The sequence below is a fragment of the Brassica napus genome, chromosome A3 (assembly GCF_020379485.1).
Source record: "Brassica napus cultivar Da-Ae chromosome A3, Da-Ae, whole genome shotgun sequence".
Lineage (NCBI taxonomy): Eukaryota > Viridiplantae > Streptophyta > Magnoliopsida > Brassicales > Brassicaceae > Brassica > Brassica napus.
The window spans coordinates 36,071,448-36,137,542 of record NC_063436.1 but is presented as its reverse complement, the minus strand read 5'-3'; the positions used below and the strand labels follow the sequence as shown (position 1 = coordinate 36,137,542).

The window sequence follows — 66,095 nt, the reverse complement described above, 5'->3', positions numbered from 1 at the left end:
TGGATGACCTTGAAGATGTCTCTCCCGAAGTTACGCTGCGGAAGAAGAAGAAGTCCAAAAAGACGGATGATCGAGAGCCGGTTGCTAGTACTCCAGCTCCGTCGATTCTTGGAACATAAGCTGTCGGTGCCTCGTCTCGGAAGAAAAATTCGAGAGTCGAGTTTCCCGATCACGTGTCGTTCAAGTACAATGGTCCCACCCCGCTTATCTACGTTCCTCATAAATGTGCTGAGTTAGTCAGCCAAATCAAATATGGACCGAAACCTCTTCCGTCCGTGTCGGACTTAATCTTTAAGGACGAGTACGTCGACGCTGCTCCTACTAAACTACTGGTAAGTATCTCCTTTGACCGTCTTCCTTTTATGTGAAAAAAGAAAAACTTAAGTATTCTGTTTTTGCATCTTCTAGGGCGACGGGAGCATGAACTTCGTTGTTGAAAAATATGACACAGCTTTGAAGGAGACTCGTGAAGCTTTGAGGAAGTCGGAGAAAGCAGTGGTGGCCAAGGGTAGGCTTTACCGTCGGAAGAGAGCAGAATGGAGAGATGAATACGAGAAGATGGCCGAGAAAAGAGAGCGAGCGATTGCTCGTAGGAAGATTCAGCGGGAGCAAGCTGAAGCAGCCGAGGCCAAACTCTCCATCGCCAACTCGACCATTGCGATCTTGGAGTCTCGGAAGGCCAGTCTGATGGAAGATATGGGGGCCAAGGCAGAAGAATATAAGAGAGAGTTGGATCGACTTAGGGACTCGCGAGTCTATGAGGTCACGAAAGAGAGGGTGAGGGTTGAGACCGAGATGATCGCGAAATCCAACAAGCACTTCGGAAACCTGCGCGAATGGTGGACTCGTCGCGATCCCGTCGACACAGCACGGCTGCTTCAGAGCCAGGCGTTTGGAACTAAGAAATGCCTTGAGCCTCTGAAGGCTGGCGGTCGCGATATCCCTCAAGATGTCATTGATACATTCGCGGCCCGTGAGAAGCAGTTCGAGGAGGAAGCCCTGAAACTTGATCCCAGCGAGATTCCGGAGATTGACTTGACCCTTTCCCCACTTCATCTTGACTCTCAGTTCGTCGATATGCGAGCTTTTGTGGGCCTTGATCCACATGGTTCCACATGGTTCTCCGAAGTCCCGCTAATCTCCCCGAAGCTTCGACTGCTCCATCTCGTTCCGCAGGGGAGGGATGATCGAAAACTGATGCGCCGGCTCTTGCTTCTCAAGCTGTTGATGAGGGAGCGAAGTCCGTCGGGAGCAAAGATGTCCTTGAGATCTCCGACTCCTCTGCTTCGAACCCAGAAGGTAATCAGGGTGAATGGTCGGATAAGGATGATGGTGGTGTGGAGGTCAACAAGGAGCATAGTGGAGAGATGATTGGCTCCGAAGCTCACCCTTCTGAGAATCAGCCGGAGGTTCCTGAAATCGTGTTGAGGGCGTTGAGGCTGAAGACCTTGAGGAGTAACTCTGTTGTTTTATCTCCTTTAACTCTATATATCTTCCTTGCTTTTGATGTATTATGACTTGACCCAGTGTGGTCTTTTGTTTGTTTAAGACTTTATCCATTTCGTCTTATTTATGAATCTCATCGCGTTCGTTCTGCTTATTTCCTTGAGTTTTTGATAAACCAAAGGATTGCGAGAAGACGTAGGTTCTGTATAGGTTTTAGGAAACTCAGTAGACGTTCTGTCTGATTGTGACGAGAGTGTGCGATTTGCGCTGTATCCAGACAATGATATAGTCATTTTTGTCGTTGTCTCGTGTAAGCTGCGAAATCAATAACTCTTAGTCGGGTGTTCGTTTGACCGTTTTTGAGTTCCTTTGTTTGTTTCATGTTGTTATCTGTATGTTGATTGGATACAAACCAAAATTAGGTAACTTTAGGCCGTAAAATATATTTTTCAATGATAACGGTTCTTAACTCGTTCTCAAAGTAATTACTAAGCGTTCGGTCGGGCCAAACCTTACCTAGTGAATTATGAGATGGATAAGAGTTATCATTTCGGAAGTATCAGTTTAATACTGTGATACGACCGGATTCCCGCGAGTATGTGTCTGATCAGGACATACTCGGCTGTGGGGTGCGAGTGCCGGTACATGTGTTTCGAGATGCTGGGGCGAGCTCACGTAGGCGTTGCACGGATTGTGCGACTTCTCGGGGAAGTGTGACTCCTCGGGGAAGTGTTTAGTTTTGTTTTGTTATAGCTGGACCCGTTAAGGCTGCCTACGTATCTCCTTTGTGGAAGATCAAGCCATTCGTAGTTCTTTGTTTTCCGAGTAAAAGTGGCTGAGAGCGCAATCACTCGGGTTTTTTTTAAGTGAACGTGACCGTTGGTTGTTCATCTGCCTTTGATACTTCTAGTTGTGGAAGAGGCGAAGGTGCTTCGAATTCCAGGCTCGTGGCACCGCTTCGCCTGATGAAGTCTCGAGACGGTAGTCTCCGGGTTTTACGAGCTCGATGATTTTGTAGGGTCCTTCCCAGTTGGCTCCAAGTTTTCCGGCCTTCCACTCCTTAGTGTTTTTGAATACCTTTCGGAGGACCAGATTTCCCAATTCGAGGGGACGGGACTTAACCTTCTTGTTGTAGTAGCTTTCGATCTGGTGCTGATAGTTCTGAATACGAAGTAATGTTTGGTCGCGTCTTTCCTCGATATCATCCAGTGCGTCAAGGAGCATAGCTTGGTTAAGTTTGATGTTTTGCGGCATTTTGGAACGGTGTAGACTCGTCACGTTTACCTCGGCAGGTGCCATTGCTTCGACTTCATAGGCTATCGAGAAAGGGGTGGCTTTTGTTGCTCCGCGAGTTGTTGTTCTATGGGACCATAGGACGCCATCCAGTTCTTCGGCCCAGCATCCCTTCTTCAAGTCGAGTCGTTTCTTAAGTCCATCAATGATTGTTTTGTTTGTGGACTTGGCTTGACCGTTGCTCTGCGGGTTTCCGGTGTGGACATATTGAGTCGAATTCTCCATCTGTCGCAGAACACCTTGAAGTTATGGGAGATGAACTGGGATCCGTTGTCGGTGACGATCTCATACGGGAGCCCGTGCCTGCAGATGATGTTTTTCCAAACAAACTTCTGCATTTCCTTGTCGGTAATGCTGGCGTAGGCTTCTGCTTCCACCCACTTAGTGAAGTAATCTGTTAAGACCAGGATGAATCTTTTCTGTCGAGAGCTCGGCATTGGCCCAACGATATCCATTCCCCATCGCATGAAAGGGTATGGTGCCGTCAAGGTATGGAGTAACTCCGTCGGACTGTGGATGGTCGAAGCGTGTCGCTGGCACTTGTCGCATTTTTTGGCGTAGGACTCGCAATCTGTGTGGGAACCAAAATTCACACTGTCGATTTCCGTTTAAATAAGGAAACTAGGAAAACCCTAATTTCCCAGAGGACCCGGATATCTGCTAATTACCACACGTCAAGCAATCAGAACACGAGAATAACAACGATAAAGTATAATAAATCGAAAAGAGAGCAAAGAAGATCTTATTCCGAATTTGCGTATGAGCGTTTACAACAAGGTATAAGCCTGGGCTCGAGAGCTGTCGGCGAGATTCCTAGTTCTAGTAACCCTAAGACGGCTAAACCTAATTGAGTCGCAGCTCGAAATAACAAAAACGGAAAATTGCCTAAATTGCTCTAAGTGCTAAGTTTGCTCTGAAAAAGTTTTCTCTTTTGCTCCTCGTCTAGGACTCCTTATATACTAGCTCCAAGGTTGGTTTACGCTTTTACTCTTCTGCCCTTAAGTCGTCATAGCATAAAATTGGAGATATTCCATTTTTCCCGATCTTCACAATTATCTTCAAAACTTCCGTATTTATCCGCGGAAACTTGACATTTATCCTTCCTTGTGGGCCAAGCGTGAACCATGCTGTGGTTTACGGGCTTTTGGTTAGGAAAAATCGTAGGATGGGCCTCGAGTCGTATTTTAGGTCCCTTTGGGCCGTCTTCCGACTCGACACGTTTACTACGAGTTTTTCGCGGTTTCTAATCCGTGAAGTTTGATCGATGAATTAGAATAGCGGGAAACATGGACTGAGCTTGCTACGGTCTTCGGGAGATAGCACTCGAAGGTTTGACGAGAATGCAAGGATTGGTATCGTATCAATGTTCGGAAAGGTTCAATCGCTACATAGCGACTGAACTCTGGCTCGAGCCCGGTCGCTTCGTAGCGACCGAGCGGGACGAGCGCTCGGTCGCTACGTAGCGACCGAGCCTTGGCTTGAGCTCGGTCGCTACATAGCGACCGAGCGGACGATCGCTCGGTCGCTACGTAGCGACCGAGCTTTGGCTCGAGCTCGGTCGCTACGTAGCGACCGAGCTAGACGATCGCTCGGTCGCTACGTAGCGACCGTGCGGGACGATCGCTACGTAGCAACCGAGCGAGACGATCGCTCGGTCGCTACGTAGCGACCGAGCGGGACGATCCCTCGGTCGCTACGTAGCGACCGAGCCTTGGCTTGAGCTCGGTCGCTACGTAGCGACCGAGCGGGACGATCGCTCGGTCGCTACGTAGCGACCGAGCTTTGGCTCGAGCTCGGTCGCTACGTAGCGACCGAGCGGGACGAGCGCTCGGTCGCTACGTAGCGACCGAGCTTGGCTCGAGCTCGGTCGCTACGTAGCGACCGAGCGGGATGGACGCTCGGTCGCTATGTAGCGACCGAGCTTGGGTCGGGTTTGGTTGCTGTATAGGGACCGGATGGCGTGTATGCGCGGTGACCGAGCTTGGTTTGTTCAATTTGAATCTCAAAGGATACTTCTTCGTAAAAACTTTGTATTGGTTATTTTTTACGAAGATTACATCTTTCCTTTTACTATCTCTTTCGGAAATACGATCTCCGAGGATTTTCGGGTGGTAATTCCGTCGTAACCGTTTTTGACCCCAACAGTTAGCCCCCCAGCCTGTTAGGATCATGCATCGTAGGATCCTAGCGTGCGGTTAGGCAGGTTTTGCAAGTTAGGCGTGATGGATGGAATTAATATCCGAAAGTCCGAGCTTGAATAGTAAATCTTCATGCCTATAAGAAGGGAGGTAACTTGTTTCATAATTTTTTCACTTTCTTGTCTTTCTCTAAGATCTTTCTTAAGAAAAACTTTCTATCTTTCTCTCCACCCTTTTCCTCTATTTTCTCAAGAGAAGTGTAAAGATGTCGAGCAAGAAAAAGATTGCGAAAAAAGGGTCTTCGTCCGCGAGTGCTTATGAAGAGCTCATCGTTCCGAAGATGGAGTTCGTGCCTCACTCGGTGCATCCTGCCGAGAACGAGGCATGGTGGGTTGCTCATTATGGCTCGTTGACCCCTCCCAAGGAGAAGTCGTTCCCGGTCCTGATCCATCGTGGAGTCGAGAAAGGGGATGCAAGCAGGAGTACCGACGAGTTTCTCGCGATGATGCGATTGTTCTACCATATCCCGGATGCTGTGGAGTTCCGGGTTCCCCGCCGCGGGGAATGTGCTAACAGACCCCCGGAGGGTTACTTTACTTGCTATGAGGCGTTCGTAGTGCGTTGTCGCCTATGGTTCCCCATACCCGAAATTCTCGTCCGAGTGTTGGATCGTTTCGAAGTTGCGATAAGTCAGTTGACTCCCCTTGCCATTCAGCATCTTATTGGGATCCTGATCCTAAGCTACGAGCATGGCCTTTCCCTTTCCGTCGATCATTATGAAGCGCTTTTGAGGCTTCAACGTGTCACAGATACGGATAAGCATAGGTTGGTCCCTCGAAAATTTATGTCAGTGGTTAAGAAGTTCATTTCGAACTTCAACTCGTGGAAGAAGTTCTTTTTCTTCGTTCGTATAGACGCTGCATCTGTCGAAGAGAGTTGCATTCCACTGTTCCGGAGGTTATCGAATGATCGTCCCTTCATCAACCCTTTTGCTCCATTCCCTGAGGACATCATTGCGGTGAGGGATCTTCTCAGGAATGGTCCCTTCTTCTGGACTTCTTTTACGCCGAAGAGGGTTCGGAAGGCACTAAGATTCGTGCAACCCGGTCCTGCTTTGGCTACGGACACGGGAAGCGACTCCGAACCTGACGACCAGAATCCCGTCGAAGCTCCAACAGCTGTGCCGGAGTCGAGCTCTTGGAAGGGAAAAGATGTCGATCTTGGCGACATAGAGTTTTCGATGGATGACTCTATGCTTCCAGGATGGGATCCGAACCTTGCTTACGGCGATGGGAGTGGTTCGAGCGAGGCCCCTATTCCGGATTTCGATGATTTCTTTGCTGGACTGCCTCCGGGTTTCGATGCTCCTCCTCCTACGAAAGAATCGGCGAGGCCGAGAGTCGTTGCGGAAGGATCTCGCATCATCAATGGGGTTAGTTTTTTGAGAATTTTTTGGTGATTGTCCTATGTATATATATTTATAACATGTCAATCGATTTTGCAGGGCCTGAGCTTGCTGGGCTCGGCCATTGAGGCGGGCCATAGAGAAGCCATGGTCTACCGCTTCAAAGCGGAGAAAGCGGAGTGGGATCTCGCTCGCGTGCAAGGCGAGATGTTGGAGCGAGAGGCGCAACTTACTCGTGATCATGCGCGGGCCATCCGCAAAGCGGAAAGGAAAGGCAAAAGGGAAATCGTCGAGGTGATGAAGACTCGTGCCTCTCAATTCCAGGTTGAGTATGGGAACCTCAAGAATGCCTTTACCTCGGTGGGGGACTTTCGTGAGTGCCGCGGTTCGGTCGGAAGTCTTTGGAGGACGCGAGCCGATGACTATGTTCGAAGAGGAAATGAGCTTGATGAAGAGTGGGATGAATGAACGTGCCCATGCTGAGGCGCTTATCCCTCCGATCGACGAGCGGATTCAAGGGTTCTGGGATTCCATCCCGGTTTCCCCTGATACCGAGGAGGTTTCGACCGGGTTTCCCGATGGTGGAGAGGAAGTGGATCGTCCCGCGGATGCGTTTGGTGCTTCGTTGTCCGGGGACTTTGACTTTGGATTATGAGGGGTGGATTAGTTATCCTTTTATTTGTTTTCGGCCGAGTGTGGCCTTTTGAATTTGGATTTTGCTTAGGCCTATTTGGCCGTATTTGTATTTACCGGGACTGGCCGTTGGTGGCTTCGAATCCCTTGCCGCCTTACGCGGTTTATTTATATGATGAATGTTTCGTTTCGAGTTTTCCTGAGTAGGGTTGAAGTAAATACGAGTTGTCGTCTCGTATTTAGTTCTGATTAGACGTTCAATCTGTTGGTTCGTTCGTGATTTTCGTAAAATTTACTCATCTCTTTACGATTTTCGAGAACATTGAGATACGAACGGAGAGACATGGTTTAGGATCTCGTATCTTTTAGATATCATGCCTTGAGATGTTTGAGACCAGAGCGTTGGGTTTAGGGCAAGACCTAGGTTTACTTTCGGTTAAGGTTTGTGCGGTGACTAGCCGGCTATCGTTTTTCCTGTTGCGATTTCTTCCTGACTCGCACCGATTTTAAGTCCGCGATATGTTCTCGGCTTATATGACTTGTATGGTACGAATCGAGCATCTTCTCAGAATCAACTGGAAGTGCTAAACCAAAATTTCGGATTTTTGTTGTAGCGCGCTTTTGTCCTTGTGCTGGACGTTTTTAAAGATCAAAAGAGTGATCGAATTGCGTTTGTTTAAGACGGCTGGCGTGTTCGTCGGGGCCAATCGACGAACGGGGTGTAAGGTTTTTGTGGTCGCGTTCGGACAATTTGTTAGTATTATCCTTGAATTTTAACTTTTGCGACGTCTCGCAGTTATTTCAAGGATTATACGTGTGTATTTGTGTGTTTGAAAGATGATAATTTTTTACGATTTTTGGGCCGGATGAGGCCGCAGACAAGCGTAAACCGGATGTCTTAATGTTTACAGGCGTGTCCTGAAAGTTTTTTTTTGTGTTTTACTGAAGCGTAAGCGTTTTCGATAAAAAGGACAACGTATATTGTAAAAGTTTTTGAAGTTTCTAAAAACTCGATTACAATAATGAAGATTTTTCTAAGTGGGAGTATACGAGTATACGCACCCACTCCCCCCCCCCCTTTTTAGAGAGGGGGATTGCTGAACTCGTCTTTTGACGAGCTGCCTACGTACCCCTTTCGAGGATCAAGCCATCTCGTAGTTTTGTTTCATGCCGCGAGTGTTCTTACTCGGCGGTAGATGTTGCGATGTCCGCCTTGACCGTGTCGATCGTGGCTGGGTCAACGCTATTTTCCGGATGTTCCGGTTGAGTTGTCGCGTGGGCTTCCGACTTATGTCGAGCTTCGACGTCAGATGCGTTTACGTCGGTAGACGATTTTAATTCGTCTTATCCCGGGGCGCTTTTGGCTGAAGATCGATCTATCTTCGCGCTTTTGCCGTTTGCAGTTGCAGAAGCCGTGATTTGCCTTAACTTGTGCTCTGCGAGGAAGCATAGTCGCGACTGTTTTTGGCATCCCCAGATGGCTGCGACTCCGCTTGGCGTTGGGAATTTGAGACCCAGGTGGTAGGTTGACGGAACTGCCTGCATGGCATTGAGCCATGGGGTTCCCATGATCACGTTGTAGATAGCGGGATGGTCGACTACCGCGAACTCGACGATTTTCGTGATCTCCTTGGCCATGACTGGCAATTGGATCGATCTGAGAGTCATCGATACTTCGCCTGAAAAACCCGTGAGCGGCTTTGGCGTCGGAATTACTTCTCCGAGTTCGATGCTCATCCGCTTGAGAGTGTCGCGGAAGATTACGTTGACCGTGCTTCCCGTGTCGACGAGTACCCTTCCGACTTCTAAATCTCGTATGACGAGATCTATGACGAGCGGGTCGCAGTGAGGTTGGTCGATACCGCCGGCTTCTTCTTCTGTGAAGGTGATCGAGCAATTTTGGCCATCTCGAGGAGGAGACCATGTAGGCCAATTTGCACTCGACTCTGCCTTCCGTTGGTAAGCCTTGATGGCCGACACGGTATCGCCGCAGTATTGTGATCCTCCGATGATCATATTGACTCTACGACGATTGTTATCGTTCCCTTTGTCGTCCGGCCTCCTACCGCGTTTATCCCCAGGTTGGTTTCGTTGAGGGGATTTTTCAGCGGGCGGATTTCTATCCGTCTTTGGAGGGCGATCAGAATCGAGGATGAGATCCTTGACGCTAGTTACTTCCGAAAGCTCTCCAGCGAGTAGCTTCGCGGCCAGTCTTGCTCCCAAGACCTTGCAGTTGGTCGTGGAGTGTCCTCGGGATTGGTGGAACTCGTAGAAGGTGTTTTCGTCATACCCTTGATTGCGAGTCCATGTGTTGCCCGTGGTCCGGCCTTGATCCGAATTGATTGCATAGTTATGCGCGCCTTGGAGATCTTCCCCCTCGTGATGGACATACTTGTCGTTACGAGAGTTCTTCTTTTTCCCTTTTGGATCCACGTCTTTCGAGGATGGTCTTATGTTTTTGCGATAAGACTTTAGTTTTTTCCTCGACTATGATGTAGTCCGTCGCTTTGTGGAGGGCATCCTGGATCGTTCGTGGTTTGTCGAGAGTTATCCACTTTCTGAATTTCGACTTGTACCAGAGCGTCTTTCTCAGCGCGTCGATAGCCAATTTGTCGCTTATCCCGCTGACCCTGGACATTATCAGCTTGAACCGACTGATAAACTCGCGGAGGGGTTCGTCTTCCCTCTGGGAGAGACTCCAGAGGTCAACATCGGAAGTTTCTCTGTCTATGAATACAGAGTACTGTTTGAGAAATTCCGATGCGAGCTGTCGGAAATTCCCGATGGTGTTGCGACGAAGGCGTGCGAACCATTCGAGCGCTGCTCCTTCAAGATTTTCGACGAGCAGGCGGCAATAGCCGGCATCCTTTTTGCCGTCCTTCAGTCTTGCTCTTCCCATCGCGATGTGGAAAGCCTGAAGGTGCGCTTTTGGTCGGCCGTACCATCGTACTTCGGTACTTTGATTTTTCCCGGATCGGACACCCTCATGTCCGAAATGCGACTGGTAAAGGGGGTCTTTCGAGCTCCTTCCAGCAGTCGATCGATCTCGGGGGCAGCACTAGTAGCATGATGGATTTGAGACTTTACGTCTCTCACTTCTGCCGCGGTCTTGGTGATGTAGTCGCGAAGATCGCGGATATCCGATGTCTCGTCAGTAGATTTCCGAGCCTGTCGGTGTTTACTGCGAGTGAGCTCGGTTTGCCTCTCAGCCAGCTCCCCCTGTTTGTTCCAATAGGCGATTTCTTCCTCTTCCGTCATTGATTTTTCGAACGGGGAGCCTTCCCGAGCAGATCGGCTCATGGTCCTTCTTGGATGTCTGTCGACATCCTCGTCGGTGTCGTTGGAGACATCGCTAGGATCCAGGTCAATGTGTTCGGCTTCGTTATCCTCCGAGTCCTTTGCAGGGGGCGGAAGACTTTCAGAGTTCCCCTTTTCGATGGGAGATTTCTCGCTAGGGTTTTGACCGGAAGGTCGTTCCCGCGCGACTCCTGTTCTATCGAGTGGGGTGGCGAAGTCGAGCCTCTTCCCGCGGATTTTGGTGGTTCCGCGGGGACGGATTGCTTGGGTCCTTGCCGTTAAGGTTTCAACCTGTTTGGTCAAGGTATTCACGAGCTTATCCTGTTCTTCCGACCTTTTCTCATAGGTGGCGAACATCTTTTTAAACTCCTCGAGCGTCGCGGCGTTGGCTTGTGCGTTGGCCGCGGATACGTCTGCTACCGGAGTGTGGAGATCGGTGCCTCTGCCTCCGTTAAGAGGAGTTTGCACGTTATCCGCGTCGTTAGTCGACATTTCTGATTGAGAGTGATGTGGCTTTTGCGGGTTAGATTGATCCGTACCCCCCCCCCCCTTCTAGCGCCAAACTGTGGGAACCGAAATTCACACTGTCGATTTCCGTTTAAATAAGGAAACTAGGAAAACCCTAATTTCTCAGAGGACCCGGATATCTGCTAATTACCACACGTCAAGCAATCAGAACACGAGAATAACAACGATAAAGTATAATAAATCGAAAAGAGAGCAAAGAAGATCTTATTCCGAATTTGCGTATGAGCGTTTACAACAAGGTATAAGCCTGGGCTCGAGAGCTGTCGGCGAGATTCCTAGTTCTAGTAACCCTAAGACGGCTAAACCTAATTGAGTCGCAGCTCGAAATAACAAAAACATAAAATTGCCTAAATTGCTCTAAGTGCTAAGTTTGCTCTGAAAAGGTTTTCTCTTTTGCTCCTCGCCTAGGACTCCTTATATACTAGCTCCAAGGTCGGTTTACACTTTTACTCTTCTGCCCTTAAGCCGTCATAGCATAAAAATAGAGATATTCCATTTTTCTCGATCTTCACAATTATCTTCAAACCTTCCGTATTTATCCGCGGAAACTTGACATTTATCCTTCCTTGTGGGCCAAGCGTGAACCATGCTGTGGTTTACGGGCTTTTGGTTAGGAAAAATCGTAGGATGGGCCTTGAGTCGTGTTTTAGGTCCCTTTGGGCCGTTTTCCGACTCGACACGTTTACTACGAGTTTTCCACGGTTTCTAATCCGCGAAGTTTGATCGATGAATTAGAATAGTGGGAAACATGGACTGAGCTTGCTACGGTCTTCGGGAGATAGCATTCGAAGGTTTGAAGAGAATGCAAGGATTGGTATCGTATCAATGTTCGGAAAGGTTCAATCGCTACACAGAGACCGAACTCTGGCTCGAGCCCGGTCGCTTCGTAGCGACCGAGTGGGACGATCGCTCGGTCGCTACGTAGCGACCGAGCGGGACGATCGCTCGGTCGCTACGTAGCGACCGAGCGGGACGATCGCTCGGTCGCTACATAGCGACCGTGCGGGACGCGACCGAGCTTGGCCGAGCTCGGTCGCAACGTAGCGACCGAGCTTTGGCTTGAGCTTGGTCGCTACGTAGCGACCGAGCTTTGGCTTGAGCTCGGTCGCTACGTAGCGACCGAGCTTTGGCTTGAGCTCGGTCGCTACGTAGCGACCGAGCGGGACGAGCGCTCGGTCGCTACGTAGCGACCGAGCCTTGGCTTGAGCTCGGTCGCTACGTTGCGACCGAGCTTGGCTGAGCTCGGTCGCTACGTAGCGACTGAGCGGGACGATCGCTCGGTCGCTACGTAGCGACCGAGCCTTGGCTTGAGCTCGGTCGCTACGTAGCGACCAAGCGGGACGATCGCTCGGTCGCTACGTAGCGACCGAGCTTTGGCTCGAGCTCGGTCGCTACGTAGCGACCGAGCTTGGCTCGGGTTTGGTTGCTGCATAGCGACCGGACGGCGTGTATGCACGGTGACCGAGCTTGGTTTGTTCGGTTTGAATCTCAAAGGATACTTCTTCGTAAAAACATCGTATTGGTTATTTTTTACGAAGATTACATCTTTCCTTTTACTATCTCTTTCGGAAATACGATCTCCGAGGATTTTCGGGTGGTAATTCCGTCGTAACCGTTTTTGACCCCAACAACCTGCGTTCATAGTTGGCCAGTAGAAACCGAGGCTTTTCACTTTCAATGCGAGAGCTCGTCCTCCTGAGTGATTTCCTGCCGCCCCTTCATGTGTTTCGACCATGACTAGTCTCGTTTCGTCTCCGGAAATACATTTAAGAAGTACTTTTGTTGCAGTCCATCGATGAAGTGCGCCGTCCATGACGACGTAATGCGCACTGTGTCATTTGAGTCGTCGTGCTTCCCATTTTTCTGTGGGTAATACGCTGTTGGATAAGTATTCGATGAACTCCGTTCGCCAGTCGTCGAATTGTTCTTCCGTTGCGCGAGGTTCCTCTTCATCAACGTCCATGGCGTCGGTGATAGATGCTGCAACGGCAAGCTGCTCCGTTGCTGGGGTGATGCTTGGCTTCTCGATCCTATGTATCGGGATTGTCCTTTTCACCTGGTCGTGTAGCTTACTTCCAAGGGCTGCGAGGGCATCCGTGCATACGTTCTCTCCGCGGGGAACTTTTGTGAGCTCGAAGAACTCGAAATCTTGTATAAGATCTTTGACGAGCGTTAAGTAGGCATCCATCCTCTCATTTCTGACCGAGCGGGACGATCACTTGGTCGCTACGTAGCGACCGAGCTTTGGCTCGAGCTCGGTCGCTACGTAGCGACCGAGCTTTGGCTTGAGCTTGGTCGCTACGTAGCGACCGAGCGGGAGCTTGGCTGAGCTCGGTCGCAACGTTGCGACCGAGCTCAAGCCAAGGCTCGGTCGTTACGTAGCGACCGAGCGGAACGATCGCTCGGTCGCTACGTAGCGACCAAGCCTTGGCTTGAGCTCGGTCGCTATGTAGCGACCGAGCGGGACGATCGCTCGGTCGCTACGTAGCGACCGAGCTTTGGCTCGAGCTCGGTCGCTACGTAGCGATCGAGCCTTGGCTTGAGCTCGGTCGCTACGTAGCGACCGAGCGGGACAGACGCTCGGTCGCTACGTAGCGACCGAGCTTGGCTCGGGTTTGGTTGCTGCATAGCGACCGGACGGCGTGTATGCACGGTGACCGAGCTTGGTTTGTTCGGTTTGAATCTCAAAAGATACTTCTTCGTAAAAACATCGTATTGGTTATTTTTTACGAAGATTACATCTTTCCTTTTACTATCTCTTTCGGAAATACGATCTCCGAGGATTTTCGGGTGGTAATTTCGTCGTAACCGTTTTTGACCCCAACACTCTGCGTTCATAGTTGGCCAGTAGAAACCGAGGCTTTTCACTTTCAATGCGAGAGCTCGTCCTCCTGAGTGATTTCCTGCCGCCCCTTCATGTGTTTCGACCATGACTAGTCTCGTTTCGTCTCCGGAAATACATTTAAGAAGTACTTTTGTTGCAGTCCATCGATGAAGTGCGCCGTCCATGACGACGTAATGCGCACTGCGTCATTTGAGTCGTCGTGCTTCCCATTTTTCTGTGGGTAATACGCCGTTGGATAAGTATTCGATGAACTCCGTTCGCCAGTCGTCGAATTGTTCTTCCGTTGCGCGAGGTTCCTATTCATCAACGTCCATGGCGTCGGTGATAGATGCTGCAACGACAAGCTGCTCCGTTGCTGGGGTGATGCTTGGCTTCTCGATCCTATGTATCGGGATTATCCTTTTCACCTGGTCGTGTAGCTTACTTCCAAGGGCTGCGAGGGCATCCGTGCATACGTTCTCTCCGCGGGGAACTTTTGTGAGCTCGAAGAACTCGAAATCTTGTATAAGATCTTTGACGAGCGTTAAGTAGGCATCCATCCTCTCAATCTGACGTCATATTCTCCGAGAAACTGACTTACTACGAGTTCGGAGTCGCAGTATGCGCTGATTCGTTTGGCTTTTACTGCTTTTGCGAGACGAAGGCCTGCGATGAGAGACTCGTACTCGTCTTCGTTGTTGGATGCGGCAAAACCAAAACTAAATGACTGTCGGATTAGTTCGGCTGTCGGTGATTGGATCTGTACGCCTGCCCCCGAACCTTTGTTCGTGGATGACCCATCTACGTGCAATATCCAGTTCAGACTTGGTAGCACGAGATCCTGTTCTAACTCCGGCGTTAGCTCGATCAAGAAGTCAGCAAGAACTTGCGACTTAGCTGCTTTTCGATTCTTGTACACGATGTCGTGCTCGCTTAGTTCCACTGCCCATTTTGTTAGCCTTCCCGACTGATTAGTATTTTGCATTAAGGTCGGTGGGGTTGGTTGGAGAGTACCTCGATAGTGTGTGACTGGAAGTAAGGTCGTAGCTTCCTTGCCGAAGTGATGACGGCGAGGGCCATCTTCTCTAAGGTTTAGTCTCGTCTCTGGTTCCGTCATTCGTTTGCTTATGTAGAAAATGGGCTTCTGTTCGCCTCGGTCTTCTCGTATAAGGACGCTGCTGACTGCCGAGGAGGTGACAGCAATGTATAGAGATAGGGTGTCCCCAACTTTGGGTTTCGACAGAACTGGAGGTGTTGTTAGGTAATGCTTGAGTTGATTGAACGCTTCCTCGCATTTTTCATCCCAGGCAAATCTTTTGTTTCCTCGCAGGAGTTCGTAGAACGGGAGGCATTTATTCGTGGATCTTGAAATGAACTTGTTAAGCGCTGCGATCCTTCCGGTTAAACGCTGAACTTCGCCGGTGTTCTTAGGGCTTGGGAGATCAAGGATTGTTGTTATTTGCTTTGGGTTTGCTTCGATGCCTCGCTGAGTAACAATATAACCTAGGAATTATCCTGATGTGACACCAAAGGTGCATTTTGCCGGGTTGAGCTTCATTCCATAGTCATTCAGTGTCTTGAAGGAATCCCGCAAGTGGTCCAGATGGTCCTTGGCGCAAAGTGATTTGACCAGCATGTCGTCGATGTAAACTTCCATAGTGTTAACCAGTTTGTCGGCGAACATCCTATTGACTAGACGCTGGTATGTTGCTCCTGCGTTCTTCAGGCCGAAAGGCATGACTTTGTAGCAATATGTCCCTCTGTCTGTTATGAATGCTGTTTTCTCGCGATCATCCTTATGCATCATGACTTGATTGTAACCCGAAAAAGCATCCATAAAGGTTAGGAGCTCATTACCAGCGGTCGACTCTACTAAGCGGTCAATGTGCGGAAGGGGGTAACTGTTTTTCGGGCAGGCTTTGTTCGAATCAGTGAAGTCAACACAGATGCTCCACTTCCCGTTTTTCTTCTTTACGACAACGGGATTCGCCAGCCACTTTGGGTACCGTACTTCGGCTTTGAATCCTGCGTTGAGCAGCCTATCAACTTCCTCATTTACGGCTTTAGACCGCTCGGGCCCGAGCTCTCGCCTCTTCTATCGAATAGGTTTGAACATCGGGTCAACGTTCAATTCGTGGGATGTTATTGCAGGATCTATTCCTTTCATATCAGAAGTTTCCCACGCAAAGGTTGAGGCATTCCCTTTTAGGAAGGAGATGATCAGCGATTGTATTTCGTCGGAGAGATAGGCGCCAATGCGCACGACCTTTGATGTGTCAGCCTCTTCGATGGGTACCTCGCGGATTTTTTCCTTCTGAGGATAGATCTTATGGATTCGTTTGTTGACTGCGCTAACGAGGGAGGTTGACTGTTGTAATTTGACTGCAGCGATAATCAGTTCTCTCGAAGCCCGTTGGTCCCCACAGATTGTCTGTATTGTGACGTCTTTCCCAGGAAACTTAACGCACTGACGATAAGTGGAGGGAATGGCCTTCATGGAGTGTAACCAGGGTGTACCGAGGATGGCATTATAAGGTGCCTTAGCCCGGACGACGGAGAACTTAACGGTGCGGGTTACGTCACCTGCGCAAACTGGGAGACGTATCGTTCCAATCATCTGCTCCGAGGAGCCGTTGAATCCCGTGAGAGTGCGTGAGGAGGGCTTCATGTCGCGTAGGTCGATCCCCATTTTATCGAGTGTATCTCGAAAGATAAGGTCGACTGAACTGCCAGTGTCGACGAGAACCTTTGTAACATGGCATTCACCAATTCCAATATCAATGAGGAGCGGATCGTTATGCGACATACTAACGCCGTGAGTGTCAGATGCCGAGAAAGAGATTCGGTGGTCGGCTTCTACTTGTGAAGGCCACTTTTGGGCAGTGACGGCTTGTAGTATGTAATCCTTAACTGCTCTCACCGAGTCCCCGCAGGGAGGTAAACCACCCATTATGACGTTAAGGTGCGGGGTGTTCGTAGCCTTCATCAACTCTCATTGCGCTTGACGTTTCGCTTCGAGGCACGGTTGCAAATCTTTTTGCTTGGGCTGACTAAGCTTTACGCGTAAATCTTCCACTTTGGAGTTGATTTGTTCACGTAAATCTGCGGGTAGGGATTGAAAACTTGCAGCCGTTCTGTTATGGGCAGTCTATCTTGCTTTAGATTCGTCAAGAGACGTCCGAAGGTCCGTTCTGCTTTCGTTCACCGTTGCAGCCTTCCGCTTCAGAAAGGTACGCAGTTTCTTGGAACTCGTTTTCCTATCCAATTTTTCGCGCAAATCTCGTTGCCGCGATGGAGTTTCGTCATCCGAGGAATCAGCCTGCTGGGAGAGGATCACTTCCACTCGCCGTCGGCTTTTAGGTGGTTCTTCATCAGTTGATTCACCCTCGAGGTTGAGATTGTTTATTGCGGGTCTGCCTTGTTCTTCTTTCTGAGGGGCTTTTGCTTGAGACTTCTGAATCTTCTTCTCTTTGTTTTCGCTCCAGCTCTTATTTTTTTTCGGCTTCTGTGGAGATTCGATCTCGATTTTCCCGCTTTCGATGGATTTGAGGAAGTGTCTGTGGGAACCGAAATTCGCACTGTCGATTTTCGTTTAAATTAGGAAACTAGGAAAACCCTAATTTCCCAGAGGTCCCGGATCTCTGCGAGAGCCAACGACAAGTGACCAAATATATGCGGAAATCATGAAAAGATAACAAACGAGTTTAGAGAAAACAGTAGATCTTATTTCGAGTCCGCGTAAGAGCGTTGCGATCATTACAAGAGATCATAAAAGCTTTGGCCGCAAAGGCTGTCAGCAAGTTATTTTGTTCTAGCGGCCTAAAAGCTCAAACCTAGTTGAGTCACAGCTCGATAACAAAAGACGAAAAAGATACAGAAAATGTTTTTGATTGATTTCGGACTGAACCTTGTTAAAGTCTGCCTACGTACCCCTTTCGAGGATCAAGCCGAACGTAGTGCAATTGATAGAGCTGGACAAGAGATCAAACTGCCTGGGCGAGTTCGTCTTGTAATTGAGTGCCAGTCATAGAAACCGAACTTGTCGAGAATAAAGCCTAAAGTTTCTAAGTGTAGAGAATTATGAGTCTCAAAAAGTCCCTCCCCGTGCCTCTCGCCTAGGACTCCTTATATACTCGCTTCTAGGTCGGTTTACGCTTTTCCCCTTCTGCCCTTAAGCCATCATAGCTTAAAAATGGAAATATTCCATTTTTCCCGATCTTCGTAATTATTTTCGAAAACTTCGTATTTATCCGCGGAAACTTGATATTTATCTTTCCTTGCGAACCAAGCATAAACCGTCCTATGGTTTATGGGCTTTGGTTAAGAAATCGTAAGTGGGCTCCGAGTCACGTCTTAGGCTCTTTGGGCCGTCTTTTGACTCGAAACGTTTATTACCGCTTTTTTTTGATAAAAACGAACTTTCCGTGATTTTTATCGTAAAGTTCGATTGATGACTTCAAATGACGAGAAACATGAAATGGGATTGCTACGGTGTTCGGGAGATAACATTAAAGAGTAGACAAGAATGCATGGATCCGTGTCGTATCGATGTTTCGGGAAAGCTCGATCGCTTCGTAACGATCGAAACGTGCACGTGCTAGGTCACTACGTAGCGAGAGCAGTACGGGTGCTCAGTCGCTACGTAGCGACCGAGCAATGCTCGTGCTCGGTCGCTACGTAGCGACCGAGCTTGGCTCGAACTCGGTCGCTACGTAGCGACCGAGCGGTACGCGTGCTCGGTCGCTACGTAGCGACCGAGCAGTGTGCATGCTTGGTCGCTGCGTAACGATCGTGCTTGGCTTGTCCATGGTCCGATCGCCATATTCGAGCTCGTCCGTGGCTGGTTTAGATACGTGTATGTTGCCTTCGGACAATCGGTATTTAGTGTTCGATTGAGATTTGAACAAGATTTTACCGCAAGGCTCTTCGTAAATATTTCTCTACGAAGATTACTTTTCTTAAAAACGTTCATGCCGATTTTTACGGACTTTCAGACATTGATTCCATCGTGACCGATTTTGACCCCAACAGTTAGCCCCCCAGATCGTTAGAACCATGAGCTTCTAGCTTGAGGTTCTAGCGAGTGGCTTGGAAAGTTAGGCAAGTTAGGTGAGTTAGGCGGAATTAATGGTTGAAAAGGTCCATGGTAAGTGGTCTTCTCTCTTTTCTTAAAGTAGAACGCGATAAGATTGGGGCTGCGCCTTATGAAGGCTGCCTACGTACCCTTGTTGAAGGGATCAAGCCTTTCTTAGTTCATCTTGGAGTTAAGGTTCTTATGACTAGTTTTCCAGCGAGACCTTTACGGTCTAGTTTTCGTGTAGAGGTTATCAGGCGTGTTGCTGCCGATGGCATTTTATATGGGTGTAGAAGGAAGACTACGAGTTGTCATCTCGTAATCTAACTCTGTGTGAACTGCTATATCCGTGATCTGTTTCGAGAGTTCTCCGAACTGTGTAAACTTGCGAGATTTCTGAAGACGCTCGAATATTGGCAAAGAGACAAATTTTGAGATCTCGTATCAGGGTGTTTGATACTATGCCTAGAGATGTTAGAGACCAGAGCGCTGGGTTTAGGGCAAGACCTAGGTTTACCCCTGGTTTTAGAGGGTGTGATGACTAATTTGACTTACGTATCCCGTTTCAGTTTCATCATGATTCCATACCGATTTAAAGTCCGCGATAGGTTCTCGGCTTATACGACTTGTATGGTTGGAACCGAGCATCTCTCCAAGGACAATTTTTAAGCCTCCTGGAAGTACTGACCAAAAATTTTGGGTTTCTTTTATAGCGATATTATCCTTGTGTCGGATGTACGAGAGTCATCTCTATGAGATGGCTAAGTCTGTTTAGGACGTTAAGAGTTTGTTGTGATCAGCAACAAACTTAATGGTAAAAATTACCATTTTGAGTCTTCGCGAAGGATATCTTTTGAGAAGATGTTAGTGCGTATGACTGTCTGGTCTTCCAAGAAGGTGTTTTTATCGAGGAAGGAAATTTCATCGAAGAATGAATCTTCAGGCGTCTGCGACGTTTCGCGATGCTGAAGATTCGTTATTCTTTCGTATGCCGCGTTTCGTGCTTGAAATATCCGCGGGCTTGAAGATGTTTCGCGACGTTGCAAGGGTTTAGTCTTAGCCATGCATTTGAGAAACATTCTGGTTTGACTACGGATGTTCGCAGCCAAAATTGTTGTTCCTGTTTGGATGCTAATAATTTGATTTGCGATCAAGGAATTAGGACTGAGGTGTCGCGTAAATTTATCCATGGGAAGAAGCGTTTTCCTTCATAATGCTTTGTGAAGTGTTTGGCCTTCCGAGATCTATTTCGTGCATTTTTTAAGATGTTTCGTATAACTCTAGAAGCTTTGTTACGAATTTTTTCTTACACGCCGCGTATTATGGGTAAAACGTTGTGGGCTTAAAGTGAATTATGGAGCGTATTGAACTTGGTCAATTTTCGAAAAGTTTAGATTTTTCGTTAACCGTTTGGTTGTTAGGACAGAGTTTCATTACGAAAAATTGATCATATTATTTCCGACTGTGGGCTATACGATAATTGTTCTCTTAATAGTCACACGACGTTTCTAGACAAATCGTAGATTGTCGTTTAGTTGTTAAGTGATGGAGCGATGGTTTCTCAAATAGTTTGGCTTGGCGAGAAGAATGTGTTCACTCAAGTAGCGTTGTTTCTGCGGGTTTTACAAGAAACGTTTCTGCTGTGATTTCGATCTTAGGTGAAAGTTTCTTGGAGTTACTCATTGAGTGTTACCGAAGTTTATTTCATTACGATCTAGTCGCATAACGTTTTTTATAGGTTTTTTTAGCGGATTCTCATGACACATTCGTTTCTGGAACGAATTGGTCAACCAGAGGGGGATCTAGCTAACCGTCGGGAGGAAAGTGTTCCTTTTAATGTGCATGATGCTACATCTATTCTCGAGTTTTCTTCGTTGCAAATGTTTTCGATGCTTTTCCGTGACTCACTTGGTACAATAGAAACTGAAAGAAATGCTTTTGTGATTGAAGATTTCTCGTAGAAAATTTTAAACGAAAATGGATTTCTAAAGCCGGAAAAGGGTTCAATACTTTGGCTAATCGTCGAGTTTCAGTTTGATACTGATACAGGTTTTCTGTACACATGATTGCGACAAGAAATGATGTATAGTTTTTGAGACTATGTTTGTGATTGTCTAGATATGTTGCATGCGTTTAGACGAATTTTAGATTGTCGTTTGCCTATTTGGGACGATTTGCTTTGACAAAATCGTTTTCTTGACGATTTGCAAAAGTTTTTTGAAGTTAGGGAGTATACGTATATAGTATACGTACCTACTCCCCCCTTTTTTTACAGAAGAAAATGGTTGAACCGATACTTTGAAGGGTTGTTGACGTTTCTTCTTCTGTGGTTTGGAATGATCGATAATCCGGGACGATTTAAAGACGAATCTTGGACTGTGATTTGTTTGTTTCCATGTTGACGACTTGGAATATGTCGGTTCCGAGAAAATTACCAGAAACGAATCGGTTTTAAGATGATGTTGATGTCTCTAGTTTTTTCTCTCCTTAGGAAGCGAGCTTGATATGCGTGGCGATCGTTTCTTGATTTTCGGAGAGTTTAGATCGGTTTGCAAGATCTGGATGAACAGTTATGGAACGATATATCGAGACAGGAAAAATCGCCTAAGACTTAGTTCGCTAGACTATCCAACTAGGTTTTACGTTCTCTAAAGTTCCTTGGCAGTCTCAATGGCGTTTTTATTTCTTAGTAATTTCCTACGAAAATTCCAAGTCTGATTTCAAAAATTTCAAGTCGGAAATACCTTAGTTCTCTCGAAGATGCAGTTTTGTCTCTTCTCAGTTTTGCTTGCTCATTTCCCCTTTCTCTTCTCGTTTATGTTCGCCATTTTCGATATTGGTGTTTATCCTTTGAAACTTGACATTTATCTTTCGAACTTGACAATTATCTTCTCCTTAGATACGACGTCAATTTTTATAAAAATATTCAACGTAATCGTATAGTTGAGGCGGCTAAGGTGTTAAGTTAACCGTTGCCGTTTTATACGATTAATTTGAATTCATGCGAGAAAACAAGTCTTTGCCGGTTTTTTTTATCGTAAAGTTTCAATGGTAACTCCAATCGAGACGAAACAAGAGACGTTTCGATCGAGATTTGAAGGAGAACACAAAGATGGAGGTAAGGACGAGTAGGAGCAAGCATAGGAGTTTAGACGAGTCTTACTTGTTTTCGTCGTAAAATCTCAACGAAAACTTTGATTGAGACGAAACGAAAAGCGTTTCGATCAGGATTCAAAAGAGAACCTAAAGGAGGACCTTTCTGAGGCCTGACAGGTCGCTATGTAGCGAGTGAAGGTCTGACAGGTCGCTACGTAGCGAGTGTAAGTAAGCCAAGAAGAGTCCTACTTGTTTTCGTCGTAAAATTTCAATGGAAAATCCGATTCAGACGAAACGAAAAGCATTTCGATGAAGATTCAAAAGAGAACCCAAAGGAGGACCTTTCTGAGGCCTGACAGGTCGCTATGTAGCAAGTCAAGGTCTGACAGGTCGCTACGTAGCGAGTGGAAGCAAGCCAAGAAGAGTCCTACTTGTTTCCGTCGTAAAATCTCAACGGAAACTCCGATTGAGACGAAACGAAAAGCGTTTCGATGAGGATTCAAACGAGAACGCCAAGGAGGACCTTTCTGAGGCCTCACAGGTCGCTATGTAGCGAGTGACGGTCTGACAGGTCGCTACGTAGTGAGTGGAAGCAAGCCGAGAAGAGTCATACTTGTTTTCGTCGTAAAATCTCAACGGAAACTCCGATTGAGACGAAACGAAACGAATTTCGATGAGGGTTCAAAAGAGAACCCAAAGGAGGACCTTTCTGAGGCCTGACATGTCGCTATGTAGCGAGTGACGGTCTGACAGGTCGCTACGTAGCGAGTGGAAGCAAGCTGAGAAGAGTCCTACTTGTTTTCGTCGTAAAATCTCAACGGAAACTCCGATTGAGACGAAATGAAAAGAATTTCGATGAGGGTTCAAAAGAGAACCCAAAGGAGGACCTTTCTGAGGCATGACAGGTCGCTATGTAGCGAGTGACGGTCTGACAGGTCGCTACGTAGCGAGTGGAAGCAAGCCGAGAAGAGTTCTACTTGTTTTCGTCGTAAAATCTCAACAAAAACTCCGATTGAGACGAAACGAAACGAATTTCGATGAGGATTCAAAAGAGAACCCAAAGGAGGACATTTCTGAGGCCTGACAGGTCGCTATGTAGCGAGTGACGGTCTGACAGGTCGCTACGTAGCGAGTGGAAGCAAGCCAAGAAAAGTCCTACTTGTTTTCGTCGTAAAATCTCAACGGAAACTCCGATTGAGACGAAACGAAAAGCGTTTCGATGAGGATTCAAACGAGAACGCCAAGGAGGACCTTTGTGAGGCCTAACAGGTCGCTATGTAGCGAGTGACGGTCTGACAGGTCGCTACGTAGTGAGTGGAAGCAAGCCGAGAAGAGTCATACTTGTTTTCGTCGTTAAATCTCAACGGAAACTCCGATTGAGACGAAACGAAACGAATTTCGATGAGGGTTCAAAAGAGAACCCAAAGTAGGACCTTTCTGAGGCCTGACAGGTCGCTATGTAGCGAGTGGAAGCAAGCCGAGAAGAGTCCTACTTGTTTTCATCGTAAAATCTCAACGGAAACTCCGATTGAGACGAAACAAAAAACATTTCGATAAGGATTCAAAGAGAACCCAAAGGAGGACCTTTCTGAGGCCTGAGAGGTCGCTATGTAGCGAGTGACGGTCTGACAGGTCGCTACATAGCGAGTGGAAGCAAGCCAAAAAGATTCCTACTTGTTTTCGTCGTAAAATCTCAACGGAAACTCCGATTGAGACGAAACGAAAAGCGTTTCGATGAGGATTTAAACGAGAACGCAAAGAAGGACCTTTGTGAGGCCTAACAGGTCGCTACGTAGCGAGTGGAAAGTTAGCTTGAGCTCGGTCGCTACGTAGCGACCGAGCCGTGGGCGTAGCGACCGAGCTGTGTTCGTGCTCGGTCGCTACGTAGCGACCGAGCTGTGTGAGTGCTTGGTCGCTACGTAGCGACCGAGCATTGTGCGTGCTCGGTCGCTACGTAGACCGAGCTGTGTGTGTGCTAGGTCGCTACGTAGCGACCGAGCTGTGTGCGCGCTCGGTCGCTACGTAGCGACCCAGCTGTGTGCGCGCTCGGTCGCTACGTAGCGACCAAGCTGTGTGCGCGCTCGGTCGCTATGTAGCGACCGAGCTGTGTGCGTGCTCGGTCGCTACATAGCGACTGAGCCGTGTGCGTGCTCGGTTGCTACAAAGCGACCGAGCTGTGTGCGTGCTCCGTCGCTACGTAGCGAACGAGCTGTGTGCGTGCTCGGTCGCTTCGTAGCGACCGAGCTGTGTGTGTTCTCGGTCGCTACGTAGGGACCGAGCTGTGTGCGTGCTCGGTCGCTACGTAGCGAGTGGAAGCAAGCCGAGAAGAGTTCTACTTGTTTTCGTCGTAAAATCTCAACAGAAACTCCGATTGAGACGAAACGAAATGAATTTCGATGAGGATTCAAAAGAGATCCCAAAGGAGGACATTTCTGAGGCCTGACAGATTGCTATGTAGCGAGTGACGGTCTGACAGGTCGCTACATAGCGAGTGGAAGCAAGCCAAGAAAAGTCCTACTTGTTTTCGTCGTAAAATCTCAACGGAAACTCCGATTGAGACGAAACGAAAAGCGTTTCGATGAGGATTCAAACGAGAACGCCAAGGAGGACCTTTCTGAGGCCTAACAGGTTGCTATGTAGCGAGTGACGGTCTGACAGGTCGCTACGTAGTGAGTGGAAGCAAGCCGAGAAGAGTCATACTTGTTTTCGTCGTTAAATCTCAACGGAAACTCCGATTGAGACGAAACGAAACGAATTTCGATGAGGGTTCAAAAGAGAACCCAAAGGAGGACCTTTCTGAGGCCTGACAGGTCGCTATGTAGCGAGTGACGTTCTGACAGGTCGCTACGTAGCGAGTGGAAGCAAGCCGAGAAGAGTCCTACTTGTTTTCGTCGTAAAATCTCAACGGAAACTCCGATTGAGACGAAACAAAAAGCATTTCGATAAGGATTCAAAGAGAACCCAAAGGAGGACCTTTCTGAGGCCTGACAGGTCGCTATGTAGCGAGTGACGGTCTGACAGGTCGCTACGTAGCGAGTGGAAGCAAGCCAAAAAGAGTCCTACTTGTTTTCGTCGTAAAATCTCAACGGAAACTCCGATTGAGACGAAACGAAAATCGTTTCGATGAGGATTTAAACGAGAACGCAAAGGAGGACCTTAGTGAGGCCTAACAGGTCGCTACGTAGCGAGTGGAAAGTTGGCTTGAGCTCGGTCGCTACGTAGCGACCGAGCCGTGGGCGTAGCGACCGAGCTGTGTTCGTGCTCGGTCGCTACGTAGCGACCGAGCTGTGTGAGTGCTTGGTCGCTACGTAGCGACCGAGCATTGTGCGTGCTCGGTGCTACGTAGACCGAGCTGTGTGTGTGCAAGGTCGCTACGTAGCGACCGAGCTGTGTGCGCGCTCGGTCGCTACGTAGCGACCAAGCTGTGTGCGCGCTCGGTCGCTACGTAGCGACCGAGCTGTGTGCGTGCTCGGTCGCTACGTAGCGACCGAGCCGTGTGCGTGCTCGGTCGCTACAAAGCGACCGAGCTGTGTGCGTGCTCCGTCGCTACGTAGCGAACGAGCTGTGTGCGTGCTCTGTCGCTTCGTAGCGACCGAGCTGTGTGTGTTCTCGGTCGCTACGTAGGGACCGAGCTGTGTACGTGCTTGGTCGCTACGTAGCGACCGAGCTGTGTGCGTGCTCGGTCGCTACTTAGCGACCGAGATTGGCTAGAGCTTGATCGCTACGTAGCGACTGAGCCGTGTAATCGATTTGCTGCGCTTCCTTTTTCCGCGATTAACCTAGGGTTTTCTGTGGTTTTTTTGGGAGAACAAGTTTTACCCTTCCGAAAACGTTTCGGAAAACGTGTTTTGGTAAGACCCATATGCATTGAAATTTCTTTTGTTCGGTAGGGAGACAAACTTACGGGGTTTGATAAGATTTATCATTTCCCTTAGAGAGAAAACAGTAGGTCTTATTTCGAGTCCGCGTAAGATCGTTGCGATCATTACAAGAGATCATAAAAGCTTTGGCCGCAAAGGCTGTCAGCGAGTTATTTTGTTCTAGCGGCCTAAAAGCTCAAACCTAGTTGAGTCGCAGCTCGATAAAAAAAAGACGAAAAAGATACAGAAATGGTTTTTGATTGATTTCGGACTGAACCTTGTTAAAGGCTGCCTACGTACCCTTTTCGAGGATCAAGCCGAACGTAGTTCAATTAATAGAGCTGGACAAGAGATCGAACTGGCTGGGCGAGTTCGTCTAGTAATTGAGTGCCAGTCATAGAAACCGAACTTGTCGAGAATAAAGCCTAAAGTTTCTAAGTGTGGAGACTTCTGAGTCTAAAAATGTCCCTCCCCGTGCCTCTCGCCTAGGACTCCTTATATACTCGCTCCTAGGTCGGTTTACGCTTTTCCCCTTCTGCCCTTAAGCCGTCATAGCTTAAAAATGAAAATATTCCATTTTTCCCGATCTTCGTTATTATCTTCGAAAACTTCGTATTTATCCGCAAAATCTTGATATTTATCTTTCCTTGCGAACCAAGCATAAACCGTCCTATGGTTTATGGGCTTTGGTTAAGAAATCGTAAGTGGGCTTCGAGTCACGTCTTAGGTCTCTTTGGGCCGTCTTTTGACTCGAAACGTTTATTACGGCTGTTTATTGATAAAAACAAACTTTTCGTGGTTTTTATCGTAAAGTTCGATTGATGAATTCAAATGACGAGAAACATGAAATGGGTTTGCTACGGTGATCGGGAGATAGTATTAAAGAGTAGACAAGAATGCATGGATCCGTGTCGTATCGACGTTTCGGGAAAGCTCGATCGCTTTGTAACGATCGAAGCGTGCACGTGCTCGGTCACTATGTACCAAGCTTGGCTCAAGCTTGGTCGCTACGTAACGACCGAGCTTGGCTAGAGCTCAGTCGCTATGTAGCGACCGAGCAGTGTGCATGCTTGGTTGCTGCGTAGCGATTGTGCTTGGCTTGTCCATGGTCCGATCGCATACTCGAGCTCGTCCCTGGCTGGTTTCGATACGTGTCTTTTGCCTTCGGACAATCGGTATTTAGTGGTTCGATTGAGATTTGAACAAGATTTTACCGCAAGGCTCTTCGTAAATATTTCTCTACGAAGATTACTTTTCTTAAAAACGTTCATGCCGATTTTTACGGACTTTCAGACATTAATTCCGTCGTGACCGATTTTGACCCCAACAGTGTCCGTATAAGACTTTGCAATCCTTCGTATCATGTGATTTGACCTCATGATAGGAACACCATTTACTCGGCTCGACGGCATTCGAGCTTGTTGGTTCGGGGGAACTAGACTTTTGCTGACTGGTATCTCAATCCCAATGATTCCACCCCTTCTCTCGCACTACTGTGGCGGAGCCTGATGGTTTGCTTTCGTCTATAGCGTTCATATAACCTTTCTTCTGGTTAGGCTTGCCACCTGTTGAATGTTGGCGCGGTTCGTGACGAGCGTCATTTGTCCGGGCGGGAGTCTGTTTCCCCGCTGCTTCTTTAGCCGCCTTAGCCTTAGTATCCTCCTCCATCCGAATGAATTTATTGGATCGAGCGATGGCATCCGGTACTGACCTCGTTGGGTGTCGGTAAATATCAGCCTGAAATGGTGACTTAATGTGGAGGGTGTTCATCAACGACTCCACGGCTATATAGTCTGGTACTTCGACTTTCGAGACAATGGATTTGAACTTTTCCATAAAATATCTCAAGCTCTGCCCGTTTGCGTGGTTGAGGTTCCAAAGATCCGTGGCGGTGGCTTCTTGTCGAGTGAACATGATGTAATTTTTGAGGAAAGCCGTCGAGAGGTAGTGAAAACTATCAACGGAGTTCTCCTGAAAACCGGTGAACCAGTTAAGAGCGATGCCTTCTAGGGTTTCGACGAAAAGTTGACAAAAGCCGGCGTCTTTTTCCTCATCAGAGAGGTTCGTGCCTCGCATCGCGATATTGAAGGATGTGACGTGAGCAGAAGGGTCGGATACACCGTCGAAGGTTGGAAGGTTGAGCTTTTCCATCTTTCGGAGGCGGATCTTCGTTATCTTCTCGGTGAATGGCATCCGGAGAGATTCTGCTAGGACTCGCTCGATCTGAGGAGCGGACGTGGTGACATGATGAATCTTGGAGTTTATATCCAGCACCGACTGTTTCAACACGGCGAGCTCGTTTATCGTCTGCGTATCAAGACCTGCGGGGGTTTGGGCCACGTCATCATCGACGACATCTTGGTTGGCAGTCTGCGTTGGTGCTGCTCCAGTTGCTCTCTTTGTGCTAAACAGATTTCTTCGGTATTGCGCCGTCGAGGCTTCCACGTTCGCAGCGAGGGGAGCTAAGATCTTCGCGAGCGCCGCGATTTGGTCGGTCGTCGCTTTCTGGGCTGCGTCTTGCTGCGCAAGGCGCACCATGATAGTTTCTATTGAAGCAGGTTGGAGTGGATATAATCTAATGAATATTACAAATAACAATTTATGGAAACTATTCTCGAAATTATTGATAGACTAATAATGTTTTATTTATTACTTTTAATATTTATAACCTATAAAATAAAATGAACGAAATTTTATATAAGATAATTATAATAGTTTTATCCTCTACTTGATGAACCGTGTTCGAATATAATTATATAATAACTATTTTAAATATTACAAAATCCAAAAATGTTTATTAATATTATTTTTAAATTATTTATCGTTGTTTAAAGAATAAATTTATCAGAATTTTATAATAATTTATAACATGCGTACAAAATGCAAGGCAAAGTTGCAATTTCAAGAGTTAAGTCGAGATCTGGATTAAAAATCCTAATAACTCGTAAAGAAGGGAAGACGAAGACAAAAACATTGAATGTTGTCTACAAACAAATTTTTCAAAATATTCCGTATTCTCGGTACGTAATTTTAATCTACTTTTTTCAAATACAAATTTTAAAATATAAACTGTTACAATTATTTATTTTTGTATTTGCCAGATGGGTTGTGATGAGTTAGGAGACCGATGACGGTACGTCAATTTAATATTATTTCATGTTCAATAAAATTTAGAAATTTAAATCTATCAAATAATGTTAACCCGTCAAATTGCTTACAAAATTTATTTAATTTTTTGCACGTTTCTAATTGAATTTGCTTTCTTTATCGAGAAATCTACTTCATAATTTATATTATTTATGGATAATATTTTGATTTTTTATATTTTCTTTTAATATGTCTACATAAATGTTTGTTTATTATTTATGGAAAAATAATATTATTCACCTAAATAAAGAATTACGACACATATACAATCTTCTTATACATTAAAAGAGAAGTCACTTTAGTGATTTCTGCTGACATGGCATTAATATAGAGCTTCTCAGAAAAATTGTTTTAATTCTATTGGTCGATTTTTTGAATTTTATTTTTCATTTATTTTAATCAATCGCTTATGTAGACAAGCCCAAAACTATTGCCGATTTAGTTTAGCATTGGGCAAGATTTAGAACTAAGCCAAATATTAAAAACTTTCCTTATTATTCAAACAGTAAACTTGCGCATGTTGATATCATATTAATTACATTTGCTTAGAAAATATTATAATGTTTCTAATTAGTAGGGGTGGGCGTTCGGGTACCCATTCGGGTTCGGGTCGGGTATTTTGGATTTTCGAGTATTTCGATATAGAGGTGTAGAACCTGTTCGGGTATTTATGTACTTCGGGTTGGGTTCGGGTATTTTTAGTTCGGATTCAGTTATTTCAGATCGGATTTGGATATTTAGATTTGAAAAAAAAAATTAAAATTTTCATTTCTCAAGTTTCTTATATTTAAAAATATAACTTTCAGTTAACTAATTTTTTATTTTTAATAGATTGAATGGTTAATAGATTTAGACATAAAAATTTAAAACTAAAAAGGCATTAATTTAGTTATTTTTTAAAAATATTTGGATGTAATTTTTTTTTAATTTTTTAAATAAAAAACTTGACATGCATTTTCGGATCGGGTTCTGGTGCCACTTCGGATATCGGGTAAAGTGCCCACCCCTACTAATTAGGTTGTTTGTTTTTAATAACTTACCTTTCTAATATGGATTACTTGCGCAAGTTAAAATCATTAAATATGCAAATAACTTATTGACAAAATTTGTTTTTAATAACTTACCTTTCTAATATAGATTACTTGCGCAAGTTGAAATCATTAAATATGCAAATAACTTATTGACAATATTTGTTTTTAATAACTTACCTTTCTAATATAGATTACTTGCGCAAGTTGAAATCATTAAATATGCAAATCACTTATTCACAATATGGATTACTTGCGCAAGTTGAAATCATTAAATTTTATCGATTTAGTTTACCCTTGGGCAAGATTTAGAATTAAGACAAATATTAAAAACTTTCTTTATTATTCAAACGGTAAACTTGCGCATGTTGATATCATATTTATTATATTGCTTACAAAATATTTTAATGTTTCTAATTAGGTTGTTTGTTTTTAATAACTTACCTTTCTAATATGGATTACTTGCGCAAGTTAAAATCATATCATATGCAAATCATTTTTTGACAATACACATTTAATATCTTTCTTTAAACGATTTTATTATTTATTGTGCAAAATATTAAAATCATTAATATGAGAATAAATCGACTGTATATATATAGGAGACACCCAAGGTCTTAAAATACAAACATTATCTTTTCATTCTTTAAAGTATTATTCACAAATCTCTCCTCTCATACTATTAAGGTATTACGACAATGCTGCTTGTGTGCTAAGAAAAATGTGTTTAGACGCAAAGGCTCCTCATCTTTAGAACTCTGAACTCAACTCTTTGTATCTTGTCTCCAAAAAGCATGTCTGGTCTACCTTTTCCATGTGTTGAATACTGGTAACGACAATATGGTCTTCCTTTTTTTATATGTAGACCAGGTCGTGAGAGTGATAGTGATCCAGAAAACCTTGATTGAACATGCTGAGAAGTTTCGCCAAGTTAAAGCAGTTCTTGAAGAGGTTCTTTAGTACTTTCTCTCTCTTTGTTGAATATTGTCCGGGAAAGTATTACATAGTATCATTTAGTAATAGTATCTTATATTATTTTTTTTTGTTGAATATACTATCTTATAAGTAAGCTAGCATTATGCATTTTTTATTTAATTCATGAGGTCATTTTCTCACAGCAGAGAACCTTTTGGAATGGCGCATGGAGGAAATTTCTCAGGGATATACAGGAAGGTTCAACTGAAGCCGCTGAAATGGGATGGTGAAGGCGAAGAATAAAGACCTGTAGAAGCCCTTATGATTCTTAAATACGGCGGTGTTCTAACTCACGCTGGTAGCCAATAGGTGTTTACATAATCTACCATTTAATTTGTCATTGTTATATATATATATATATATATATATATATATATATATGTTTTCCAAATATGGAAGAATTGTTTAACTTATTGACGTTTAACATCACTTGCCATATAATCTAATGAATATTACAAATAACAATTTATGGAAACTATTCTCGAAATTATTGATAGACTAATAATGTTTTATTTATTACTTTTAATATTTATAACCTATAAAATAAAATGAACGAAATTTTATATAAGATAATTATAATAGTTTTATCCTCTACTTGATGAACCGTGTTCGAATATAATTATATAATAACTATTTTAAATATTACAAAATCCAAAAATGTTTATTAATATTATTTTTAAATTATTTATCGTTGTTTAAAGAATAAATTTATCAGAATTTTATAATAATTTATAACATGCGTACAAAATGCAAGGCAAAGTTGCAATTTCAAGAGTTAAGTCGAGATCTGGATTAAAAATCCTAATAACTCGTAAAGAAGGGAAGACGAAGACAAAAACATTGAATGTTGTCTACAAACAAATTTTTCAAAATATTCCGTATTCTCGGTACGTAATTTTAATCTACTTTTTTCAAATACAAATTTTAAAATATAAACTGTTACAATTATTTATTTTTGTATTTGCCAGATGGGTTGTGATGAGTTAGGAGACCGATGACGGTACGTCAATTTAATATTATTTCATGTTCAATAAAATTTAGAAATTTAAATCTATCAAATAATGTTAACCCGTCAAATTGCTTACAAAATTTATTTAATTTTTTGCACGTTTCTAATTGAATTTGCTTTCTTTATCGAGAAATCTACTTCATAATTTATATTATTTATGGATAATATTTTGATTTTTTATATTTTCTTTTAATATGTCTACATAAATGTTTGTTTATTATTTATGGAAAAATAATATTATTCACCTAAATAAAGAATTACGACACATATACAATCTTCTTATACATTAAAAGAGAAGTCACTTTAGTGATTTCTGCTGACATGGCATTAATATAGAGCTTCTCAGAAAAATTGTTTTAATTCTATTGGTCGATTTTTTTGAATTTTATTTTTCATTTATTTTAATCAATCGCTTATGTAGACAAGCCCAAAACTATTGCCGATTTAGTTTAGCATTGGGCAAGATTTAGAACTAAGCCAAATATTAAAAACTTTCCTTATTATTCAAACAGTAAACTTGCGCATGTTGATATCATATTAATTACATTTGCTTAGAAAATATTATAATGTTTCTAATTAGTAGGGGTGGGCGTTCGGGTACCCATTCGGGTTCGGGTCGGGTATTTTGGATTTTCGAGTATTTCGATATAGAGGTGTAGAACCTGTTCGGGTATTTATGTACTTCGGGTTGGGTTCGGGTATTTTTAGTTCGGATTCAGTTATTTCAGATCGGATTTGGATATTTAGATTTGAAAAAAAAAATTAAAATTTTCATTTCTCAAGTTTCTTATATTTAAAAATATAACTTTCAGTTAACTAATTTTTTATTTTTAATAGATTGAATGGTTAATAGATTTAGACATAAAAATTTAAAACTAAAAAGGCATTAATTTAGTTATTTTTTAAAAATATTTGGATGTAATTTTTTTTTAATTTTTTAAATAAAAAACTTGACATGCATTTTCGGATCGGGTTCTGGTGCCACTTCGGATATCGGGTAAAGTGCCCACCCCTACTAATTAGGTTGTTTGTTTTTAATAACTTACCTTTCTAATATGGATTACTTGCGCAAGTTAAAATCATTAAATATGCAAATAACTTATTGACAAAATTTGTTTTTAATAACTTACCTTTCTAATATAGATTACTTGCGCAAGTTGAAATCATTAAATATGCAAATCACTTATTCACAATATGGATTACTGCGCAAGTTGAAATCATTAAATATTATCGATTTAGTTTACCCTTGGGCAAGATTTAGAATTAAGACAAATATTAAAAACTTTCTTTATTATTCAAACGGTAAACTTGCGCATGTTGATATCATATTTATTATATTTCTTACAAAATATTTTAATGTTTCTAATTAGGTTGTTTGTTTTTAATAACTTACCTTTCTAATATGGATTACTTGCGCAAGTTAAAATCATATCATATGCAAATCATTTTTTGACAATACACATTTAATATCTTTCTTTAAACGATTTTATTATTTATTGTGCAAAATATTAAAATCATTAATATGAGAATAAATCGACTGTATATATATAGGAGACACCCAAGGTCTTAAAATACAAACATTCTCTTTTCATTCTTTAAACTATTATTCACAAATCTCTCCTCTCATACTATTAAGGTATTACGACAATGTTGCTTGTGTGCTAAGAAAAATGTGTTTAGACGCAAAGGCTCCTCATATTTAGAACTCTGAACTCAACTCTTTGTATCTTGTCTCCAAAAAGCATGGCTGGTCTACCTTTTCCATGTGTTGAATACTGGTAACGACAATATGGTCTTCCTTTTTTTATATGTAGACCAGGTCGTGAGAGTGATAGTGATCCAGAAAACCTTGATTGAACATGCTGAGAAGTTTCGCCAAGTTAAAACAGTTCTTGAAGAGGTTCTTTAGTACTTTCTCTCTCTTTGTTGAATATTGTCCGGGAAAGTATTACATAGTATCATTTAGTAATAGTATCTTATATTATTTTTTTTTGTTGAATATACTATCTTATAAGTAAGCTAGCATTATGCATTTTTTATTTAATTCATGAGGTCATTTTCTCACAGCAGAGAACCTTTTGGAATGGCGCATGGAGGAAATTTCTCAGGGATATACAGGAAGGTTCAACTGAAGCCGCTGAAATGGGATGGTGAAGGCGAAGAATAAAGACCTGTAGAAGCCCTTATGATTCTTAAATACGGCGGTGTTCTAACTCACGCTGGTAGCCAACAGGTGTTTACATAATCTACCATTTAATTTGTCATTATATATATATATATATATATATATATGTTTTCCAAATATGGAAGAATTGTTTAACTTATTGACGTTTAACATCACTTGCCATATAATCTAATGAATATTACAAATAACCATTTATGGAAACTATTCTCGAAATTATTGATAGACTAATAATGTTTTATTTATTACTTTTAATATTTATAACCTATAAAATAAAATGAACGAAATTTTATATAAGATAATTATAATAGTTTTATCCTCTACTTGATGAACCGTGTTCGAATATAATTATATAATAACTATTTTAAATATTACAAAATCCAAAAATGTTTATTAATATTATTTTTAAATTATTTATCGTTGTTTAAAGAATAAATTTATCACAATTTTATAATAATTTATAACATGCGTACAAAATGCAAGGCAAAGTTGCAATTTCAAGAGTTAAGTCGAGATCTGGATTAAAAATCCTAATAACTCGTAAAGAAGGGAAGACGAAGACAAAAACATTGAATGTTGTCTACAAACAAATTTTTCAAAATATTCCGTATTCTCGGTACGTAATTTTAATCTACTTTTTTCAAATACAAATTTTAAAATATAAACTGTTACAATTATTTATTTTTGTATTTGCCAGATGGGTTGTGATGAGTTAGGAGACCGATGACGGTACGTCAATTTAATATTATTTCATGTTCAATAAAATTTAGAAATTTAAATCTATCAAATAATGTTAACCCGTCAAATTGCTTACAAAATTTATTTAATTTTTTGCACGTTTCTAATTGAATTTGCTTTCTTTATCGAGAAATCTACTTCATAATTTATATTATTTATGGATAATATTTTGATTTTTTATATTTTCTTTTAATATGTCTACATAAATGTTTGTTTATTATTTATGGAAAAATAATATTATTCACCTAAATAAAGAATTACGACACATATACAATCTTCTTATACATTAAAAGAGAAGTCACTTTAGTGATTTCTGCTGACATGGCATTAATATAGAGCTTCTCAGAAAAATTGTTATAATTCTATTGGTCGATTTTTTTGAATTTTATTTTTCATTTATTTTAATCAATCGCTTATGTAGACAAGCCCAAAACTATTGCCGATTTAGTTTAGCATTGGGCAAGATTTAGAACTAAGCCAAATATTAAAAACTTTCCTTATTATTCAAACAGTAAACTTGCGCATGTTGATATCATATTAATTACATTTGCTTAGAAAATATTATAATGTTTCTAATTAGTAGGGGTGGGCGTTCGGGTACCCATTCGGGTTCGGGTCGGGTATTTTGGATTTTCGAGTATTTCGATATAGAGGTGTAGAACCTGTTCGGGTATTTATGTACTTCGGGTAGGGTTCGGGTATTTTTAGTTCGGATTCAGTTATTTCAGATCGGATTTGGATATTTAGATTTGAAAAAAAAATTAAAATTTTCATTTCTCAAGTTTCTTATATTTAAAAATATAACTTTCAGTTAACTAATTTTTTATTTTTAATAGATTGAATGGTTAATAGATTTAGACATAAAAATTTAAAACTAAAAAGGCATTAATTTAGTTATTTTTTAAAAATATTTGGATGTAATTTTTTTTTAATTTTTTAAATAAAAAACTTGACATGCATTTTTGGATCGGGTTCTGGTGCCACTTCGGATATCGGGTAAAGTGCCCACCCCTACTAATTAGGTTGTTTGTTTTTAATAACTTACCTTTCTAATATGGATTACTTGCGCAAGTTAAAATCATTAAATATGCAAATAACTTATTGACAAAATTTGTTTTTAATAACTTACCTTTCTAATATAGATTACTTGCGCAAGTTGAAATCATTAAATATGCAAATCACTTATTCACAATATGGATTACTGCGCAAGTTGAAATCATTAAATATTATCGATTTAGTTTACCCTTGGGCAAGATTTAGAATTAAGACAAATATTAAAAACTTTCTTTATTATTCAAACGGTAAACTTGCGCATGTTGATATCATATTTATTATATTTCTTACAAAATATTTTAATGTTTCTAATTAGGTTGTTTGTTTTTAATAACTTACCTTTCTAATATGGATTACTTGCGCAAGTTAAAATCATATCATATGCAAATCATTTTTTGACAATACACATTTAATATCTTTCTTTAAACGATTTTATTATTTATTGTGCAAAATATTAAAATCATTAATATGAGAATAAATCGACTGTATATATATAGGAGACACCCAAGGTCTTAAAATACAAACATTCTCTTTTCATTCTTTAAACTATTATTCACAAATCTCTCCTCTCATACTATTAAGGTATTACGACAATGCTGCTTGTGTACTAAGAAAAATGTGTTTAGACGCAAAGGCTCCTCATCTTTAGAACTCTGAACTCAACTCTTTGTATCTTGTCTCCTAAAAGCATGTCTGGTCTACCTTTTCCATGTGTTGAATACTGGTAACGACAATATGGTCTTCCTTTTTTTATATGTAGACCAGGTCGTGAGAGTGATAGTGATCCAGAAAACCTTGATTGAATATGCTGAGAAGTTTCGCCAAGTTAAAGCAGTTCTTGAAGAGGTTCTTTAGTACTTTCTCTCTCTTTGTTGAATATTGTCCGGGAAAGTATTACATAGTATCATTTAGTAATAGTATCTTATATTATTTTTTTTTTGTTGAATATACTATCTTATAAGTAAGCTAGCATTATGCATTTTTTATTTAATTCATGAGGTCATTTTCTCACAGCAGAGAACCTTTTGGAATGGCGCATGGAGGAAATTTCTCAGGGATATACAGGAAGGTTCAACTGAAGCCGCTGAAATGGGATGGTGAAGGCGAAGAATAAAGACCTGTAGAAGCCCTTATGATTCTTAAATACGGCGGTGTTCTAACTCACGCTGGTAGCCAACAGGTGTTTACATAATCTACCATTTAATTTGTCATTGTTATATATATATATATATATATATATGTTTTCCAAATATGGAAGAATTGTTTAACTTATTGACGTTTAACATCACTTGCCATATAATCTAATGAATATTACAAATAACAATTTATGGAAACTATTCTCGAAATTATTGATAGACTAATAATGTTTTATTTATTACTTTTAATATTTATAACCTATAAAATAAAATGAACGAAATTTTATATAAGATAATTATAATAGTTTTATCCTCTACTTGATGAACCGTGTTCGAATATAATTATATAATAACTATTTTAAATATTACAAAATCCAAAAATGTTTATTAATATTATTTTTAAATTATTTATCGTTGTTTAAAGAATAAATTTATCAGAATTTTATAATAATTTATAACATGCGTACAAAATGCAAGGCAAAGTTGCAATTTCAAGAGTTAAGTCGAGATCTGGATTAAAAATCCTAATAACTCGTAAAGAAGGGAAGACGAAGACAAAAACATTGAATGTTGTCTACAAACAAATTTTTCAAAATATTCCGTATTCTCGGTACGTAATTTTAATCTACTTTTTTCAAATGCAAATTTTAAAATATAAACTGTTACAATTATTTATTTTTGTATTTGCCAGATGGGTTGTGATGAGTTAGGAGACCGATGACGGTACGTCAATTTAATATTATTTCATGTTCAATAAAATTTAGAAATTCAAATCTATCAAATAATGTTAACCCGTCAAATTGCTTACAAAATTTATTTAATTTTTTGCACGTTTCTAATTGAATTTTCTTTCTTTATCGAGAAATCTACTTCATAATTTATATTATTTATGGATAATATTTTGATTTTTTATATTTTCTTTTAATATGTCTACATAAATGTTTGTTTATTATTTATGGAAAAATAATATTATTCACCTAAATAAAGAATTACGACACATATACAATCTTCTTATACATTAAAAGAGAAGTCACTTTAGTGATTTCTGCTGACATGGCATTAATATAGAGCTTCTCAGAAAAATTGTTATAATTCTATTGGTCGATTTTTTTGAATTTTATTTTTCATTTATTTTAATCAATCGCTTATGTAGACAAGCCCAAAACTATTGCCGATTTAGTTTAGCATTGGGCAAGATTTAGAACTAAGCCAAATATTAAAAACTTTCCTTATTATTCAAACAGTAAACTTGCGCATGTTGATATCATATTAATTACATTTGCTTAGAAAATATTATAATGTTTCTAATTAGTAGGGGTGGGCGTTCGGGTACCCATTCGGGTTCGGGTCGGGTATTTTGGATTTTCGAGTATTTCGATATAGAGGTGTAGAACCTGTTCGGGTATTTATGTACTTCGGGTCGGGTTCGGGTATTTTTAGTTCGGATTCAGTTATTTCAGATCGGATTTGGATATTTAGATTTGAAAAAAAAAATTAAAATTTTCATTTCTCAAGTTTCTTATATTTAAAAATATAACTTTCAGTTAACTAATTTTTTTATTTTTAATAGATTGAATGGTTAATAGATTTAGACATAAAAATTTAAAACTAAAAAGGCATTAATTTAGTTATTTTTTAAAAAAATTTGGATGTAATTTTTTTTTAATTTTTTAAATAAAAAACTTGACATGCATTTTCGGATCGGGTTCTGGTGCCACTTCGGATATCGGGTAAAGTGCCCACCCCTACTAATTAGGTTGTTTGTTTTTAATAACTTACCTTTCTAATATGGATTACTTGCGCAAGTTAAAATCATTAAATATGCAAATAACTTATTGACAAAATTTGTTTTTAATAACTTACCTTTCTAATATAGATTACTTGCGCAAGTTGAAATCATTAAATATGCAAATCACTTATTCACAATATGGATTACTGCGCAAGTTGAAATCATTAAATATTATCGATTTAGTTTACCCTTGGGCAAGATTTAGAATTAAGACAAATATTAAAAACTTTCTTTATTATTCAAACGGTAAACTTGCGCATGTTGATATCATATTTATTATATTGCTTACAAAATATTTTAATGTTTCTAATTAGGTTGTTTGTTTTTAATAACTTACCTTTCTAATATGGATTACTTGCGCAAGTTAAAATCATATCATATGCAAATCATTTTTTGACAATACACATTTAATATCTTTCTTTAAACGATTTTATTATTTATTGTGCAAAATATTAAAATCATTAATATGAGAATAAATCGACTGTATATATATAGGAGACACCCAATGTCTTAAAATACAAACATTTTCTTTTCATTCTTTTAAATATTATTCACAAATCTCTCCTCTCATACTATTAAGGTATTACGACGATGCTGCTTGTGTGCTAAGAAAAATATGTTTAGACGCAAAGACTCCTCATCTTTCATCGACTCTGCCACCCACTTTGCCTTGGAAGTATTATATGCTACTTGATGAATCGACTCTGCCACCCACTTTCATCGACTCTGCCACCCACTTTACCTTGGAAGTATTATAGAAAGATTAATAATGTTTTATTTATTACTTTTAATATTCATAAACTATAAAATACAATGAACGAAATTTTATATAAGATAATTATAATAGTTTTATACCCTACTTGATGAATTATGTTCGAATATAATTATATAATAACTATTTTAAATATTACAAAATCCAAAAATGTTTATTAATATTATTTTTAAATTATTTATCGTTGTTTAAAGAATAAATTTATCATAATTTTAAAATAATTTATAAAATACTTACAAAATGCAAGGCAAAGTTTCACTTTCAAGAGTTAAGTCGAGATCTGGATTAAAAATCATAATAACTGGTAAAGAAGGGAAGCCGCAGACAAAAATATTGAATGTTGTCTACAAACAAGTTTTTCAAAATATTTCGTAGTCACGGTAGGTAATTTTAATATATTTTTTTTTTCAAATACAAATTTTAAAATGAATAAACTGTTGCAATTATTTATTTTTTGTATTTGCTAGAGGGGTTGTGATGAGTTAGGAGACCGATGACGGTATGTCAATTTAATATTATTTCATGTTTAATAAAATTTAGAAATTTATAAATCTATCAAATAATGTTAACCCGTCAAATTGCTTACAAAATTTATTTATTTTTTTGCAAGTTTCTAATTGAATTTGCTTTTTTTATCGAGAAATGTACTTAATAATTTATATTATTTATGGATAATATTTTGATTTTTATTATGTGTTCTTTTAATATGTCTACATAAATGTTTGTTTATTATTTATGGAAAAATAATATTATTCACCTAAAATAAAGAATTACGAAACATATACAATACAATTGTAATTAATGATAATATCAAATCTGTTACTTCTAAAACTATACACTATTTATTCTATTTTTTTGAATAAAAGTATTTTCGTAAACACACAAAATATTTTGTGACGTTGCAATTATACATACACACAATATCTGCCTCTTCATACTGACGTTTCTGTGTTCCCTCTCGTGAGGTACGGGCTGAGAGAGAACACAGGGTGCGGACCGATCATGTTCTTATGCCCGCACAGGATGCGGGCCAATCACCTAGTATTAGGTAACTCCGTAGTTTTTATTTGAGAAAATAACACACGTTTTTTATATTTTGGGTTAATATAATGTTCTCTAGTAATTGGATTTTGGACAAATATTTTTTTCAACTGATTCTTACGCTGTCACGTAAGCTAAATTATCATCATAATTAAGTGACACCTAAACATAATTTTTTTTAATTAGTACAAATTTAAGGTTGCAACTTTTTAAATGATCGAAAATTAATATATAGGGATTATAAGATCTGGTGCAAAGGATTCACAAGTTAAATTTTGGAGAAATTACGCAAAAAGGGTTAATTGATACATGCAATATAGAAACTTTTCCTTATAATAAAAACTTCTCATTTGCTGCAATCAATCAAAAAGAAGAGCTTGCAGCCTTGCAAGCCAAGTTTTTCATTAATACTAGGGATTAACCCGGGCTACGCCCGGGATTTTTATTTTTTTTTAATTTAAGTTGTTAAATTATTTATATTTAGGTTATGATATATGTTTATATAAATGTTAAGATGCATGTCATAATTAAAATTTATTTTTAAATTTTAACACATTAAATTAACATATTTTTTACTATTTAAATATTTTTTAGAATTTTGTTGGCTATCTAGTTATCATATTTAGCAAAACTATCTGTTGAGTGTTGGAATAAATGTTTTAGATATTTAATCAAACTGCAGAATATTTTCGGATCGACCACATGCTCAACAATCGATCGATCCGTAAAAAGATGGTCGATCTCCTTAGCCAGGTAAGTACACTTTTAGCAAAAATATCTTTGATTTTTAAATATTAAGTATATAACTATTCTTTTGAATATTTTTTTTTTGAATTGTATTTTCTGATTAAATCATTGTATTATAATGTTTATGTAAATATTTTTTTGTGATGTTTGAATTTGTGTTGTTCGTATACTTAACCTAGATGATATTGATGTTTAACAATTTATTGTTTTCTGGAAATAGAAAATAAAGATATATCAAAATGTATCTAATACTTATTAAATGATAGTATAATGTAAATTACATCCATTATTTGAAAATACCATTTGTTGTTTTTATTTTATTTTTTAAATCGGAAATTATTTTTATTTAAAAACATTATTCATATATAATATAATAGTTTAAGTTTGGAAGATTAATATATATATATATATATATAAATTATGTATATTTTTTTAAAAATAATTTAAGATATTATATATTGAGTAACTGAATAAAAGCTGAATTTTTTATCTTGAAATTAAATATTTATATTTTTGTCTTCATGTTATACTCACCAATCCATCATTGATATCTATAACTCAGTATGTTTTAAAAAAATTTAGTTTTAAGTAATAAACAAATTTAATAAATTAAATTCATCACCTATAATGTTTTGTAAACTATATTTGAAAATTCTCTAAAATTGTATTTTAAGCATAATATTACTATTATTTAATTTAAGTTATTTTAAGCATAATATATGCTAAACCAACTTAAATTATATTTACAATAGGACCATCCTAAACCGGTTAATAAACCAAAAACAATATTAAACCAACATGAACCAATACCTGATTCGGCGAGAAAGGAAGTGTTTTGGGATAAATGCTTGAATGATTATTAACAGTAATGGTTTGATCATGAAAGAGTTAGTATGAATATTAACAATAAAATTATGGATTAGATTAATTTAAATTTGTAAAAATACTTTTGAGTCTATGAAAAGCAATTCAATTACCATGAATAAGTTTGGCTTTTAGAAGTTGCGGGTTTCCCAACAATGAATCCACCTAACAAAAAGTTCGTTGTTATAAAAAATCTCCTTCAAGGTCATTAAAGGTTTTTGGGACGGCACGAGTTGATGGTGGAACCATTTTTTTGCTCGAGTGCTTTGAAGTTTTCCTTGATAGTGTGAGGTTGATGTTGATGGAATAATGAGTTTTATAGGGACTTTCTTGATGTAAAACTATACATATTTATTTTTTTTTGTTTAATGTGGTATTTCCATTTTTATGTAGTTTACTACCATTTGAAGATAGATGTACATTTTAAGATAGATGTTTAAATCTTAATGTACTTTTTCTATTTTTTAAAATGTTTATTTCCATTTCTTATATTTTTTATTAACATAATATCTATATTTTATATTTTAAAATAGATATTTAAATCTTAATGTACATTTTCCATTTTTTTAAATTGTGTATTTACTTATATTATATATTTTACATTTTAAGATAGATGTTTAATGCTTCATGAACTTTTTCCTTTTTTAAAAAAAAATTGTGTATTTAAATTGTGTATTTACTCACTCGGTGCATCCTGCCGAGAACGAGGCATGGTGGGTTGCTCATTATGGCTCGTTGACCCCTCCCAAGGAGAAGCCGTTCCCGGTCCTGGTCCATCGTGGAGTCGAGGAAAAGGATGCAAGCAGGACTACTGACGAGTTTCTCGCGACGATGCGATCGTTCTACCACATCCCGGATGCTGTGGAATTCCGGGTTCCCTGCCGCGGGGAATGTGCTAACAATCCCCCGGAGGGTTACTTTACTTGTTATGAGGCGTTCGTAGTGCGTTGTCGCCTCTGGTTCCCCATACCCGAAATTCTCGTCCGAGTGTTGGACCGTTTCAAAGTTGCGATAAGTCAGTTGACACCCCTTGCCATTCAGCACCTTATTGGGATCCTGATCTTAAGCTACGAGCATGGCCTTTCCCTTTCCGTCGACCATTATGAAGCGCTTTTAAGGCTTCAACTTGTCAGGGATACGGATAAGCATAGGTTGGTCCCTCGGAAATTTATGTCAGTGGTTAAGAAGTTTATTTCGAACTTCAACTCGTGGAAGAAGTTCTTTTTCTTTGTCCGTATAGACGCTGCATCCGTCGAAGAGAGTTGCATTCCATTGTTCCGGAGGTTGCCGAATGATCGTCCCTTCATCAACCCTTTTGCTCCATTCCCCGAGGACATCATTTCGGTGAGGGATCTTCTCAGGAATGGTCCCTTCTTCTGGACTTCTTTTACGCCGAAGAGGGTTCGGAAGGCACTGAGATTTGTGCAACCCGGTCCTGCTTTGGACGCGGACACGGGAAGCGACTCCGAACCCGACGACCAGAATCCCGTCGAAGTTCCGACAGCTGCGCCGGAGTCGAGCTCTTGGAAGGGAAAAGATGTCGATCTTGGCGACATCGAGTTTTCGATGGATGACTCTATGCTTCCAGGATGGGATCCGAACCTTGCTTACGGTGATGGGAGCGGTTCGAGTGAGGCCCCTATTCCGGATTTCAATGATTTCTTTGCTGGGCTGCCATCGGGTTTCAATGCTCCTCCTCCTACGAAAGAATCGGCGAGGCCGAGAGTCGTTGCGGAAGGATCTCGCATCATCAATGGGGTTAGTTTTTTTTGAGAATTTTTTGGTGATTGTCCTATGTATATATTTGTAACATGCCCATCGATTTTGCAGGGCCTGAGCTTGCTGGGCTCGGCCATCGAGGCGGGCCATAGAGAAGCCATGGTCTACCGCTTCAAGGCGGAGAAAGCGGAGCGAGATCGCGCTCGCGTGCAAGGCGAGATGCTGGAGCGAGAGGCGCAGCTTACTCGTGATCATGCGCGGGCTGTTCGTAAAGCGGAGAGGAAAGGCAAAAGAGAAATCGTCGAGGTGATGAAGACTCGTGCATCGCAGTTCCAGGTTGAGTACGGGAACCTCAAGAGTGCCTTTACCTCGGTGGGTGACTTTCGCGAGTGCCGCGGTTCAGTCGGAAGTCTTTGGAGGACGCGAGCCGATGACTATGTGTTTGAAGAGGAAATGAGCTTGATGAAGAGTGGGATGAGTGACCGTGCCCACGCTGAGGCGCTTATCCCTCCGATCGATGAGAGGATTCGAGGGTTCTGGGATTCCATCCCGGTTTCCCCTGATACCGAGGAGGTTCCGATCGATTTTCGCGATGGTGGCGAGGAAGTGGATCGTCCCGCGGATGCGTTTGGTGCTTCGTTGTCCGGGGACTTTGACTTTGGATTATGAGGGATGGATCAGTTATCCTTGTTTTCGGCCTAATGTGGCCCTTTGAATTTGGATTTCGTTTAGGCCTAGATGGCCGTATTTGTATTTCCGGGACTGGCCGTTGGTGGCTTTGAATCCCTTGCCGCTTTACGCGGTTTATTTATATGATACATGTTTTGTTTCGAGTTTTCCGGAGTAGGGTTGAAGTAAATACGAGTTGTCGTCTCGTATGTAGTTCTAATTAGACGTTCAATCTGTTGGTTCGTTCGTGATTTTCGTAACAATTCATCTGTCTTTACGATTTTCGAGAACATTAAGATACGAACGGAGAGACATGGTTTATGATCTCGTATCTTTTAGATATCATGCCTTGAGATGTTTGAGACCAGAGCGTTGGGTTTAGGGCAAGACCTAGGTTTACTTTCGGTTGAGGTTTGTGCGGTGACTAGCCGGCTATCGTTTTTCCTGTTGCAATTTCTTCCTGACTCGCACCGATTTAAAGTCCGCGATATGTTCTCGGCTTATATGACTTGTATGGTACGAATCGAGCATCTTCTCAGAATCAACTGGAAGTGCTAAACCAAAATTTCGGATTTTTGTTGTAGCGCGCTTTTGTCCTTGTGCTGGACGTTTTTTAAAGATCAAAAGAGTGATCGGATTGCGTTTGTTTAAGACGGCTGGCGTGTTCGTCGAGGCCAATCGACGAACGGGGTGTAAGTTTTTTGGTGGTCGCGTTCGGACAATTTGTTAGCATTGTCCTCGATTTTTAACTTTTGCGACGTCTCGCAGTTATTTCGAGGATTATGCGTGTATTTTTGAAGGACGATAATCTTTACGATTTTTGGGCCGGAGGGGGCCGCAGACAAGAGTTTTAACGTTTTCAGGCGTGTCCTGAAAGTTTCTTTTGTGTTTTACTGAAGCGTAAATGTTTTCGATAAGAAAAAACAACGTATATTGTAGTAAAAGTTTTTTAAGTTTCTAAAAACTCGATTACAATAATGAAGATTTTTCTAAGTGGGAGTATACGAGTATACGCACCCACTCCCCCCCCCCCTTTTAGAGAGGGGGATAGCTGAACTCCTCTTTTGACGAGCTGCCTACGTACCCCTTTCGAGGATCAAGCCATCTCGTAGTTTTGTTTCATGCCGCGAGTGTTCTTACTCGGCGGTAGATGTCGCGATGTCCGCCTTGACCGTGTCGATCGTGGCGGGGTCGACGCTATTTTCCGGATCATCCGGTTCAGTTGTTGCGTGGGCTTCGGATTTATGTCGAGCCTCGACGTCCGATGCGTTTGCGTTGATAGACGATTTTATTTCGTCTTCTCCCGGGGCGCTTTTGGCTGAAGATCGATCTATCTTCGCGCGTTTGCCGTTTGTGGAAGCTGTGATTTGCCTTAACTTATGCTCCGCGAGGAAGCACAGTCGCGACTGTTTTTGGCATCCCCAGATGGCCGCGACTCCGCTCGGCGTTGGGAACTTGAGACCCAGGTGGTAGGTTGATGGAACTGCCTGCATGGCGTTGAGCCATGGGGTTCCCATGATTACGTTGTAGATAGCGGGATGATCGACTACCGCGAATTCGACGATTTTCGTGATCTCCTTGGCCATGACTGGCAATTGGATTGATCCGAGAGTCATCGACACTTCGCCTGAAATCCCGTGAGCGGTTTTGGTGTCGGAACTACTTCTCCGAGTTTGATACTCATCCGCTTGAGAGTGTCGCGGAAGATTACGTTGACCGTGCTTCCCGTGTCGACGAGTACCCTTCCGACTTCTAAATCTCGTATGACGAGATCTATGACGAGCGGGTCGCAGTGAGGTTGGTCGATACCGCCGGCTTCTTCCTCTGTGAAGGTGATCGAGCAACTTTGGCCGTCTCGAGGAGGAGACCATGTAGGCCAATTTGCACTTGACTCTGCCTTCCGTTGGTAGGCCTTGATGGCCGACACGGTATCGCCGCAGTATTGTGATCCTCCGATGATCATATTGACTCTGCGACGATTGTTATCGTTCCCTTTGTCATCCGGCTTCCTACCGCGTTTATCCCCAGGATGGTTTCGTTGAGGGGATTTTTCAGCGGGCGGATTTCTATCCGTCTTTGGAGGCCGATCAGAATCGAGGATGAGATCGTTGACGCTAGTTACTTCCGAAAGCTCTCCAGCAAGTAGCTTCGCGGCCAGTCTTGCTCCCAAGACTTTGCAGTTGGTCGTGGAGTGTCCTCGGGATTGGTGGAGCTCGCAGAAGGTGTTTTCGTCATACCCTTGATTGCGAGTCCATGTGTTTCCCGTGGTCCGGCCTTGATCCGAACTGATCGCGTAGTTATGCGCCCCTTGGAGATCTTCCCCCTCGTGATGGACGTACTTGTCGTTACGAGAATTCTTCTTTTTCCCTTTCGGATCTGCGTCTTTCGAGGAAGGTCTTGCCGGCTTATGTTTTTGCGATAAGACTTTAGTTTCTTCCTCGACTATGATGTAGTCCGTTGCTTTGTGGAGGGCGTCCTGGATCGTTCGCGGTTTGTCGAGAGTTATCCATTTTCTGAATTTCGACTTGTACCAGAGCGTCTTTCTCAGCGCGTCGATGGCCACTTTGTCGCTTATCCCGCTGACCCTGGACATTATCAGCTTGAACCGACTGATAAATTCGCGGAGGGGTTCGTCTTCCCTCTGGGAGAGAATCCAGAGGTCAACATCGGAGGTTTCCCTGTCTATGAATACAGAGTACTGTTTGAGGAATTCCGATGCGAGCTGTCGAAAACTCCCGATGGTGTTGCGACGAAGGCGTGCGAACCAGTCGAGCGCTGCTCCTTCGAGATTTTCGACGAACAGGCGGCAATAGCCGGCATATTTTTCGCCGTCCTTCAGTCTTGCTCTTCCCATCGCGATGTGGAAAGCCTGAAGGTGCGCTTTCGGATCGGCCGTACCATCGTACTTCGGTACTTTGATCTTTCCCGGATCGGACACCCTCATGTCCGAAATGCGACTGGTAAAGGGGGTCTTTCGAGCTCCTTCAAGCAGTCGATCGATCTCGGGGGCAGCACTAGTAGCATGATGGATTTGAGACTTTACGGCTCTCACTTCTGCTGCAGTCTTAGTGATGTAATCGCGGATATCCGATGTCTCGTCAGTAGACTTCCGAGCCTGTCGGCGTTTACTGCGAGTGAGCTCGGTTTGCCTTTCGGCTAGTTCCTCTTGTTCGTTCCAATAGGCGACTTCTTCTTCTTCCGTCATTGGTTTTTCTGGTCCTTCTTGGATGTCTGTCGACATCCTCGTCGGTGTCGTTGGAGACATCGCTAGGATCCAGGTCAATGTGTTCGGCTTCGTTATCCTCCGAGTCCTTTGCAGGGGGCGGAAGATCTTCAGGGTTCCCCTTTTCGACGAGAGATTTCTCGCTAGGGTTTTGACCGGAAGGTCGTTCCCGCGCGAGTTTTGCTCTATCGAGTGGGGTGGCGAAGTCGAGCCTTTTTCCACGGATTTTGGTGGTTCTGCGGGGACGGATAGCTCGGGTCCTTGCCGTTAAGGTTTCAACCTGTTTGGTCAAGGTATTCACGAGCTTATCCTGTTCTTCCGACCTTTTCTCATAGGTGGCGAACATCTTTTTGAACTCCTCGAGCGTCGCGGCGTTGGCTTGCGCGTTGGCCGCAGATACGTCCGCTACTGGAGTGTGGAGATCGGTGCCGCTGCCTCCATTAAGAGGAGTTTGCACGTTATCCGCGTCGTTGGTTGACATGTCAGATTGTGTGTGGCTTTTGCGGATTAGATTGATCCGTAAGTCCCCCTCCTTCTAGCGCCAAACTGTGGGAACCGAAATTCGCACTGTCGATTTCCGTTTAAATAAGGAAACTAAGAAAACCCTAGTTTCCCAGAGGATCCGGATATCTGTTAATTACCACACGTCAAGCAATCAGAACAAGAGAATAACAACGATAAAAATAAGAAATCGAAAAGAGAGCAAAGTAGATCTTATTCCGAATCTGCGTATGAGCGTTACAACAAGGTATAAGCCTGGGCTCGAGAGCTGTCGGCGAGATTCCTAGTTCTAGCAACCCTAAGACGGCTAAACCTAGTTGAGTCGCAGATCGAAATAACAAAAACGGAAAATTGCCTAAATTGCTCTAAGTGCTAAGTTTGCTCTGAAAAAGTTCATTCCTCTGCTCCTCGCCTAAGACTCCTTATATACTAGCTCCAAGGTCAGTTTACGCTTTTACTCTTCTGCCCTTAAGCCGTCATAGCATAAAATGGAGATTTTCCATTTTTCCCGATCTTTATAATTATCTTCAAAACTTCCGTATTTATCCGCGGAAACTTGACATTTATCCTTCTTCGTGGGCCAAGCGTAAACCATGCTGTGGTTTACGGGTTTTTGGGTAGGAAAATCGTAGGATGGGCTTCGAATCGTGTTTTAGGTCCCTTTGGGCCGTCTTCCGACTCGACACGTTTACTACGAGTTTTCCGCGGTTTCTAATCCGCGAAGTTTGATCGATGAATTAGAATAGCGGGAAATATGGATTGAGCTTGCTACGGTCTTCGGGAGATAGCATTCGAAGGTTTTGACGAGAATGCATGGACTGGTGTCGTATCGATGTTCGGAAAGGTTCAATCGCTACACAGCGACCGAACATTGGCTCGAGCCCGGTCGCTACGTAGCGACCGAGTGAGACGAGTGCTCGGTCGCTACGTAGCGACCGAGCGGGACGAGCGCTCGGTCGCTACGTAGCGACCGAGCTTGGCTGAGCTCGGTCGCTACGTAGCGACCGAGCGGCACGATTGCTCGGTCGCTACATAGCGACCGAGCATTGGCTCGAGCTCGGTCGCTACGTAGCGACCGAGCGGGATGATCGCTCGGTCGCTACGTAGCGACCGAGCTTTGGCTCGAGCTCGGTCGCTACGTAGCGATCGAGCGGGACAAGCGCTCGGTCTCTGCGTAGCGACCGAGCCTGGCTTGGGTTTGGTTGCTACGTAGTGACCGGACGGCGTGTATACGTAGCGACCGAGCTTGGTTTGTTCGGTTTGATTCCCAAAGGATACTTCTTCGTAAAAACCTCGTATAGGTTATTTTTACGAAAATTACATCTCTTCTTTTACTATCTCTTTCGAAAATACGATCTCCGAGGATTTTCGGGTGGTAATTCCGTCGTAACCGTTTTTGACCCCAACATTGTCCATCCAGATAACATACCATATGCTGGAAAATCACTTATTGTCCACATTAGTACTGCCCGCATTTGAAAGTTTTCTTTACACGAAACATCGTATGTTTCAGCACCTTGAGCCCATAGTTGTTGCAACTCATATATTAGTGGCTGAAGAAACACATCAAGTGATCTCTTAGGATGCTCTGGTCCAGGAACGAGAATCGAGAGAAACAAAAACTCTCGTCGCAAGCACAAGTTTGGGGGTAGGGTGTATGGTGTAAGAATGACTGGCCATAGAGAATACTGTCTTCCACTCTTGCCAAACGGGCTGAAACCATCAGTACATAATCCAAGGTAGACATTTCTTCTCTCATACGCAAAGTCGGGATACTTTGATTGGAAATGCTTCCACGCTTTTGCATCTGAAGGATGTCTGATCTCACCAGCTGTTGAGTGCTCCGCATGCCATCTCATTGGTTGCACTGTGCGTTCAGACAGATACAACCTCTGCAACATTTCCGTCAAATGCAAATACCACATCCTTTTATATGGCACTGGAACTCTTCCACTCGTATTTTTATAAGGAGGCTTCCCACAAAATTTGCATGTAACCCGCTGTTCATCCGCCCTCCAATAAATCATGCAGTTGTCGCTGCATACATTTATTACCTGATACGATAAACCAAGACCAGCTACGGGTTTCTGAACCTCGTAGTATGAACCAGGAGCTACATTATCCTCGGGTAGAATACTTTTTACAAAATCAGCAATCGCATCCACACAGTCTTCAGCCAAATTATAATCTGTTTTAATGCCCATCAATCTTGTAGCAGATGATAAAGCTGAATGACCATCTCTGCAACCTTCGTACAATGGTTGCTTTCCAGCATCCAACATATCATAAAATCTCCTAGCTTCTGCATTGGGTAAATCTTCCCCTCTAAAATGATCATTTACCATCTGCTCAGTACCTACACCATAATCTACATCCGTTCTAATTGGTTCTTCTAATCTAACCGCTGGCTGAGGTTCGCTAGTACTACCATGTTCATAATCAGTTTCCCCATGATGATACCAAATTTTGTAACTTCGTGTAAACCCACTCAAATATAGATGAGTCCAAACATCCCACTCTTTAATAACCTTTCTATTTTTACAATTAGAACAAGGACATCTTAACATACCGGTTTTTGCTTCCGGTTGTCGGTGAACTAACCCCATGAATTCGGTTATACCTCGTTGGTATTCTTCCGTAAGCAATCTCGTGTTCGGATCCAAATGAGGTCGATCGATCCAAGAACGAAAATAATTTGAAGAAGACATGTTTTTTATGAATCAAATTCGTGTGTAAAGAGAGTAAGAGGGAGGATGAAGATATGGAGTGAATGAAGAGGAAGAGGGGTGCTTGTATTTATAGTTGAAATCCTGCCGACAGACCGAGGAAATTCCGTCGGAATTCCGACGCCAACGGCTAGTTCGTCGGAATTTCCTCGGAATTTTTAAAATCCCCCAACGGCTCTCCAACGGCTCTCCAACGGCTATAATATATCCTCGGAATTCATCGGTTTTTCTGAGGAATACATTTTTCCTCGGTATTCCATAAGAATATTCCGACGGATTGATATTTCCTCGGAATTCCGTCGGTATATTCCGAGGAAATTCCGAGTAAACCAAATTTTGTGTTTCCTCGGAATTTCTTCGAAAATTCTTCGGGATATTCCGAGGATTTCATTTTCCGTCGGAATGTCCGTCAGAATACCGCGGTTTTCTTGTAGTGATGGTTAGATGATCTCAGATGGTGCTCTCCTCCAAGCTTAGCTCTCGGCTGAACCGATTAAAAACAGAGATCAAGGTTCGGTTCATATCAGAAACAGAACAAAAGCTATGGTTTATTCTGTATATCTCATCTTCTTCTTCCCCACATGTTCTAGCTGTGGCCTGAGGTTGAAGATTAAACCAACAGAACTTTTCTCTTGATTTTTCTCTCTTTCTTTCTGTGATTTTTTTTGTCTCTTACAATTTTTTTTTTGTTTTCTTGCAGGTCATGGACGACCAGAAGAGATAAGAGGGTCTTTTATATCATAAAGAGTTGCTTCAGATGAGAGTTTGCTCCCACAAAAGACAAAGCTGAGGTTAGACAGCTGGTGACATGCTTCAGCACACCAAGCAGCACAAGCAGCTGAACATTTCCCTTCCATGAAGAAAGATGCAAGCAGCTGAAGCAAACAGTTTGTGACCAGCATGTGACTTCTAATGAGCAAGTAGGCAAGCAAGTAGGTACAAGTCATGTGACCTAATTACTGAGGAAACAAGTAGGCTAGAAGGTGCAAGGCATGTGACTCTTCAGAAATAATTTTCAGAGTTTTGTCGATATTTTTCGGACTGTTTCGACTAAATATTTTTCATCATTCGAATCTCGTCCTGCTCTGAATAAAATCGTCCAGCATGAATAAAAATCGACAATAATAATTAACACTCGACCAGAACCATCAAGAGATGGTCTTTCGACCAAAAGCAAGCTCCGTCGAAGATTAATTCACTGTGTTGATTTTTATTTAAATTCTGATCGACCAATTGTCAAACTCATCTTAAAGAATTTTCTCGACCAAAATTCTATCTGCTCGTGAGGGTTACTACATTATTATTCACCAAAGCTGCTCTTAGACCTTCTCCAATGGGGTATCTATGAAGGTTCTATCTCATGGTTCTATCTAATTATATGCTCAAAATTAATTCAAAAAGAAAAAAAATAAATAGATATGGTTCTAAAAATAGAACTTTTGGAACCAACTCTAAGTTAATATGTCACCTTGTGATTAGTTAATATTTTTAAGAAGAACAAAAAATTACACCCAACTTTTTTCTCTCTCTCACTTTTTTTCTCTTCCTCTCATTTCTGATTGGTTAGTATTTTGAAACTTAGAATCTTTAATTGATTTTATCATTGGAGAGGTTAAAACTAAACAAATATCTAAAAAAATTAATTTAATTATTTTCAATTAAAAAAATTGATTTAGAACTCTTAAAACCATATTTATTGTTGGAGATAGTCTTACACTTCAAACATATATACTTTATTTGAATCTCAGTACAGCCCAAGCCCATATTTATATTGCTATAGCCCTGACGGCAAAACCCTAGTTTCTAAACTTTAGCATATAAATATATTCATCCAGACAATCTTATTACCTTGACCTAAAAATTTCTCTACTGTTAACGCCGCCAAAGACGTAAGGTACACAAGCTTACTCGTTTGATTTGATCTTCGTCCATTCAATTTTCGTTTAATTATATGCTTTCAGTATGCTTTTTTTGCTCTCTGTAATGTTTGTATTGTTTACGATTGACTCTGTATACTCTGATGTTCTTGTGGTTTGTGGTCGGAATGAAAACCCTCGGGAAACACTTAAAATCAAGGCTGGAATCTCTTATCTGCTCTGTTTTTGCTGGAAAGCATTTTCAAAATGTCTTTCTTGTGACAAAACACTTTAAAATGAGCTTGAGATTTGGCTATCTCTATGATGCCATAGGCCTTTGATCCGAGGGAACATTTCGTATCATTTTAACACTAGTCCTGAGAGAGTATACTTTCGTGTCTTGTGATTAGTTTTATACATGGGTTTCATTTGCCTGAATCACTTGCATTCGTTTAGAATTTTTATTTCTCTCTCTTAGGAATGAAACATATATTTGCTTACCTGTTTTTTTTCTTTATTTGCTGCTGTTTCATTTCATAATTTATTATTGGATATTGCTGTGTGTGTTTTGTTTGCTTTATGTATAAATTGTTCTTTTATTTGATCTGTTGTATGAATTTCTACTCTATTCTATTTATTTGCTTGCATCATATAGGACACATTTTTTTGGTTGTTTGTTGATTGCTTGATTATTTTCATCATTTTTGTGTAAACGACATCTTATTTTGGCAGTGTTAACTTGGAGTAGAGAGTTATGTCTCACAGAAAGTTTGAGCATCCAAGGCACGGTTCTTTGGGTTTCCTTCCAAGGAAAAGGGCTAACAGGCAACGTGGAAAAGGTAGTCTTTATTCTCTTAGACAGATGCTATAACTTTATATAATTTCATTTTATTATCTGAATTCTTGCATTTATTTCATTTGCTGTCTGCAATGTAACCTTATGAACCTAAAAAAATGTTTATTTTCTCTTAAATGATATGTATTACTAGAGGTTTATTAGGATCTGGTTTGCTGTCTCGCAAATGGTTTCATAGCATCTTATTTAATATGGCTTTTGTAGTTTCGATCTGACACTCCTAGTTCTTTTTTTCTTCCAGTGAAGGCCTTCCCCAAGGATGATCATACTAAGCCTTGCAGACTCACTTCCTTTTTGGGATATAAGGCTGGTATGACTCACATTGTCAGAGAAGTTGAAAAACCTGGATCAAGTTCGTTCTCTCACTCTCCTCTCTTACTGATTCAAAACATTTACATAAAAAATGTTGCATTTGCTGATCTGTTTTGCATGTGATTTGCCAGAGCTCCACAAGAAGGAAACATGTGAAGCTGTGACTGTGATTGAGACACCTCCCATGGTGGTTGTTGGTGTGGTTGGGTACGTGAAGACACCCCGTGGTCTCCGCTCTCTAAGCACTGTGTGGGCTCAGCACTTGAGCGAAGAAGTGAGGAGGAGGTTCTACAAGAACTGGGCCAAGTCTAAGAAGAAGGCGTTCACCAAATACTCAAAGAAGCATGAAACCGAAGAAGGTAAAAAAGACATTCAAAGTCAATTGGACAAGATGAAGAAGTACTGCACTGTCATCAGAGTTCTTGCCCACACTCAGATAAGGAAGATGAAAGGACTCAAGCAGAAGAAGGCTCATCTGAATGAGATTCAGGTCAACGGTGGAGACGTAGCAAAGAAGGTTGACTATGCCTACAGTCTATTCGAGAAGCAAGTCCCTGTGGATGCCATCTTCCAGAAAGATGAGATGATTGACATCATCGGCGTCACTAAAGGAAAAGGTTATGAAGGTGTGGTTACAAGATGGGGTGTGACCCGTCTTCCAAGGAAAACTCATCGTGGACTCCGCAAGGTGGCTTGCATTGGAGCCTGGCACCCTGCTAGAGTCTCGTACACAGTGGCTAGAGCTGGGCAGAACGGGTACCACCACCGTACTGAGATGAACAAGAAGATTTACAGACTTGGTAAAGTTGGCCAAGAGACTCACACAGCCATGACCGAGTTCGACAGAACCGAGAAGGAGATCACACCGATGGGAGGGTTCCCGCACTATGGGATAGTGAAGGAAGACTATTTGTTGATCAAGGGATGTTGCGTGGGGCCGAAGAAACGTGTGGTGACTTTGAGACAGACGTTGTTGAAGCAGACTTCTAGGGTTGCGTTGGAGGAGATAAAGCTTAAGTTCATTGACACGTCTTCTACCGGTGGACACGGTCGTTTCCAGACTGCTGAAGAGAAGGCCAAGTTCTATGGTAGAGTCAAGGCTTAGATTTTTTTGTTTTCCAAATCCCATTAAAACATTTTCTTTTTCGTATTTGTTGTTTTCCGAGTTTCTTTCTTTGTTGGCCATTTTGACGTTGGTACTTGTTCTTTTGACGTTTGAGCATTCTCTTCCATTTTGGTTTGATTTGACTTTGATATTAAAAAGGTACATTTTCCAAATCAAAGAGCAGAAATCTTACCGCCATTTGGTTTGGTTCTATTTTAAAAATTGGTTCTGAAGGTATCTTAACTCTATACTATTAAATGGGAAACATTCTTAAAGAATCTACTTACGCAAGGTTGTTTGGATCTATTAGTTAGACTAACACCATATAATTCAGCCTATTTTTAAGCCAAAGTAATATTCCATACATCAATTCATAATTTTCTTAATGTACAAAAAGAGATATTGTAACTAACAACAATATTTTACCTAAAGATTTTATTATTATTTTCTTAATACAGAAAATAACTTAAGGAAATAGTCATAACAAACGGATTAATATTAATGTACAGATTTTTAAATATTAATGTCCCATTTTAAAACTAATTTATTTATATATGTAGTAGAAAACAATATTAAATTTTGATGAAATCTTATTGAAATTTGCAAATTTTTTTTTATTTTTAACTTGAATTTGCAAGAACTGGGTTTTAATATTGAACTAGGTCTGATTTAACTCAAATTCAGTTTTTAGCACAACTTAGAACCAGTTAGAAGAGCGAGTCAGGATCCGACTGGTTCGATCGTACGGTCCGATCAGATTTTCAAAACATTGGTTAATACAGTTCAATAATTAAAATATATATATATATATAATAATGAATATCTTTACTACTAAAAACATACATATCATCTTTAAATCTATTTCAAACAAATCTCACACTATAAAAAATAATGAATAATAAAAACATTAAAAGTCAATAATGTGAAACAAAACAAATTATACTAGATTTAAAATTTATTAAAGTTTAAAAACCTCAAACCCGCGCTTCTTAAGCGCGGGTCAAAATCTAGTTTTGTGTTATTTTAATAGGGGTGGGCATTTTGGTTATTTTTTCGGTTTGGTTCGGTTTGACTTCGGTTCGGTTGAAATAAACCATAGTTAGTTTGGTTTGGTTCGGTTCGGTTGATATATCAGTTTAATTAGTTTCTTTTTAATTTAATTTTTTTAAGAAAAATTATGTTATTATGTAAACATAAACAAAAATTTTTACAAAATCACAAAAATATATAAGAATTAAAACAAATGAAAGTTAAGTAAAAAAACTAACATCAATAGTAATATCTTTTATATCATTATTAAAAAACCTACAATGAATCATCTTCTATGTGATACTACGAAGAAGAACTTTTGTTTTTAATAAAATTTGCTTTAGGTTTTAGGTTTAGATTTAATATCTACGTTTACGTATATAAGAATATAAAAATATGTACTTTTCTATTTTTTTTAAATCAAATATTTTGATGATTACATATTAGGTTAGAACAATCTATGTTAATGAATAAAAAATGTAAAAGAGTGGTTTGGTATTAGAATTTAGTATATTGGTATTACTAATATTTTTAATTTAAATAATTACAAAAAGACATCGGTTTTTCGGTTCGATTCAGTTTATGGGTTGAGGAAATCTTCAACCGAATGGTTTTAAATAGATTTTGGTTCGGTTTTGGTTCGGTTGGTTCGATTTGACTCGGTTTGGTTCAGTTTTTTTGCCTACCCCTAGATTTTATATTGAATCCAAACAATTGGTGGATCTGTAGATTGACTATTGTTATATATAATACTAATAATTATATATAATCAACACAATAATGTCGCAAAGTTCTTTTCAGGGCTTGACAACTCAGATTTTTAAAGACATATGGTTTTGATATATCATTAAATGAAAAAATTTGAAGAACAATTAATATCATTTCGTTTATACACGTCATCTTTTTTCTCTATAGAACCAGGTTTCTTGCGTTTTCTTGCGTATGGGTTTAGATATCTACGGCTCAATTTCGACATCTCCGCCTCCGTCTCAATTTCGACAGCTCCGTCCTTGATCCCTCAATTTCGACAGCTCTGTGTTTGCTTGGCTCCATTTCGACAACTCCGCCTCGAGGGTAGCGTAAACCCCATTGCTCTCTCTCTCTGTACCAGTCGGCGCCGAAGAGAACGGAGGTAGGGGAGACGTGGAGGAGGACGACGGCGTCTCCGGGGCCGGCCCAGCGGACGGCATAGGCGCTTTCTTCAGAGAGGTCGATTGCGACTCCGGTTTTGCGGCGGGCTCCGGCGATGGGAGTTGGGGTGGTCTGCGGTTACAGCCCGCGTTCCTCTCTCAATCAAGCTCGAGCCGAAGTCTCGGCCATGAAATCAAGCTCCTCCGGCGCGTCTTTGCTATCAGCTCGTGGTCGTCATGCTCAGCTCCGTCGTTGCGTCGGCGCCCAAACCATGGCCGTGCTCACCTAGCCACCGTGGTTCCTCCTCTGACTCGTCCGTCTTCTCGCAATCCTCACTTGCCGTCAGATAATGCCGCCGTGACCTCAGCTCGAGTCGTGGCAGCCAGTTCTGAAGCTCCGGAGTCGTTGCTTCTAACCGTCGCGGCCATTTTCAGATTGAAAAGCTTGGGAATTCCACAATGGTGGATTTTCAATTATTTTCACAGTTGATTCTTAAACCTTTTGGTTCTTCTTGCATTGGCCCTAAGCCTTTTGAAATTGCAAAGATATCCATTCAAATCAACCCCCGACTTTCAGTTGTACATTATAGAACCCTCATATTTGCATAATGGTCTCTCGTCTCTTGATGGTTCTCAAATCGGCCACGAACTCTGAAATTTGCAAGAATAAACTTGCAATTTCGCCCCCAAACTTTTCAAAGTGCACTTTAACCCCTGTTAAATGCAAATGAACACTCTAATGCAATATATACATCTAAATTCATCCTAAAATGATTAAATTCTATTAATAACAAATGCTAAAACTCATAAAAATAATAAGAGATCAGTGGAGAAGCTAAGCTAAAAATCACAAAACAATATATTTAAAGTTAAGGTAAAAATGTTCGATTGAATTATTCAAATGAAGTAAATATGAAATGTTAGTTGTATCAAATAATAAAATCCTATAGACATTTTTCCGCGGCGTAGCGCGGATGTAGACCTAGTCTATCTTCTATAACAATAAAGTAGACTTACCTCCCTTTTCCTGCTGCCACATCACCCTTGAAAGAGGGGAGTTTTGCGCCACGTGTCGGCCAATCCCTGAAACTTAAAAAAATGTACTATCGATTTGGACTTTTAAAGCTCTCTAGGTCTAGATTCGTATCAGCCCAAACTAAGCCTTTTATTAAATCTCCCTTTTCTTAGTGTTGCCGTCTCTTCTTTTTCACCTTACCAGAAACAAAACGTTTCCATTAGGGTTTATGGTATAAAGCTTAATACAAACAACGACGCTCTTTTCACCATCTTATTCCATCTGCGCCACCGCCCTGCAGTCTCTGATCTAACCGCAAATGTCAAGCCTACCATCGCTCTCTCTCAGGCTTCGAACCCTTTCAGTATTAAAGCCAGAGACTCTCACTTCCATTCTAGACCCTCTCAGTCAGAGCCTCGATAGGTTCTCTCTGTCCGGATTCGTGGTTCAAGATTACACTGATTCGTATGAGAGTAACGAATGGTAGCAGCAACAGGCGTGATGGGTTATCAGTATCTGAGCTTCTGATGTCCCCGGAGATTTTCAAAGCTGTGAATAATGGAGGAATTCAGAAACTCTTTCCTATTCATGTACACTCTTCTTTCTGAAAATGGGGTCAATCAAAGTTATTTGTTTTTTTTTAACTCAGTATTGATGTCGGTTGTTTGTATGGAAAGCTGTGCTTGAGCCAGGATGCAAGGTGTGCTACGAAATGAACTAGAAAGATTCTTGCTTTTGGAATTCCCATCATTGACAGAATTATAAAATTCAACTCTAAACACAGGTTTATTAATCCTATGATTGTACTTGTGTATTTGAGGACTCAAAGATTTTAGTAGGGAATCATAACGCCTTCTAGAGATGGTGGTTTACGAAAGCTTTGTTGAGTCTTCTACCAATAATAATGCAATTATTTTTCATCTATCTCAGTCTTTCTCTGTGTATGCGAAACTATAATGAAGTCTACAAGGTTCACTCTCCTCTGTGCCAAACTATATCCAGATGTTCTAGAACTATTCAGTTCCATGAAACTTTGAAGAAGTCTACAAGGCACAGTTGATCTGCTGTAGAGAAGCCTTTGACTACTTCTTTGTAGCTCCACTCCTTTCCAGTAACAAGTAGTGTTTCGTCTGTGCAAACGGGCTCACGTTGATTGTATGATTGGATATATGTAAACATGAGCTGAAGTTAAGGCAGGGAAGCCACTTAAAGTTAGACCTGATGAAGACTGCCTCATCCACCTTTCACAGGTAGCTTTCAAATACCCTTATTAACAGTTTTGAAAGATTCATGATTGGTTTTCTTTACAGTTTCCTACTTTTCCTTTTTTTTTAAATGTGTAGGCATGTATTGGTAATAGGAAGAAGGGTGAAACTGCTCTCATGTATGTGGCTTTAATGGGAAGAAGCTTGTGATTAGAACTCTTTCTCAGGAGGAGAAGATTCCTCAAGTCAGCTTCGATCTGGTCTTTGAGAAGGAGTTTGAACTCTCCCACTCCTTGGTGAGAGAAAGTGTCTACTTCATTGGCTACAAAACGCCCGACCTCGATGAATAGGTGGATTCCTCTTCTTCTGAGGATTACTCTTCTTCTGACTCAGAAGAAGAGGAGGAAGTGGAGGTCCCTTCAACTGCACTGCCAATGTAAGTGCTGGAGCTGCTGCTTCGAGTGTTGTCAAGGCTGACTCAAAGCCTGAAGAAGTGAATCGTGAATCAGACGAGGATGATGAAGGCTCTGATAAGAAAGTAGTGAGTATTTGCATTTCGTAACGATCAACGTTGAATGCCGCCTCTGTAATGTATAAGGCTATCATTCAATCAGCCTAAATAAGAATCTGAAAATGATTCTAGGATTTAATATCTCTTTGAGAGACGGTTAAGCTTTTTAAGATTTTAGTATAAGAAAGAACAAATAAGCAAAGTTTTTTTTGTTATTGTGATTTCAGCCATGGCTCGGTCAAAGTGTACCGGTTTATGTTTGTTGTAATTTGAACATTTGTTCAGCATAGGAAGTTTACCATATTCTGTTATACAAATATAAAATATTTTTGCTCTGAAACAATAAACTTAATGTCATTTAGTGGTATGGTTTGCTAATATAAATACAAGAGCTTTACTTCATCATCACTGCTTATTAAGTTACAAAATTGAAACGTGTTACAAGTATGGATTTGATTTGGCATCTAAAGCTTCTCTTCCTCATCTCTGTCTTTAACACCTCTGTGAATTAGCATATTGTCGGCATCTACCTTCTCCTTATGGCTTACCGATCATAGGGAACTTGCACCAGCTAGGAAAATTACTACATCAGTCTCTATGGAAACTGTCGAAGAAGTATGGCCTGTAATGTTACTGAAATCAACAATTATAATTTCCTCCCATAAAACAGCAAAACAATATAACACCCCGACAGCCCACGGCTAATGGGCCACCCACGCCCGCTCTCTCGGCCCGTGGGCCCCATCCCGTCTGACGGTCGGTCCGTTAATTTTCTAAGGCTCGAAATCATTGTTTACTGACCCTGCAATCACCACCCGACCTTTTCCCGTGCTTTGGCCTCACTCGCACGCTATCGCGAATCACTTTCCGATAGGTCACCCATCCTTCCACTACTCCAGCTCAAGCACGCTTAACTCTGGAGTTCTTTCAGGATGTGCTCCGGAAAAGGTAAGTCAACTTTGATGACATAGGTAGCCAAATCAATTCTCTTAAGCTTTTTCACATATCACAACTCGGGATGTTATTCTTAGAAATCATGATCTCCATTGTTGAAGCAGTCCAAGCGTATATATTTTCATAACTCCAGTTCTTTTTATTTCTTTGATTCTTAGTTAGTTCTTGACTGCTTTAAGAAAGTTATATATAAATAAAGGCTTTCTTATAACTATTGAGACATTACTTTCCCTCCCACTCCTCCGACGTTACGAGCAAATCTACAACTATAAATAAGGATAACTATAAATAATGATGTTAGTTTCCACAGAACTCATCACTCCCTCCAACTCAATCATTGTATTCTCTTTCAAATCTATAACTATAACTCAGTCACAAATACAGTGAAGTAATGTTAACCCCGGTCTACCTAAACAATTGATATTTGGTGAAAAATGCGGGTCATACGTATCTCCTGAATGGTGATTGTAGAAATTAAAAAATAAACTCAATGGTAAGTAGCATACTACACATTCATTCATTAGACATATTAAAAGGTGATGGATTTAAGTTACGATTCATTTGGTGCGTAAGCAGGACCTAGAGTATTCACGGTTTAAGAGAATGTGGGACATCAGCCACCATGGCTCTCAGTCAAATACATAATCACAAAAAATCATCCAGAAAATTACATAGAGGAGGGTGGTTAGCCCAGAGAAAACAAAAACGTAGCAAAATACATGTTGAACTTCTGCCACTAACCAAATAAACAATCATTTGCAGAAATAGATAATACTGGAACTCAAGTAGTGATATGGATCATTTTTTGTTACATTTCGGACTGGATATGGATCATTTTTTGTTTGATTTCAGTACAAACTTTGGGTTACAGATTTTATGTTCACATCTACTTTAAATGAAGAGAAAATGCAATTATATATAAAAATTTATCAAAAATTTATCCGCGTTTTAGCTCAGGTCAAAATCTAGTATAAAATTAAACAATAAACAAAATTTAGCTAAAATTTTACACGTGAGATATAGAAAATTATTTTATAAAATAAATTATGTTGTATGGAATATTCCATCTACTTACAAATAAACGATGTTTATAGTTTACACATAATAAGAATAAGAAATTTAATTATATAAAATTAAATAAAAACAATATTATGTGTTTTTCCCAAATTCAGAAAAGAATCCTAAAGATGAAATAAAATAGTGACAAAACACCAAGAGGATAGAAAGAAAAAACTTGAAGTACTAAAAATGGTAGAAATAAAACACATACTAAAAAAATGTAAAGATTTTCATGAAGACCAACCGATAAGTTCTAGTTATATATTTTTCAGCAAACAATTAGAATTTTATTAATATCAAAAACACAGTTTAACACATTACATGAAATATAACTTACAACAAATACATTTTAAGAAGAATTTGAAATTGAAAAAGTAATAATATGATGCTAACTAACTCATCAGTAGAATAAACTGATCTGCTAATTTTATTCACTTTGTTCTCGGTCGTATATAATTTTGTTTTTGGTTGTTGTTTACTGTGATCAAAATAACCTTTTTAATTTATAAAATCATTAAATGCTATTCATCTGTTACATCTTAATCAATCTCAAACACTTCCGCACCAAAAGATAATTTGTAAGTGACACACGAAAATACTTCCTTTTTAGTATCCTCCACTATTTTCGATCAAATCTCGTCTTGTTGATTCCTGTAGAAGAGAAAAGATTCCAAAGTCTTCTCCACCATGTAACCAGCAAGTACTGACCAAAATTGTCATTTTTCTATCGAGCAAACATTCTCCACTGAAAAATCATATGACGCCCTTAATGTTTCTCCACTGATCGTTGTTGACTGTGCAACCACTGATATTTATGTATTGCCGATGCTAAGTTTTTTTTCACCAAGCGATGCTACTTTGTTAGTCTACCCTTCACCATATCCGTATGCGTACTAACAATATGCAATCCAAAAAAAAAAATTTTGGGTTGGTTTTCAATCTCCGTAACTAACCATTTTTGGTCAACATCTCTATAATAACCTAAATTCAACATTTTCGGAAGCAAATAAATTCAACATTTCCATAAAGTTTATTTAATGCCTTGACCTGGGATTGCATTGATCACCTCGACCTTTAAAAATAATTGTTAGGTAGCAACGACCGTTATTACTTGGGAAACAATTGGCTGATGAAGTTTGAAAGTATCTTTTGAACAGATTTTCAATCTGTCTTCAAAAAGAAAAAAAAAACAGATTTTCAATACTTAGATTATTTTGTTATGTACTACTGAAGCCCACGGTTCTGTTAGATAAAAAGCTAGGGTTCTTTGCTTTTTTTGTGTGTGTTGTTTTTGTCTTTATAGACCTCTGCTTCTAAATATGATTAACATAAAACCCAATAAAACATAGGGTTAACTTTCAAAAGTCTAAAATTTAATATACACAAATTTTATAATTTCTAATATTATTAAATATAATAATTTTTTTAATAAATTGTGTATAACTTTCAAATCTCAAAGACTGATCTTTGATAATTACAATTAGCGGTTGTAGCAATGTCTACAAATCTGGGCAGCCATTTTTGAGTTTTCGTTAATATGTGAAAATAATCAGGACCGGCTTAATGGATAGGGCAAACAGTGCACCCGTCTATGGCCTAACTAAAATCCATTAAATATTCATAATACAAAAGGTCCAGATATTTATTTTTTTTCTTATAATAAAAGGTTCAGATTTTTTTTTGATACTTAGTGTTAAATTTAGATAATGTTTTAGTGATATAATAATCTAAATTTTTAAAATTTACAAAATTGCAAACGAAAATAATAAATTGAGTTACTTTGTTTCAAAATTTTAAAACTCTTTTAAATAATATTTTAATTATAATATCAAAATTAATTAATTAAGAGGCATAAAAAATGTTTTTGCCGAGGGGCCCTTCACAACCTTAAACAGGCCCTGAAAATAATACAGTATATGAATTCCGAACATTTTCAGATTTTACCAAAAAAATTTGAGTAATCTTTTTTTTTTGTCGGCAATTTTAACTAATCTTTCTTTTCGATTACATCAATATGTGAATAATTAATTCACACTTAAAACAAAAGAAACACATGCAGAAGCCAGAAGGAGAAGTTGTTAACATTAATGAAGAACTCAACAATACAGACGGGATGTTATTGAAAAAGTCATAATAATGGTTTCAAAGTCAAAAACTTTGAACTTTTCAAGAAATGACTACTCGCCGGTCGTCTTCGTTCACCTTCGTCTCTCTGTTTATATTATGTCATAAAGACGTATTTTCATGATTGCAAATAAACAAAGAAACAAACAAAAGGAATACTATAAAAGTGCGTTTCTTAATTTTAAATTCTTTGGAATGTATACTATACTTATTAGATAGTGTTTACGGGGAGAAAACGTTCCAAAGGAAGGCTTTTTAGCTTGAGGTTGTTCTGTGAGCTCCAATGGCTGATAAGGTAGATGAAAGAACGCTACAGCAGACTTCCACGTGGGCGGTCGCCGTGGTTTGCTTCTTCTTGCTTCTCATTTCGATTGTCATTGAGAAACTGATTCACAAATTAGGAACCGTAAGTCCCCCTTTTTTTACTTCTTCTTGAATCTTGATTCTCTGTTTCTTCTTTTAGCTATGTTTCTGAGTTTGTTTAGTTCTTCTTGATTCTCTGTTTCTGTTTCTGTTTCAGTTTAGTCTTCTTGATTCTCTGTAGCATCTTCTTGCTCTGTTTCTGAGCCTGTTTGGTTCTTCATCATCCCAAAATTCAAACAAGATCTCATAGATTAAAAGTAATTTATGTTCGAAACTGCCAAAATCCAAAACGGGTTTACGTTTTTTTAAGTGTGTTTGCGTTGGTTTCATGGTGGTGCTCTGTTTTTAATACTAAACATAATCCATGCTCTGTTCATCCATCTACTTATGACAGTGTTTTAAAAGGAAGAATAAAAAAGCTCTGTATGAAGCTCTTGAAAAGGTGAAAGCAGGTAAAAAAAGCTCTGTATATTAGTTTAAACGGAAAATATTATTATTTCCCTCACCAAAATTTTATTTAGTATAGAGCATAGTCTTCTTTTGTGTGTATTTATTAAATGTAAAACCTTGCAGAGCTTATGCTGATGGGATTCATATCACTACTGCTAACAATTGGACAAAACTATATATCACAAATTTGCATCTCCGAGAGCATCGCAGCATCAATGCGCCCTTGCAGTAAATCAGAAGAGTTGCAAGAGTATCCACCTAAGAACAAAGATACTGGAAATGACGAAGGAGATGAAGAAACCTCTGGTCGAAAGCTTCTCGAATTAGTCGAAACTTTCATTCCTCGGAGGAGTTTGGCTACCAAAGGCTATGACAAATGTGCAGAGAAGGTAAGAAACTCTTTTTATTTTCAAAAAATCAATTTCACTAAAACCCATTAATGCATACTAGAGATTATTCCGGGCTACGCCCGGATTTCTTTCCTTTACTTTAATTCAATTAGTTTATTATAGAATCTGTATTTGACTACATATTTTATACTTAGATTGAAAATGCTATATAAATTATTAGAAAAAATTGCTATTTTGTATTGGTTTTGGTGACTAAAGTTTTAAAATTATTAAAGTTCAAAATTTTTTTCTTTCATTGTCAAAATACATATAACTTAGTAAACAAACTGAATAAGAAAATAAATTAAACTTTAGTTGAAATAAAATTATTATTTTATCTCATTTATTTGAATTTTATAAATATATGGTTAGATTAACATATAATTCAAACATTGTTTTTACGTTAAAATTAACCAATGTATATTTAAAAAATTTAGTATTGATTATTGATTATTTTGATGTTAAAATTGACCAATATATATTTTAAAAATTTAATATTGATTATTTATTATTTGGTGATAAGAAAATGTATATGAATTCGTTCCTAAGGCAGTGGTGAAATGACGAACAATTGAAATCTAAAAGTGATGTACATTAAAAAAATAATCCTGAATTTATGTCAAATACTTTTGTTTTCATGCAGCAAAACAAAATATTAAAATATAATAATATTCTCTAATAGCTATCTGTATGTTTTTCCTAAGAACCTATTGGAAAATATTCAGATGATACTTGACACTGAATTTGTTGTTGATGTTCCGAGAATCTATTGTGTCTTTTCCGGCAAAAAGAATAACAAACTCGTGAACTTTGTAATCTACCTC

At 40.4% G+C, this 66,095-nt stretch overlaps 3 protein-coding genes and 1 long non-coding RNA gene across 8 annotated transcripts in view; 3 read left to right on the top strand and 1 right to left on the bottom strand.

Moving 5' to 3' along the window:
• Positions 1 to 27,052: 27,052 nt before the first annotated feature.
• LOC106417443 lies at positions 27,053 to 28,132 on the bottom strand. Its single transcript, XM_048777164.1, has one exon. It carries the CDS (start codon positions 28,130 to 28,132, stop codon positions 27,053 to 27,055), a length of 1,080 nt encoding a protein of 359 aa, XP_048633121.1.
• Positions 28,133 to 52,717: 24,585 nt separating this feature from the next.
• Positions 52,718 to 55,180, top strand: LOC106416543 (60S ribosomal protein L3-2-like). Of its 4 annotated transcripts, none has more exons than XM_013857461.3 (4): positions 52,718 to 52,807; positions 53,502 to 53,608; positions 53,867 to 53,977; positions 54,069 to 55,180. In XM_013857461.3, the coding sequence occupies exons 2-4, from the start codon at positions 53,524 to 53,526 to the stop codon at positions 55,040 to 55,042; spliced, it is 1,170 nt and encodes a 389-aa protein (XP_013712915.1). In that variant the 5' UTR covers positions 52,718 to 52,807; positions 53,502 to 53,523; the 3' UTR covers positions 55,043 to 55,180. The 4 variants fall into 4 exon arrangements, with proteins under 4 accessions (XP_013712915.1, XP_022548223.1, XP_022568159.1 ...); XM_022692502.2 differs by having other exon boundaries at positions 52,760 to 52,807; positions 53,518 to 53,608; XM_022712438.2 differs by having other exon boundaries at positions 52,760 to 52,807; positions 53,515 to 53,608.
• A 1,782-nt stretch (positions 55,181 to 56,962) lies between these two features.
• On the top strand, positions 56,963 to 60,235 carry LOC106357286. The gene is made up of 2 exons (XR_007326064.1): positions 56,963 to 59,466; positions 59,560 to 60,235. It is a non-coding gene; the product is annotated as an uncharacterized LOC106357286 (long non-coding RNA).
• A 3,823-nt stretch (positions 60,236 to 64,058) lies between these two features.
• LOC106422140 (MLO-like protein 6) overlaps positions 64,059 to 66,095 on the top strand; it is a 6,304-nt gene continuing 4,267 nt past the window's right edge. Inside the window, exons 1-3 of one of the 2 annotated variants that reach the window (XM_048762500.1) lie at positions 64,059 to 64,475; positions 64,827 to 64,884; positions 65,006 to 65,271. In XM_048762500.1, coding sequence (XP_048618457.1) covers positions 64,353 to 64,475; positions 64,827 to 64,884; positions 65,006 to 65,271 — 447 coding nt within the window. In that variant the 5' untranslated portion in view covers positions 64,059 to 64,352. The remainder of the gene's footprint in view (positions 64,476 to 64,826; positions 64,885 to 65,005; positions 65,272 to 66,095) is intronic. The other variant, XM_013862997.3, reaches the window with a different exon arrangement.

Excerpts from the sequence above, each read along its gene's own strand:
- LOC106417443 (XM_048777164.1), bottom strand. The coding sequence starts at position 28,132 with ATGGTGCGCCTTGCGCAGCAAGACGCAGCCCAGAAAGCGACGACCGAC.
- LOC106416543 (XM_013857461.3), top strand. The coding sequence starts at position 53,524 with ATGTCTCACAGAAAGTTTGAGCATCCAAGGCACGGTTCTTTGGGTTTC. Across the intron at positions 53,609-53,866 it reads TAACAGGCAACGTGGAAAAG|TGAAGGCCTTCCCCAAGGAT; the intron begins GTAGTCTTTATT and ends TTTTTCTTCCAG. Across the intron at positions 53,978-54,068 it reads AGTTGAAAAACCTGGATCAA|AGCTCCACAAGAAGGAAACA; the intron begins GTTCGTTCTCTC and ends GTGATTTGCCAG.